This window comes from Rattus rattus, chromosome 6, assembly GCF_011064425.1.
Source record: "Rattus rattus isolate New Zealand chromosome 6, Rrattus_CSIRO_v1, whole genome shotgun sequence".
Lineage (NCBI taxonomy): Eukaryota > Metazoa > Chordata > Mammalia > Rodentia > Muridae > Rattus > Rattus rattus.
The window spans coordinates 51454463-51513634 of NC_046159.1; the positions used below are offsets into that span (position 1 = coordinate 51454463).

The 59172-nt window shown below is 42.9% G+C and overlaps 1 long non-coding RNA gene across 1 annotated transcript; it reads left to right on the forward strand.

Moving 5' to 3' along the window:
* The first annotated feature begins 1367 nt into the window (after positions 1-1367).
* On the forward strand, positions 1368-21775 carry LOC116903480. Its single transcript, XR_004388279.1, has 2 exons — positions 1368-1484; positions 20750-21775. It is a non-coding gene; the product is annotated as an uncharacterized LOC116903480 (long non-coding RNA).
* Positions 21776-59172: the final 37397 nt, after the last annotated feature.

Here is a 59172-nt window from a genome sequence, read left to right on the forward strand (position 1 = left end):
GTATCTTGTCTATTAATTTTCAGTCAAACTTCATTGGTAAATTGAGTCAAATTAGAGCCAGTGGTTCCAGAAGTGAAGTGTGAGCGCAGGAACTCACTTCTCCTCAGTGCTCTCCAGCCATACGCTGTGACATTTCAGCCTCCACTCTGTCTTCTGTCTAAAGGGCCTTTTTCTGCCTCTCCTCCAACCAGGTTTTTTAAGCAGCGCCACCACAGCATGTTGGTGATGTGACCTTCACTGCCCCATAGCTCTCTCCACTACAAATGACCAACCTCACTGTACTCATAAGCAGGTTCTGAGGGAATCAGAATGGAAAAAAAAAAAGAATTCATGTAATGACACATTCTAGTCTTAAGTGCTGTAGAAATGTAATCTATTCTTTTCTCCTTTGTTATCTACAGTTAATTCATCATATGGGACCCATAGGAGCTAAAATGGCACACAGCACATAGAGACATGCTTAGCAATTAGTGTAGTGTGCTTTAATTGCCACTGCATTGCTGGAATTTTGATGCCTCAAGCTTGATGAATAACTCTTTTCTGTGGGTGTTATCTATTAATCTAAATAATGAATTCTTTTCATTATCTCGTTCTTTGTGTTAATTATACAGCATTTTCTTATACCTATTTATCAAGTTAAGACTAGTACAATATTCTTTTTACCCCACATGCCTTTAAATGTGGAATCTGTACAAACAGGTGAACATGATGGGCTTAAATTTACATTTCTGAAAAATTCTCCTTAGTAACGTGGCTCTTCTTACAATGTTATCTCTTTATCTTTTTTTTTCATCAACACTGTTGTTGTCTAACATAGGTAAATTATGTCTGGGTTTTAAGAATGTGCCTTAAGCATATTTAAAAAGTTTTGAGAGGCATGGCAAGGTTGTAGTCTTTACCTTAAATGCAAACAGCACATGCTGAGTTCTGAGTTTTAAAACTGTTCTGTTCGGCACAAAAAGAAAATTTAAATACACATCATAAAGAAAAGAAAAATAACTGCATGAATTTTTAAAGGACACATTTCATTTGAAAAAAAAGCTTAAACCAGTTCCAAATATCAGTATTTAAAAAACCCAGAGGGCAGGATATTGTAAAGAAATGGACAGAAATTGGATTCATTTGGGGGTCTGTCTCAGTTCATGAGACTGGATGGTAATATGGGTTAATAATGATATGTTGTTATTTATTCATTACCAAAGCTTAATTTTTGTGACATTCTTATCTGCTTTTAGTATTTCTTGCTCTGTGTAAAAACTAACAGAAATCAAGAAGCCTTACTTAATGATCCCTGTTACTTAACTAACTGGTTTGAGGCTGTTGGCTGCCACACTCTGACAGCAGTTCCTGTTTGGGATTTCAGGTGGAAGCTATTCTTGTCAATATTTTTGGTGGGATCGTCAACTGTGCCATCATTGCCAATGGAATCACCAGAGCCTGCCGGGAGCTAGAGCTCAAGGTGCCACTGGTAGTCCGTCTTGAAGGTGAGTCACTGAGTTCCCCAGCACTCATTTCCCTTCCCAGCATGCTCTGGACCCACACACTTCCTAAGCTGCAGAAAACTGGGTTAAATAAAATGCAGCAGATACAGTGTTACAGGACTCCTCTGGACTTCAGCAGACAAGTGCAATTGTAATCCCTCAGACACTGTGAGCCTAGGTCCACCCAGATTTGCCATGCTGGTTCCAGGGCTATAGTCCTTATATCCTAGAGACCATTGTATACATACCCAGCATATGCGATCTATTTTCTCATACATGCAAACCTAGCGTAGGATCAGTTTATTCAATAGGCACAGTAAGAAATTAACAGTCGCTAGAAATAAGATCCAAGATTGCAGCATTATGATGAAATTAAAGTGGGTTTGGTTTCTTTCTCTCAAGAAAGTCAAGACAAATAATATTTCATGATTGGATGACTGTAAGAAATGGATACTCTGGCAAGAGAAACCACAGATTGAGGGAGACGATATGCATATGTATGTGTATAATTGTGTGTGCATAAATATATATTAATATATAATATCTTTCTAAACATAGTTTTTAAATCTTTAATAAGACTGGTAACTATTTTCAGTTTCCTTACTTACCCAGTTTAATGTGCTTCTCTATTAACTCCCATAAGACTTTGTCTCAACATATACGAAGAATGTCTAACCTCGGAAACATGGTTTTGGACGCAGGAAGGAATGCCTTTTCTGACTTTTGTTTCATTTGAAATAGGGTCTCCCTATGAGGTCCAGGCTGACCTTGAACATGCTATTGGCCCAATCTAATCTAGAATTCAAGCCCCCCAGCTTCAGCTTCCGCAGTACTAAGATGCCAGGTACAGGGCACCACGCCCAGCTGTTTTAGTCAGCTTCTCGTGGAGATAAAGCTTTCTTTCTTGGGACTATAGTACAGGTCTCAGCCAGTTTTACTGAAGGTCTCTGCTGTGAGCTAGGGACATGTCTGGGAAGTTCACACTCTGCTATTGACGCATACTCACTGTTATCATACTCAGTTCTTTGGTGTGTCTCACACTAAATTGATTTCACCCATGCACACTGCATAACCTCATGCTCTGATAACTTTTTCAGTTATGCATATATCCCAAAGACTGACACATTTCAAAACACAGTACCCCCAACTCTGTGTGTGTTACTGTCAACGCCACTCCTATCAGGACTGCTTTTAAGGTGTTGGGAAACTGAAGTTTACAAAGGCAGATGCAACTGTTCAAGAGTTTGGATTTTCAGCTTAAGATAAAATTTTAATCTTCAACGACAAAACAGTTATCCTCGAAGTGACAAGTTCACTCCACTCATATTTGAGAACGTATCACCAAATAACCAAGTCTGAATAGCCACAGTGTGTTGATTGGTCTTTGAGGTAGTTACAGTGCTCCAGTGAATGGGAATGACTCAGGCCCTTGTCGGGCGTAGAAGCACTTCTCCACAGACAGCTACCATAGTTAACTGAGTAGCTGAACCCATTGCTCAGAAGTACCTTCTGTAAATACTCTGCTTGATTGAGTCAGACATCAAAAGAGTGCTTAAGGGCTCAGGCATAATAAAATTAATATTTTCTTTTTACTCATCATTGCTTGAAACAGTTGTTATGGAGAGTGTGTGGTGGGATTTCAGTGACCACTTGTGTGGCCTTGCATTCTTTCCTCATGCATCAACAGCCTTACCCACCATCACATGACAATCATGGCAGCCTCTTCATCCATGCCAGTGCCAGCCCAGTCTTACTGTCATTCATTACCACCTGCATGTGACAGTTTAGCAGAGAGAACTTCCCCATATTTGAGAAGCATTTTAATATGAAAACTCCTGAAAGCCATCATGATGGCATTGCATTCTGACTGTAAAATCCAGCAGCCCCACCTTAGGTGCAGCCCACAGTGCCCAGGCTCCGTGCTGGTGGCACCTCCTAAAGATGAAGTCTGAGGGTAGTTTGACAGCACCATGATCCCATGCCCTGTTGGAGGGTCCAGAAGAGCTACAGCCTGGTTTTAGTCTCCTTTTTCTCTCCTCTCTCCCTTTCTGCAACACTGCCTTTTCCTTACCTGAAACTGTCTGCCTTGTGACCTAAGACCAGAGCGACCTGGACTTGATAGAAAAATTGACTCCAGAGAGGAGTAGGGTAGCTGAAGCTCCAGGCAGCAACAGTGAGTGTGGACAGCAGAACATTCCACAGAATTAACTCATTGTAGGAGTACAGAGATATAATTGATTTCTGTGGAACTAATAAAAGCCAGTGATTAGTGAGTGATACTACAGCACAGAGAGCTGGCCGAAGAGTTAATGAGGTCATCGGCATCAGTTATAATTCTGATTAAAATGTTGGTGTCAGACTGGTTTTAGATTCAAAATGACCCCTGACCCTCATGTTATAAAAGCCAACTGAGGCAGGAATAGGTCTCTCTACGCACATCACATTAGTGTCTGACACTTGGAAATAATTAAAAGTATCCTGCCATGGATCCACTTTCTTCTAGCAATCCTCACTGGACCCGTAAGTACTATTATGTGTGCAATTATTATTTGTACGTTTCTAGAAATTGCTTCCTTTTAATTTTTCTTTAACACTTGAAAATGAGCAAGGGTGATAGATAACTCAGTCAGTGTGCACACAAACCTAAGTTTGATCATCTGGACTCACATTAAACAAATAAAAAAAGCCAGGTATTGTAGTGCACGTTTATAATCCCAGCACTGAGGAGGTGAGGGCCGGAGAAGCCCTGAGCAGACAGTGCAGCCAACTTCATGAGTTCCAGGCCAAGGAGAAACCCCATCTCAAACAATAAGGCCAACAGGACCTATGGAACAACAGCCAAGGGTCCCCTCTGGCCTCCACCTGCAAGCCCACACACTTATGCATGCACATGTGCACATGTACCTACACGTACTTGCACATGCACACACGTGAGCACACATGCACATACATACACACATTGAAAATAGCCCCCGTCTTATTTTCACACTATACTTAGTATTCCAGAGTAGTTGCTGCTCCAGGATACCTGGGAGGTACATATGTAAAAATATGCAAAATAATACACCCAAGATTATCTCCCTAAACAGTCTCTGATGTTTGTGTTAGAAGTCTTTTTGAGATAAGAGAGAGAAGCTTTGAAATTTCTAAGCTTGTTAGACAAGCATATTTCTTGTAAAGTCTGTGCCTGTGGTTTTTAATTAGTAAATCAGTTATTAAGAAATACCACGCACAGGTCATAGAACTTTAAACATCAAGAGGATGAGTAGAAATGAAAACGTGAACACAAGAAATAAAGTAGAAAAATGACAGGGGAAGGCGGTACACTAAACATGAACGAGGCCTCGCCGTCCTGGGACCTTTCCCTGTCTTCCCAGCAGTGGTCTTGGGAGCCCAGGCTGCATCACTGAAAACCCAAACACTGATGGAATCACACTGTCTGTGTCCCGAAGTGCAAGTGAGGACTCAAGGCAAGCCCAAAGCCACCACTGATGGCTAACTGATGGAGGCGAGGCTGCTCCTGGTGGCCTTTGCCACTCTCCTTTCTATACTCAATGGTCTCTCTCCTGTTGCAAGAACCTTTTACCAAGAGGAAAGAAGCAGGTGAATTTGATATTTCTGGAGTTGTAACAGGTTTTCTGTACCGCAGCTATACAAATTGGCGTCTTGTGTGAACAGTGTTCTTAGATAGATGTAGGCTCTCACACCAACCCAGCAGATGTGCAACCCAGAGCACGTGCAATATCTAAGAGACAAACAGCTCAGCCAACACCAAGACGTCCCCAAACTGCATGGTTACCACACAGTAAACACAGGGAGCATAAGGAACTTTGCTCTGACTCTACTCAGCGGTCTGACCATAAATAACAAAATGCAGAACTTGAAGATGATACAAACCAGAAAGGCCTCATAACAGAACTAAGTGAGAAGCAGGCCAGCGCTCTGTCAGCTAAGGAAACACAGACTCCTGTACAGTGTGTGTCTCATAACTAGATTCCTGTAGCTCAGCTACTCTCATTATTACGTTCATTTAACTTTTAATTTTATTTAATTTTAATCTAGTTCATAAAAACACAATAGCTATACATACCATGGGATGTTTAAAGCATGTATATGTTATGTAATGTTTTAATCAAGCTATGTGTACCTCTGCTACATTGTTCTTATGGTGAAAACATCTCATTCTGGCTTTATGAAAATATAATGTTGTTCTCTATAGTTATCTTGTGCAGTTAGTATCCATTGAGTAGCCTACCTCTGTCCTTATGTACTCTCTACACTACTGGTACTCCCTGTTCTACTCTTGAATATGTATGTATGTATGTATGTATATATGTATGTATGTAATACATGTGTGGATGTGTCTATCATCCCTGTTTAGCTCATTGTTACTACCATAATTAGGAAGTTTAGACGTATGACTTTCAAAAGTAATTTTAATTGTAATTTAATCTTTAATACATACAATGATTTGTTTTGTTTTGATTTTTGAGACTGATTTTTGAGATTAGCTCTGCAGCCCAGATAACCTTAAAGGCCTGATCTTCCTGCCTTTACCTGCAGAGTGCTAGGATTATAGGCACGAAGACCAGGCCCAGCCCCAAATGACCACTATACACGGGGAGTTTCCAGGGATAAGATCTGAATGATTGACAGAGAGGAAGAAGGGATTCTTAGAAAAAAGTCAGCTTTTATCTCTGAGAGTTGGAACTGTAGGAACTGAAGCCCAGGCCGGACATAGATGAGAGGACATCGTGGAGAGCGTGAAGCTACACATAGTCTGTAAGAGCAGAGTGGAGAACGAAGCCTTCACTGCAGCACTGGCTTGAGTCGCAGACAGAGCTGCCATGTGCAGAGCAAAGTGGAAGGCAAAAGTACAGGGAGAAAAAAGCACCAGAAAACAGGAGGCCTGGAGCTTTCAGTCCAGGATTCCAGGGGGCTGTGGCCTAGAAAGCAGGGAAGAATGACACGAGGGAGTCACCCGGGACATAGGGGAATGATGTATAGTGGAGCGGTTCCTCCAGGACAGGAAACACCATGAGTCCCTGCTGGCACCAGTCCTGACCAGTGCTGTTGAAGCCTCAGACACACCCGAGCATATCTATCTAAGCTGCACAACTGTGAAGACTCCAATAATCCAGATAGCAAATGTTTGCCAAGCCGGATGGCCTGTTCGGTTAGTAGTGTCTGCTTCCTTAAGTAAAGGAAACACCCTGCTTGTTTGGTTTTTTGTCTGTGTGGAAGACCCAGCACCCTTGTCTACATTTCACCCATTCACTTCTATGGCACGACAGCCTTGGCCCACACACAATACACTCAGGCTTGCTTTGGTGGATTTTGTGGACCAAGTCCTTGTACCCTACTGTATCCTGATTGCAAGCGGTCTTTACCTGTGGCTAAGAAAGCTTTGTCTCTGCTCTTTGAAAATGCTAACATCATAACCCCAAGCATTCATTGGCCTTACTAAGCAAATGAATATGTGAAATGTTTCATTAAGCCAAGACACAGGATTTTATTTTGAAAGACTTGAGGATAATTGAGCAGCCACATAACAGGTAGAGGTCGAACCTTGGTAAACAGTTGTTTACCAACAGCTGGATAGAGCGTGGTTCCTGATGCATTCCCTGAAATGAACACAGACGCAGTCGGCATGGTCTAACGGTGCTGCTGAGAAGTACACAATAATGATTGACAGATGTGTTCCCGTAAAGCTTTAGATTCTGTGTGCATTTTCAGTTTTGTAGTGTCTGGATTCGCTAACATCTTCAGTGTCTTTTTTCTTTCTAAGACGCATTCTTCCTTGTTACTGTCCCATTTAAATCTGCAACACATTTGTACATCTGTTGGATCCTTGAGGAAGAATGTGTTCTTCTCTCAGGTGCACATTATGATTCTGAGTTGAGCTTATTAATAACAACAGCTAATAATAATGACTGTGCACCCAGAAAGTTTGTGGGTTGGACCCCATTTCTCTTTGCCAGCTCTTTCAATTCAGTTCATCCACTGAGCACCAAAAGATTTGTCTCAGCAACGCAAATATTTTTTATTTCTTTTACCAAAACTCCTCCAAAGCTAGACTATTGCCCATTTGTCAAATCCCCCACTGCTTGGAGCTAACTGGGGTAGTGTGGGAAGGAAGAAAGGGCAGGCACACATACAGAAAAGCTGGGATGGGGTGGGCAGTCTGATGGAAGGCACCTGCTATGCCCAGAAACTCAGCACAGTTACTGTGTACAGCATACGTGTACCGGCTGGCTTTGTGTCAACTTGACACAAGCTAGAGTCATCAGAGAGAAAGCCTCTCAGTTGAGGAAGTGATGATAAGAATAAGATCTAGCTGTAAGGCATTTTCTCAGTTAGTGATCAGTGGTTAAGGACCCAGCGCCACTTCTGGGCTGTGGTGTGGGGTTCTATAAGAAAGCAAATTGAGCAAGCCATGAGGATCAAGCCCGTAAGCAGCACCCTTCCATGGCCTCTGCATCAGCTTCTGCTTCTAGGTTCCTGCCCTGCTTGAGTTCCTGTTCTGACTTCCTTTAGTGATGAGCAATGTTGTAAATGGAAGCCAAATAAACCCTTTCTGCCCCAACTTGCTTTTTGGTCTTAGTGTTTTGTCTCAACAGCAGAAACTTTACCTTTTCACAACAGTGAAAAGAAGTTAGCTGATGTCTCTGTAGGGAGCAGGCAGTCTTGGGCTAGACAGATCCAAGAGGAAGCTGCGGTTGATAGTTTGTGCTCAGACCAGTCAATCTTTCTAAGCACTCATACTTGGATGAGTGGAAGGCTTTGCCATTCCTCTATGCCTCACCCTGTAAAGGCTTTGTCATTTTCATGGCTTTGAGGCATTAGGTCCTTGACATGCCAACAGTTGACTTCCACTTCAGATCTCATCCACTCCCAATACCTTACGATCTTCAGCAGTGTTTCCTAACTCTCACTAGGTATCCTGAGACCCTTGCTGAAGGCATCTTTCTCTCCCTCTCAGTGAGCACCCTGACCCTCAACCCCTAGAAAGCTCACAAAATACAGCCACCACTGCTAGAACGCAGATCAAGCACACTTATCAGTGTGGGCACAAAGAAAGCCTTAATCCGCTGATAAGGAAAGAGTTCTATGAATTTTAAAGCAGCAAGAAAGAGCCTCCAACTTTCACCTGTGTCTGTTTGCTTGGCGGCCATCTCTTCTGCAAGTGTGCTGCCATGCAGAGTATGTGCCCACAAGAAGTAACTTTGCCTTTGTCTTCTACCAAGACATGTGTGAGGGCTGTGGCTAAGAGTTTCCTACAGAGTGCTGGAGCCTGTGTTTTCTGTTCATATGAAGGTGATACGTAGCAGAGGCAGGGTCCTCCAATATGTCTGACCACATCCCTGCCTTCTGCCCTTTACTGGTGTCTCCGTGACCTCTTGACTTCTTTTTCCCACCATGTGCTTGGGACCAAGTTGCATTTTCATTTTCTCTTCCTCTTCGGCCCTGCACTCTTGTGCTGTGCCTAGCAAGTGTCATGGCCAGCCTGCCTGAGCGCATCCTCCTTTGGTTACTCAAGGCATCACTGCTCCCAGGGTTGAGTTCTCATTCTCACACCTTTCTCCAGGCTCCCATTTTCTATGCAGTCTACACCTTGCATTGCTCCCTACCTCACGGCGTCCTGGTTCTTCTTTCACCCCCTCCTCCCTCTGCATTCTTTGTGGACACGTCTTACCTGGGACCATTTTCACTGTGGTGACGCCCCCTCCCCTCCTCTGCCTTTCATCACTAGCACCCCACCTTCCTCCCCGCGTCCCCCGTGACCCTCCTCCCTTCACTTCTTCACTTCTTCAGCAGCTCACACAGCCTGTGGCATCAGAGGGACTCTGGCCTCCAGTGGCACCGGGTCTGAGTGGATAAGCGTATGGTAATGCTTAAACCACGCTACTCCTGTTCTTTAGACCAGCTTTGCAGGGGCTAGCCTTGAGCACTCCTCAGAACAGGAAAAGCTTCTGTGGATCAAAACTTTTATCTGCACTAATCTACTCTCTTAGGCAGTTCAAGTTTCCCTCCTCCCACCTCTAGAGTGATAATGTGCATAACCAGCATTTCTGCCATTTGGATATCCGTAGCCTTATCATATCTGGAAGCTAAGTCTTCTCAAAGAAGAAAACCCCAGCATTATGCAGTGTCCCCATGCTCTCGGACAATGGGGTAATGGATGGAGGTATCTGTGACAGATTAAGCCTCTCTGGCTGTTGTCATACAGAGGAGCAGTTTTAAGGAAGAGTGGTTAACACATGGTAGGTATTGGGTCCACTGTACCTATTACAGACACCCTGTCTGCTTTCTGGATGTTGTCAGTGGGACCAGTCAATTTCTGTCTTCATGCCTTAGTGTCTTCATCTAACACTGTAGTTATCCTGATTAGCACCTTGCTATTAGGGAACAGCCCTGCAGGGAGATTCAGTCCCTTGTTTTCACAGATGGTGAGTCTACTCTGCCAATAAGACTTCCAGGGACACCTCTGGAGACTATTCCAGTCTATCCAAGTAGCCTCCTTGACAGTGTTTTAGAGAGGAGAGGACAGATAGTTTTCACCCCATGCCACCATCTGCTCATTGACCATGGCTGCTGAAAGTGCTGTGCCAATAAAATCCTGAGGCCTTGTAGCTCAGAGAAAGAGGTTCTAGAATCATAATTGTATACTACAAATGTCAAAAGGAATGGCGGGTGCTTTTGAGCCAACGATTTGCCATTATAAATTTTCTCCCCTGAAGTACAGCATTCTACTGGGAACAGGAAGTAAAGTGTGGACTGCAAACTGGGAAAGAACCGAATGAGATAATTTCTTACTTGATGCAGTCCACCGGACATGAGGTCGGGCATTCTGAGTGTAAGCTTTCCTGTGAAAAGCCAGCTCTTGCCTTTGAGGCCATGAATCCCTGCTGCCATTGCTTGTGTTGAAGCAGCTCTGGACAGTGCAGGGGAGATGGCCGCCCCAGGTCATAATAAGTCTTTTGATACAAAAACAGATTTCAGAATAGGTCTGGCTTATGAGCCCTAGTTTGCAGACCCCTAAGTGGAAAAGAGCCCAGCAACAAGGCGTAACATTTTAGAAATTCCTCCTATTATCCATTTCTAATTCTAGCTCTGGGCTCAGCATGTAAATTTCTCATAAGAGTCAAGTTAGAATTTGCCAAGCAATATCAGCTCTTCAAATACAATGTTTTTCTTAAGGAAAGTCTTAGCAGTAGGGTCCAGTAGAGTCAAGCATTTCCCTTACTTACAGTCACATACCATAATGTAGTGATATGACTTCTTGGGCAATCTATCCGTGTGTTTGTGTTGCTGTGACAAAATACCTACGTCTGGATAATTTACCAAGAAAAGAGGTTTACTTAGCTCCACTTCTGTTGGCACCTGCTCATCTCTGAGAGCCTGGATACAACACGTGGCAGAGTAGCATTTGGAAGAAATCGCCTGGCAAGCCAAGGGGCAAGAGAGCAGTCATGGCTATACACAGCTGTGGTGCCAGCACATGGGAGATGAAGGCAGAATTAGGAATTTGGGGTCAACCTTGGCTACAAAGAGTTTGAAGTCAACCAAGACTACATGGAGAGAAAAAAAAAAAAGACAAGAGACTGAAGCAAGGGCAGCTTCACTATTTTTGTGACAATGCACAATAAGTCCTTTAGGTAAGTCCTCATGACATAATTACCTTCCACCAGAACTCCAAGTTTCCACCCACTCCACACCACCATGCTGTGCACACAGTACAGAGTCATTGAGGAGAGCATTGCCTTCTATAGCCAAACCATAGCAGGAGGAGTGGAGGCCCAGGTCAGCATTTTAGACTGATGGTCTGGCATGGTCACAGTTATCTTCCATTGTCTATAAGATACACAGGGATTGAAAGCCATAGGGAGACTCAAGGAAAATGCAAAGGGAAAGGCCTTGCAGATTTTAAGATCTCTTCAAAAGATCTGTCCTACAGCATGCACAAGACCTGAACAAGCTCTTGACAGACCAATCCCATCATGGAGGGGGTGGGGAAGCTTGAAGCCCACCCCTACATTGCCAAGAAGCTATTGGCAACCCCCAGCTTCTGGAAGAAGAGAACACATCCTAATGGAAGGCCACATATCTAAGCCTCTGCGGGCAGACTACCTGGACTTGGGTGATAAAAAGAAGACAAGTTGGGTGGATGGGAAGGGGTTGATGGGAGAGGGATTGGAAAGAGGAGACAGAACACACTGTATAAATCCTCAAAGGATTGAAACTTCTAAAAACAGAAGCTGTGTTCTGTGTCTGCAGACGATGGCAGGGAATAAAATAAGTACTGCCGCCTGGTTCTACTCGCCAGAGGCTCCTTTGCATTCTAGTTTAATATTACAGTTGAACATGGCTGGCATTAATATTCATGCTGCCTTTTTGGGGGGATATCATAATTGAAAGCAAAAGCATATGCACCTAGGATTAGATCTCAGTGAACACACATTAGATGTGATCCTGAACTTTGCATTTGTGGTCAGGAGATTGCCTCTTGGTCAGAGACTTCCTGCTGCTAAGGCTCACTACTCCCACAGCAGTCCTGTAAATACCCTGTCCTCACCCTGTGTGTCTTGTTACCACGGCTGTGATACAGCTCCACAGGCCACCTTATACCAGCCTTAATTTTCATAGAATGGGTAGATCAGATCCTCACCCCAGGGTGAAGAATCTCAAGTCAAATGGACAGTGACTTTCTCAAGTCATTCAGCTACTTGGGAATAAAGCCGGGTGTGAAATTTCAACTTCCTCACCTGGAGTATGGGAATAAAAAATCCAAGTTGGACCCTCAGCACCCAATCAGAAGTCCAGTGCGGCAGTGTGTGCCTGTAATCTCAGCACTACAGAAGAGACCACGCGATTCCAGTCTATGTAATTGCTAAGCTGCGGATTCTGAGAGAGCCTGTCTCAGAAAACAATACACAGAGTAATAGAGGAAGGCGCTTGGCATAGACCTCTATTTTTCAAAAGAACATTACATGCACATGCATGTGCATATGTACTTGGGGGCATATGCATGAATTGACATATATACAAGTAACAGCATCATAATACCACTCATTGTAAGGCTCAAATGAGTTTTCCAATACTCTAAATAGGTCTGATCTTAGTAAATGTTAGCTGTGTGATTTGTACTAGCCATGACATCTGAACCCTTGTTACTAACACTTCTAAGATCCTGTGTATCATGACCACTGGCTGCCAAGTGGTGTTCAACCTGAGACTTGGGTCATCTCAAAGACGGGAGAGGGATCCAGGACAGTGGGAATTTTGCCTCTGGTTCTGTTCTCAGAGAGTTCTTATGTGTTGTGGATATTAGTCTTCTGTCAAGTATGTAGCTGGTAGAGATGCTCTCCCACTCTATAGGCCCCCTCTCCACTCAGTTAATTGTTTTCTTAGCCTTGCAATCTTTGTTTTAGGAAGTCCCACTCGTCAATTGTTGGTCTTAATTCCTAGTCAAATGGAGTCTCATTCAGAAAGACCTCTCTTACACCTGCATCCTGTTAGGTGCTACCCATGTTTTCTTCCAGTGGCTTCAGTGTTTCCGCTTTCACATGACATCTTTGATGCATTTGGAGTTAATTTTCTCGCAGGCCTAATTTCATTCTTTTGCATGTGGACATTAGTTTTCCCAGCACCATTTGCTGGTGTTCCTCTCCAGTGTGTTTTTAGCATCTATGGCAAATACCAGATGATTCTAGTTGTATGTACTCATATTTGGGTCTTCTATCTCATTGGTCTACATGTCTGCTCTTGTGCCAGTACCGTATGGCTGTTTTATGACAGTAACTCCACAACACACCTTGAAATTTAGAATGGCAAATTTTGGAATGGCCTTGTTCTTCTTATTCAGGGTAGTTTTTGTGGTTCCGTGTAAAATTTTTGTGGTGATTTGAATGGGAATGGCCCCACAGGCTTCTGTCTGAATGTTTGGTTCTCAATTTGTAGAACTGTTTGGTAAGGGTTAAGAGGTGGGGTCTTGTTGGACTTGTATCACGGAGGCTAGGTTTTGAGGTTTCAAAAACCCCTGCCATTTCAATTTGCGTTCTCTCTACATCGGATCAGCCACTGCCCCAGCACCAAGGCTGCCTTTCTTCTGCTGAGCTCCTGGCATCATGGTCATGGACTCACCCTCCGAACTGTGTCCGTGATATCTTTCACAAGATGTCTGTTGAATTATCCCATTACTAAAAGAATAACAAGAGAAAAGAGATTCAAAACATCATCTAAATACTAGTCCTTCAGACCTTTGTCTAATGATGGCTTGAAAGGAGGAGCAGGACACAGGACACAGGACCCTCAGGAGCCTACTGCTTTGTAGGATGTGACCTTTCTACTCCAAGGAAAGAAAAGAAGCCTCAGAACAGACCTGAACCCTTCCAGGCCCTGGGAGCCATACTGTCTGTGTCACTGCCCTAGCTCTGCCATTGCAGAGCATAGCAATCAGCAGCCTGCAAGTGCATCAGCTTGGCCCTGCTCCATCAAAGCTCTATTTATGGGCACTGAAATTTGAATTTCATGTAATTTTCATGTATCACAAAATATTATTCTGATTTTTTGCCCAGCTATTTAAAAATATGAAAACTATTCTTAGCTTACAAGTAGCATGCAAAGAGGCTGTGGGCTGCACTTAGAAGCCATAGTGTGCCAGCCCTGATTTAGACAGGAGGCTGAAGCAAGCCCGATAGCTCACCGACTGCTTGACCAAGTAAACTCCCCGGTACCTGAGCCTCAGTTTCCCCAGTGAGATCAAATGAAGGCTGCGCCTGAAGAATTGCCAGCATTCTTTCATGTGTGGTACTCTACGGTGCATGGCCGGTGTGTGGTTTTAATTTCAGATAAATCTAAACTCTAATCTTTTTCTATCTTCCAACTTGCTGGGCGTCATTAGGTCAGCTGCTAAGTCTCCTGGTACCTTGGTTACTTTATCTGTGAAATAGGGCTAAAATGCTGCTGATTTTAGATTTGCTTTGAGAATTGAGTTTTATGATATTTAGGAACCTGTAATCACATATAGGCAGCAAGCTTGTACTCTTTTCAATATTATCTTTAGAGTCTCTTTTAGAATCTAGCAACATGTAGTTAATATATATTTAATAATGGCATTGTATTCTTCTAAAATGAGAAAAAAACTGAATGATTAGGCCAAAGAATTGGCTTAGTTATAGTAAAGTACCTGCTGCATAAACATGAGAACCTGAGTTCAGATCTTGAGAGCCCATATTAGCAGGGGTGCAGCAGCAGTGTAACCTCTGGGCTGGGCTGGGCTGGGCTGGGCTGGGCTGGGCTGGGCTGGGCTGGGCTGGGCTGGGCTGGGCTGGGCTGGGGGCTGGGATGGGCTGGGCTGGGCTGGGCTGGGCTGAGCTGGGCTGAGCTGGGCTGAGCTGGGCTGAGCTGGGCTGGGCTGTGGTGGTAAAAGTGAAGGGAGATAAACAAGTGCAAGCTTCTGGCCAGCCAGTCTGGCCAATTTGGTAAACTGAACTCTAGGTTCAGTGAGAAATCCTGTTGAAAACATAAGGCAGAGAATGATGAAGGAGTACACCCAATGCTGACCTCTGGCCTCCATGGGTACACAAGTGTACACACATGTATACAAACACACATACATGCATGCATACATACACACATCTGAATCCCTATAAAATAATAATTCAGAAGAGGCTTCTGTACATTTCTGTACTGGACAGTGTTTTACTTCCTGCTCCTGGGGTAAAGGCTGGCTTGAGTTGGGGCAGGGCAAAGGCTGCATCTCTTCACCCATTCACCCAAACCCTGTCAGCGCTGTCCAGCGGCATCTCTCCTGCATGGTGAAAACACAGGCGTGTGTTGATAAATTACCCCTGCATCTCTGTTTACAGCTCTCTTCCTCCACCCAGTGGCAGGAAGCCACTATAGAACACTTGGAAGTAGAGACATTTTTATGTGTTTACTGGGATTATTTTTCTCATGTCCCCTAGCAGCCAAGCAGGAGTCTGTGTTGAGCCAGTGCCCCCTTTGGTGCTCTACACACTGTCATTCTCAAGGCCTGTAAGTGGGTGGGTAGCCACATGGCCACATGGCTGTCAAGAAGCCAGACCTCAGAAGTGACAGCCAATGAGCTGTGCGGGTGGATCAGTTATGTGTCTGGGTGGTTATTAAGCAGGTTTTCCTGCAGCCTCACTGAAAAGCATGGCAGCATTTAATAAATATTAAAGCCTGTCACCAGCACCATCTAAGTGTGGGAAAATGATCAATTTCCGTCATAATTGTGATCAGGGGCATAAACACTCTCTTTAGAACACTTAATTCCATGTCAGAGTTTAAAGTGGCTGTGATGGTTTCCATTTAGAAATAAAGTCAGAAAGGGGGCTGAGGATAGATGTCAGCTATGGAGGTCAGAGAGCAGAAAGAAGCCTCAAACGCTTCAATAATACCATTCCACAAAAGATAGAGAAACTCACAAGCATTTGCCCAGGGTGTCCTCGCTCCCCGTGACCTGATTTTTACTGGCTCCTTTTTTCTTTGCAACCTCTCTTCTCTTTCCCCTCCAGCTGCTTTGTCAACCAGAAGGAGGAAGCAAATGGTAGCAATTGCTGGTCAGGCCAGGCTGGGGACAAAGCCCAGCCAAGCAGGGGAGAGGAAGAAAAAACAAAGGACAGGGCAGGGACACAGACCAAGGGCAAGCTCCCCGAATCTTCACCTATGGTCACCTTTTCTCCCCCTCCTTCCCGTCCTCACATGGTCATCCTTCTCCGGCTTGTTCCCCATAGTGCTCTCTTCACATGTGTAGCAAGTTGGCCTCCCCCTAACCTCCTTCTGATCTCCGTCTGCTCGCAGCAGCTCTCCTTGGATCTGCTTCTCAGCACAGTCCGGTTCATTCCTGGGCTATTTGAGTGTTACCATCCCTTCACACCCTGCTTCTTCCAAGCATGCTAGTATATGCTTAATAATTAAGACTGTAATTAAAGTATAACAGCAAGTATAATTAAAATTCACTTTAGTAGATCCTGAAATTATGAAGCAATTAGGTATTTTGGTGTGGCACTGAAGATGCTGCCAGGAGGAAGGGGGAGGGCTCCCTTCCTGCTTCTGCTTCCCCCTGACTTCACCCACTGGTGTAACGAAAGAGTAAGACCTTTCTTCACTTGGGGCACTGCACGGTAAGAGAATCGTTAGCAGCTTAGAGCCTGCCCTGGAGAGTAGCGAGGGCAATGGAGTGCCAGGACCTGGAGTCACTGTCAAAGCCTCTGGAGAACCCTCAGATTTGCGAAATGATCAGAGAGGATCTGTCCAAACCTCTCTCCTCAGGCATCGTCATTCGTGATTGTGGCTGTCCTTATGCAATCTGTCAGCTCACATGTAGCATGTGACTGATACTGCAAGACGTCCTGAGAAGCAAACCTAACACTGAAGTGGATGTGTAGCGGACTGTGGGAAATGTCATCAAGCTGCCCCACAGGGCACATCTCTGTTGCGGTGTAGAGATCACGGAGTACTCCAAAAGCACATCTGACAGGCCTGCTGTAGCTGGAACACTGAAGGTAGTGGCAAGGAAGGAGGGCCAGGAGACGAAGAGAGCTTCCAGTGAGCGGATGGACGCAGGGCAAAGGACAGTGGGGCCCTGGGTGCCTGCCGAGGCACTTGTGACTTTTAAAATCAATCCTTTTCATTCCCCTTGAGGAGCCTACTCCTAGGCCAGATGCTGCAGATGATATTAATTAAGGATTGAATTATTTATGCTGTTGGTTCCAAGGAAAAGCAGCAGCTTCAAATGTAAGTTTTTTTTAGAAATCAGCATCTATTTCGTCCTTACACATGGAGAATTCAGGTAATAGTGAATAGAGAATTCTGAGTGAGTAGTTCTCTGAATGGGTGAAGACATTCAAAAAAAAGCTAACCCCCAAAATACCAGGATAGGGGTGGGAGAGAGACCAGGAACAATTATGTTCTGCAACTGGGTAGAGGTCTGGGGAGCTGGGTGCTGAGACTGGAGAGTGCCAGAAAGGAAAAGCTCTTGTACTTCTCCTTAGGTTTTTGTCTATGGCAGACTGAAGGGCACCTAGGGAGGGTATCCCAGTCAATCGGAAGGGATGGAAATGACACATCAAACTCTGGTCCAGAGATGTACTTCTAGGTCAGGCAAGTGCTTTGCTTCACTCTGCCACTGCTCCGTGACAGCCACACCTTCAGGCTAATATGCAGATTCCTTCATCTCTGACCTAATATGCATGGTACACACCCTGTCCTGCTTCTCAGCCTCTGGAACCCAGACTCAGTCCCTACCAGGGGAATCAGAATGGACACTGGGATCCTGTAATGAAGTAGTATAGCTTTACATCTGTGTTATGTCTCTGTCTGTGCATAGCAGATGATTCCTTTGAAAGTGCAAAGGAAGGGTGTGAACATGGTACTTATCTGAAGGCAGGAATCTGGGTGTGGCTTGGCTGGGTCCTCACACCTAATCTTCATCGGGTTGTTGGAAAAGTGTGTTCGGCAGGACCACAGCTTGCTAAGTTCACTTTCAAGTTTCTAAGGCTTCTGTGGTTAGTAATAGGATGCTGTTCCCTGGCTGCCTTATTGCTCCGTAGCCATTGGCTAGAGGTTGTCCTTGGGTGCTTGACAAGTGGGCTTTGTCCATAGGGTAGCTTCAAATATTAGCAGTTTGCCAGGGAATGGTACAAGTGTTAAAGTAGACAGGACAAACAGAAAGCATGGGCTTTTATATCTCATCTCAGACGTGATATCCCATCATTCTTAGATACTTACACAGTGAAAGGAGAAAAGTTCCAGGATCATGTGGTCAGCAAGAGGCAGAGTCAGTCACTTGCACTATCCAGTGCTGTTTTAGAAGCAACCTGTGACAACACTGAAAAACAATGGGTTGGGTATAGAAATAGCTCAGTCAGCAAATACTTGCCATTCAATCTTGAGGACCTGAACTCAGTTGCAGAACCAACATAAAATAGCCATGCATTAGCGGTGTCCATTGCCGACATTGAAGAGTGAAGACATTTGGGTCCCTGGGGTTCCTGCTTTGTGACTCCAGGCCAATGAGAGCCCTTGTCTTAAAACACACACATACACACACACACAGACACACACACACACACACCACAGTGGACAGCCACTGAGGATCTACACCTGGCCATCTGTCATCGACATAACTGCATGTACACACACACACACACACATACACACACACACAGACACACACAGACACACACACATCACAGTGGACAGCCACTGAGGATCTACACCTGGCCATCTGTCATCGACATAACTGCATGTACACACACACACACACACACACACACATTCTTGATTCCAAGTAAAACCAGCCCCTGAATAACAACCATTCTGTCAAGGGCTTAGCATCATTGAAATTTTCTTCTCATTCAGATAAAGTCTGAAAAGGTGAGTGAGTCAGATGCTAGGCTCCGCCTCATAATCAAGTATCTAATTTGAAGAAGTCATTGCTATCCTTAAAAGGGTGCCTCCCAGGGTTATCCTTACTGATAGTGTAGCTGAAAGTATAACAGAGATGTAAATGTCACTTTATTTCCTCAGATGCAGTGAGGAGAGCCCCGCCCAAGCTGTGTGTTTGGGCTGTGCCTAGGGCTTTTCCTTCTCTGTTCTAACTATCCCTAACCCTAGGTCTGGAAGCTTCTAATCTAATCTTCCAGGCTGACTGATTCAATCCAGCTTCTTTCAGCTTCTGACTGAATTGCTTGGCTTGACCTCACACTAACTTTTGGCAGTCTGTTCTATCTTCTGGTTCCTTCTCATGCTCTGGCTCATTCTGTCTTCACCTGTGTCTAGCTTGCTCTCTCTCTCTCTCTCTCTCTCTCTCTCTCTCTCTCTCTCTCTCTCTCTCTCTCTCTCTCTCTCTCTCTGCAACCTGTCTCTGTCAAACTCTCGTGGTAAAATCGCCATGCACACACACTACATCCCCACACCACCCCCTTTCTCTCCCTGCACCGCTGACCGACTTCATCCGTGAGAGCAGGACGAGAGCACCTACTCGTAGCTGGTGTTGAAAATCATATGTGCATCACAGCTGCTGGGCATTACCCTGGCACGCATGCGTACACAGCGAGCTTTCGCTCCTAGGAAGATAATGATACACAGAGATAAGGAATCTAAAGCCCCACCCCTCGCAGAGAGACTGCAATGCTGTGGCTACTGACATCACACCAGGCTCATGCAGACAGCCTCATTTAAACCCAGTAGGTCACACACAAAAGCTGCGGAAGTAGGAGGGGCCTATGAGAATTGTACTGGGCAAAGGAGGGATGTGAGAGGGGTAACGGGGTGGAAGTTTATGAAGCCATCAAGGAATTAAGATATTTTAAAGAAGTCGCAGGGCTGGGGAGAAATCTCAGTGGTAAGAGCACTTGTCTCAGTTCCAGAGGACTGGGGTTTATAACCCCCAGCATTCACATGGTGGCTCAGGGCCATCTATAGCTCCAGGTACAGAGGATCTGATGTCTTCTTCTGGCCTCTGCAGTCACCAAGCATGCACATGGGGAAAGGACGTACATGCAGGCAAAGCAGTCATAATTGTTTTTTAAAGTTGAAATCCAAGGAAGCTAAGTGGTTAACTAAACCCCATACTCTAAATGCATGGCAGAGATGAGAGCCTTAGTCTCTGCACCCAGGAGAAGGGGTGACGCCCAGTGTTCCACTCCCAGTTCTGAAGCAGACTCGGTCCCAGCACTTCCTCCTCAGCACAGTCCACTCTCCTGGCCATTGCCTCTGAGTGAGACATGCGGACCAAGTGCCCGCTCTTGTTTGTGCCCACAGAGAAAGGCGTGTTCTCCATGGCCGTGCAGTTCAGAGCTTTGTTACAGATAAGTCCTCCTGGCAGCTGACTAGGAACACAGGAGCAGTTTCCTGACTTGCTTAAGTCACTTTATCTTTCAGACCTATTCTCCCAGACTCAGCAAAGGGAGGTCAAGCTCAGACTTTCTTCCTTCAGATTTACTGAGAAACTTTGTGTGCATGCATGATCTGGAAGAATGCTTATTTCTCACTTTGGAGCACCAGAGAAAATACAGGCACTGTCTTTCTAATAAGTTCATTAAAGTGAAAAAGATTGGGTGAAAGTATCAACTGGGCATATCTGAAAAGTCAGAGCTTGACAATAAAAAGCCACATGTGTCCTACATAAATTGTTGGCTTCAAGGGGGACCAGGAATCCTGGGATTCCGGTTGTCCAACATGACTGGGTATGCCACTGGCAGACTAATTTAGCAATTGCTTGTTTCCTCTTCTAGGAACTAATGTCCAGGAGGCTCAGAATATCCTCAAAAGCAGCGGACTCCCCATTACGTCAGCTGTGGACCTGGAGGATGCAGCCAAGAAAGCTGTTGCCAGTGTGGCCAAGAAGTGATGGCTCCCATGAGGAAGGGCACATCCCTCACCACTGTGAGAGCTATTGTTTCCTCACTGGGAAGAGGGCACGCACAAGGATCATCACGTGAAAAAATATGAAGTCTGAGCTTTCTCCACTATGCTGTCCAGAGTGCCTAACGCTGATTTTATACTGTAGTCATTGTTTAAAAAAAATCACTCCTGACAATTTCACACCTTCTCTTGCCCAGTCAGTAGCAGGGTCTACCAGCTCTGGCCACAGTCATTGTGGCCAAACAGTGTGCATAGGTACAGGATTTGAAGCCAGATCTAGGTTCATCCTTAAGAACTTTGGGGACATTTTTTCTACAGTAGACAATTTTATAGGACTCACAAGTTCAGACAGGATTATATTTAACATAGTAACTTCCAGAAAGTTATAGCGAAGACACCTGAGCTTCTGTGAACAGTGGTCCCCACTGTCTCCTAATCCAGTGCATTTAGAAAGCCCACGACCATTCTAAAGTGTGGCTTATATTGGGCATCCCACGTTAATACATGTACATTGCACACACTTTACCCTTTGCCTTAATGTTGAGTCTACTGTCTGCCTCACACTGAGTTACAGCCAGAAGCCTTAATCACAGGTTTGAAGTGGAAGGTTTCATTTTTTGTCAGAGTTGCTGAATGTGATTTTTATCAAACTGTGCCATTAAGCCATTTCATGAAGAGGAGGTCAAGCTGGTGGTGGTGGTCAGGATTTCCCTCTTGTCCCTTCCACCTCACATCTACCAGTTTGTCACAGAAAGATGAGATGTCATCGGAGAGAATGTGGCCTTCCTAATGATGTCCTTTTTTGTGACGGGAATTTTCTTAAACTTGATTTCTTTGTTTAATTTTAATAAATTTATAGTCATATTCATTTTAAATAAAATTGTTTTTCAGTGCTACTTAGCCGTATGGTTCTTGTTTCTGTCGTTTCGCCATCTGTTCTTCCGAAGACACTAGCCCGTGCAGGAGTCCTAGATCCAGTTAAGAAACTGCAGTTGACCCACATTTTCCACACCACTCTGCCTTGTCATGTGACCATTTCTGTGGCAGCGATTCAGAAGGACTTAAATGTACACGTTAGACATAAGCCCAGAAATATGTCTCTGACAGACAGGATGGTGTGGTACAGTCAAACCCTGCTGTGAAGCAGGGCCACCTCGGTTTGACAGTTTTCCCAACCGTGCACCAGTGTGTAGCCAGACACACTACTTTGTTCATTTCACGTCATCCTCACACATATCACAAGTGGACAATGTAAGGAGTCTTTATTTTATAAATCCTCATGTGCCGTGGAGAAATAAACCATGACTAGATCGAATCCTCTACCTTTTCTCAACCATGGCAAGGCGTGAAGACCATTAACAAGGTCTTTTTAGATCTCCTTTTTCTGAGAGCTTAATAACTAATTTGCATAGTAAAAAAGAAGTAAACGTGAATTTCGTCAGTTAGCTAACAGTGAGCAATGGCAGTTTTGCTCTTTGAAAAAGACCTGTGTCTGTCTTGTGTTTTGATGTTCCTAATCAAGCAGTTTATAGGGGAAAGAAACAAAACCATCGTACGCGTGGTTATTTTTTACAGAAGGGTTAATAATAGTTAATAATAGGCAAATAGTTTTTCTCTTCAAATAAGCTAGTAAGCCTTTTTCTTTCCCTTTTTTTTTTAAGTGCCAGTTGTGTGTTTGCATCGCTCAAACCCCTGATGCTGCACCAGTATCCATAATGCTATGCATCCGTGTTTGATGCTGTGCATGCCTGTGTCCTGACGTGTGTGTGGAACAGAACCTGCAGTATTCATGGAGATTCTGCTACAGCTGTGCTATCGGCTCCTAGGTCCCCCTCTGTGCCCCACTCCAGCACTTCATGGCAGCCTGCAGCTATATAAAAATATCAAAATAGTTACCTTTCAATCTTGTCAGTGGTGTGGGGTGTGTGTGTGTGTGTGTGTGTGTGTGTGTGTGTGTGTGTGTGTGTGTGCGTGTGTGTGTGCAGAAGCCAGATGAGACTCCCACTAAGCCTGGAGCTAGACTGAGGCCAGCAACCACCAGTGACCCTGCTGTCCTGCTGTCTCTCTCTCTCTTGCAGAGTCGAGCTTGCCAGCATATGTGCCATGCACAGCAATTTAGGTTGATGCCGGGGATTGTAACTCAGATCCTCCTGCTTGCACGACAGGCACTGTTTCCCTCTGAGCTGTCTTCCTAGCGCCCCTTGTCAGTACTTTGGCTCTGTAAAAGCACAAAATGATCGTGAAAAGAAATGACAGTCTAAACATCAAAAGATGACCGATGAACAGCTCGGTGTGGGGGTTGTGGGAGGGGCGTTAACTGGCTTGTTAGTCAACCATTTACTGCCCCAGTTCCCTAGAACAAATACTGTATTTAGAGATTTGTCTCTGACTCTCCCACTTACTAACATCCATTTCTTTGACTCGGTTTGCCTATTCCAACTGTCAGTCAGTCAGTCAGAGCTTTTCCGTTGAGGTTCTGTCTCCACTCATAAATAAGTAAAACAGCAGAGAAAGTTTCCAGATGACTAGACCTAACTAGACCTAACCTGCGCATCACTTTTAATGACTCCGTATACAGTGTGTGTCTGTGTCCTCTCTGTGCTTACTCCTCAAGGAAAAGAAAATCACTGTGAAGAACTATGTTTGTTTTTAAATTGGAAACTTGAATACAAATGGGAATAAAAATTATTTTTGACACTTCTAAGTTATACATTCATAAGTCTAATGAGATCCTTGGCAGGATCTAATATATATTCCAAACACAATGATAAAATTTATAAAAGTAGTAAAAAATAAATATTGGAGGAGTGGGGTAGGGTGTGTTATTACATAGACCTTGTGACCTGAAGGTGCCACTAAGGCCATAGGGCCTATTAGAGTAAATTAAGTTTCTGTATGTCGTGTGGCTATGTTTGTGCCACAACAGCAAGCATAGTTGTCATAGAAACCTTATGACCCTAAAATGTTAATCTCTGGACCATTACAGAGAAAGCATATTAACCTCCACTCTAGATTGCAAAACAAAACCAAGACCAGTGGCATGTTATTGTCTCTGAATGGGGAAAAGGTGTGTGTGAGCATCCAGGTGAAACCAACAAAAGTAGGGGATTATTTTCCTATTGTTGACCCTGAGAACTTACTAATCTACCAAAGGCCACACTTGCCAATTGAAACCTATCCCGTCACATCAGTTTGTCTTTTCATCAGTATTAAGCTCTGCCTTCCCATTGTGGTTCTGAGCTCATCGCTACACGGGTGTGTCACAAGAGCATCAGATCCTAGGTACCCGTACCAAATTCCCAAAGGATTGCACACATCAGGCCATCCTTCAAGTCATCCTTGTCGGTGACTGTTTGCAGGGGCTCACAGAATAATATAGCAAGGGCCAGATGACTTTCGCCTGCCTCATCATTGGTGCAAAGGGTCTGTCTCATGGGGACTGTGAGGAAGTACAGTCAGTTTCCTCTGTTAGCATCTCACTTGCGTGTGTTAGGCTGGAGTTCTGATCTGTGTGCATCTCGGTCTCACTTCTGTTGTCCAACAGGATGCTCTGTGAGGATGGCAGTGGCAAATCCTGGTACAGTCCACGAGCTAGCCATTAACCACGTGACTAAAGATGGTAAAGAACTGAACTATTACATCTGGGAAGATGTCCTCGGGGCTAAAGCCCTGGCCACCCAACCCTGATGACTGAGCCTGGATCCTGAGGACCCAGAAAAGAGCTCTAGCCTACTTGTCTGTCATCCCACAGGAAATAGGAGTAAGAGCCAAGAGCAACACAGGCTCTCAGGAGAAGACCCTGCCTCAGACAAGGTGGGAAGAGACTAGCACCTGCCTTTAGTTTCCGTCCTGCATGGGGGACGTGTGTCACACCCACGTGCAGGCGCTCTCACGCTTAGTTCACGTATACAGAGAGACTGAATCATTCAGTACAGTAATTAATAGCCACATGTGGCCGGGCGGCGTATTTTAGGTCACAGCTCATTTAAATCTCGTGGTTATTAAGATGCCTCACATTGACTTGAGGAGAGCCTGAATTGATCAAGTGCTACTTCTTGTCAGGCCCCATACTGTGGTACCTTAATTAATCCTCTCAGATACTCTGACTCTGTCACTATTACGGGTAAAAGAGATGTCCTTTTGTTTTATTTGAACAGATGTTTTGCCTCCGTGTTTGTCTGTGCACACATGTATGCCTGTTGCCTGCAGAGGCCAAAAGAAGGCATCAGATAGCCTGTAACTGGAGCTACATGTGGTTGTGAACCACCATTTGAGTGCTGGGAATCAAACCTGGGTGTACTGGCTGGTTTTGTGTGTCAACTTGACACAAGCTGGAGTTATTACAGAGAAAGGAGCCTCAGTTGAGGAAACACCGCCATGAGACCCAGCTGTAAGTCGTTTTCTCAACTAGTGATCAAGGGAAGGACCTAGCCCATTGTGGGTGGTGCCGTCCCTGGGCTGGTGGTCTAGGGTTCTATAAGAGAGCAAGCTGAGCAAGCCAGGGCAAGCAAGCCAATAAATAATATCTCTCCATGGCCTCTGCATCAGCTCCTGCTTCCTGCCCTGTGTGAGTTCCAGTCCTGACTTCCTTTGGTGATGAACAGCAATGTGAATGTGAAGCTGAATAAACCCTTTCCTCCCCAACTTGCCTCTTGGTCATGATGTTTGCGCAGGAGTAGAAACCCTGACTAAGGCACTGGGTCTTCTGGGAAAACAGACAGTGCTCTTAAGCACTGAGCTGTCTCTACTGTCCCAAAGCAAAGTGTATTTGGGGGTAAATATTGAATTTTAAGAAAAAAATGGGTATATACAAACCCATGCCACTTTGTTTATGGGCTGGACTACCCAAGAAGTGATTAAAATGCCTGTTCACTTTCATTTTGCTCTCTCAAAATGCTTGCCCATGTTAGTTTAGGTCTTTAACTGGAATAACTAATTACTGGTTCTCAGCTTGTTTACTTTATGTACTTTTAAATGGCTTCACTGTCTAGAACTTATTCCTATGCTATTACCCAGTTGATGGTGATATTTTTCAGGCTGTTTGTATCTCTGAAGCCTATGATGTGCAATCTAAAATTCTAGCTTGTAGAAGTTTCCCATGTTGTCTTTCACTTGTGGATGTCAACCATGGATGTTACCTGAAGTGTTTAGTGAGGCTAAATCCTGCTGTTTCAGATGAGGCAGGATATAAGGCTATCCAGCCCTCAGGAACTCACTGACTAGGGGCAACAGGGTGGAACTTTCTCCTCTGAGAATACAAAATGATGTGTTCTGACCAAGGAGTTGTCTTTTCTTCCAGAACTGTACCCCAGAGCTGGAGGGGGTCAAATCCTGTCCAGCATTGCCACTGTTTAAGATTGCAAATAGGACTGGTGAATTCTAGCTTTTTCTGAGCTTTTTCATCCTCTGAAACCCAACCACTCTAGGATCACTTTCCAGAATATGCCATTTAAAAATAGGGGATAGAAACATAGCTAATTAAGTTTAATTCAAACAAATGTTTGCCTAACATCTGCTCTCCCCTGGCAATATGGCAGCTGCAGGACAAAAACATTCAATAAACACCAACCTTCCACTCGTGGAGGGGAATATCCACACATGCTCAGAGCCACCCAGTGGCACTTGACAGGACTTGGAGAAGTGACAGAAATGGAATTGGGAAAAATTCTACAAGAACTTCTCTTCAGAAATGGGCATACTGTGTGATGTGTGTCAGTGTTGTTAGCGGCTTTACATCTTTGGGGTCAGATTTAGAAACTATATTTTTTCAGATACTTAAATCGGTTTAAAAGTGAATAACTGATTAAGTATTAAATCTTCCCTCGTAGGTTTATGGATCTTCTGTCTGTATTTATAAATCTATCCTATTTCTGACAAGTCACTCTGAAGCAGCCTTTGACTCAAGACTCAAACTTGCCGAATTGCCATCCCATACTCGAACGGCCTACAGAGTGAATACGTTTGCCTTCCAAGTGCTTCAGATGTGATGATCAGTCATCCCAAGTGCTACACTGTGTCTTGGTACTCCAATAAAACTAAAGTTAAAAAATCACTTTTAAATTATCTTCCTTGTCTTCCTGTTGTTTGTACACCTAGGAAGATTTCTGCTTGAAGTTCCACATTCTGGTCAACGATCCACTCTCATGTCAGTTTGGAAATGTCAAGAAGAGCTTGTTAATCTAATCATTTTTTTTCTTACACAAATACCAAGTGTACAAAACCAGTGAGCACTGGGTGTCTTCAACAAGCTTGTTCTTTATTCTGACTCATCCTGGGCTAACCGAAGTCATAATGCCTTGCCATTATGGCTCAGCACTATATTCGGTCATTAATTTTGTTGCTATTACAGTTGGAAGTCACTTGGTGACTACAGGAGAGCTAACAAGCCCTGGTGGGCTGGTGACCCTGAAACCTGGGATCTGCTCTGCTCTGTTCCCGGGAATCTTGGGTTTGATCTAGCTTCTTCATTGTTAAGGCATATGCTGTCTGGAAACGTGTTAGGTTTTCAACTGTTGTGGCTACCCACACTTTTCCCTCCCCTCATTCTATGAATCCAAACATGAGGCCTTTTGTTATGATCCTATGGCTCATTTGACAGTCTGGTCATGGTTTTCCTTTTTTGGTCATTATTACTGTTTTCAGCCCGTTTTCTGTGTTTCCTGAGACCTGGAGCGTGTTTCTCTAGATTTTCTGTGCATCATCAATCTTGTTTTTCATGTCGTCTATGTCTTTTCAGTTCTCAGATTTCCCTTTGGGAGACTGGAGAGAAATCTCAGCAGTTATGAGAATGTATTGCTCTTATAGAGGAAATCAGGTCCTGGTTCCCAACATCCTCATCCAGATGCTCACAACTACCTCTAACTCCAGCTCAGGGTTTCTGATGATCACGGCTTTCCTATGGAAGTGAGCTTTGCAACTGCAAACTCATTGTCTTGATGATAGTGCCTTAAACATCTGAAAAGATGTTGGTATATGGCCCCACTGGTAAAGTGCTTGTCCAGCCCTGGGTGTTATGTCCAGCACTGTACAAACCCAGCATGATGGTACTCACCTCTAATCCCAGCATGTGGGAGGGAAAGGAAGGAGGTCCAGAAGCTCAGGGTCATTTTCCCTATAAGTTTGAGGTCAGCCTGGGCTACATGAGACCCTATCTCTAGATAGATAATTATAATATTTCTGACATCTCAAAATGAGATGACATTGAGGTCTGTTTACTTGTTCTCTTTGGGGACTTTGTGATATTTCCTTTCTCCCTGTGAAAAGTATCTTTTCACTGAAATGTGGATGTTAGGTTTTTAGACATGGAGTCTTATTTAAGCCTCCAATTCTCTGGCTCTGTTCCAGAAGTGGGAGAAACTTAACCACCAGGACAGGTAGATGGCCATGTTCCACTACAGACCCCATTCATATCTGAGCACAGGCCAGGAAGATGGGCATCCTGACTTTCGGTTGTGTCTCTAGTCCCCGGCTTGAAGGCAAGGAACTGCCTGATCATTTAGGAGTTCCACTGCCACCCCCAACAGAGCAGGTTATATGGCCTCCTTATACTGCAAGGTGCTGGCAGAAGTCTCAATTCTTCTCGGGTTCTTCAGACATCAAGACAGAGCAATGGGAGGAGGCTTCAGTTCTGTTAGGTCTGTGTTGGAACTTAGGATGCCTGGTGTTAGTAGACAATCTCCACTAACAACAGTTTGGAGTCTTGTCTAATGCCTAACAGGCCTAAAAGTCTGGCTTCGCCACTTAACGTGCCTGGCTGGCCTCTCAGAGCTTGGTAAAGGAGAGATCTAAGCTCCCCACTCCTTGCCTGCTGACTCTTGTAGGAGTGAGGTCATCATGAGTGATTTGGGTGGGGTTTGCTGAATGAAGGCACTCATGGTGTTAATGTGTTCTGCCTTGCTGGGCTGCACCATTCCTGGTCCCTCCGTCAAGCAAAGTGGGCATGCTGGCCAGCTTTATGTCAACTTGACACAGGAAGAACCATCAGAGAGGATGGAGCTCAAATACAGAAAATGCTTCCATAAGATCCAGCTGTAGAGGAGGCTTGACGGGGGAGGGCCCAGCCAATTGTGGGTGGTACCCTCCCTCCCTCCCTCCCTGGGCTGGTGCTCCTGGGTTCTATGACAAAGCAGGCTGAGCAAGGCCATGGGGAGCAAGCCAGTAAGGAGCACCCCTCCATCACTTCTACCTCTAGGTTTCTGCCCAGCTTGAAGCTCTGCCCAACTTTCTTTGATACACTGGGCTGTGGAAGTCTAAGCTGAATAAACCCTTTCCTCCCCAAGTCCCTTTAGTCACCATGTCTCATCACAGCAATAGAAATCCTAACTAGGACAATTGGGAACTGCTGCAGAAAAGCTACCTTTGGGTAAGAGGACTCACATGGGCTTTTCTCATGATAATACTTAAACTCAAGGCCAGATGTCATGTATCAAACCATGATCAGCTTGCTCTAAAGGCTGAAGAAGACCTCCTGAGATCCCAGAAGTCAGTGCAGTGGCAAGGTCCCTTTTATGTCACATGAGCCAGGTCAGGAAGTACTGATGGACAAGGACGGAAAAACACAACAAAACTGCCTGTTATGTCTAGGCGTGCATGCGTGAGTGCATGCGTGCGTGCGTGCGTGTATGTATGTGTGTGGGTCAGAGACCAATCTCTAGTGTCATTTACCAGTTTGCTGACTTAGGTTGGCTGGCCAGGAAGCCTCAGTGACTGATTCCGGGCAGGTGCCACCACACCCAGCTTTGAAAATGAGGGCTCTGGGGATTTACTTTGTCTTCATGCAACTTTGCCATCTCTGGGCCTCCAGTTCTCTTTTAACCTCACATCACAGCATTTTCCCCGGTACTGTCATCTCACTGTTAATTATCTTCTTAATCAGCAGCTAGAGGGGGGTGATCTGACAATCTGTGGAGTCAAGCAGCAAGTGCCCTCCACCTGGAAGATTCTATTATGAAATGTCTGGTTGTACAGTGGCACGATTATGTGAACAAATATTTCCCATGAAGGAATGAATCCTTGACATATGCTTGTTCATTTTATTTACTCACTAAAAATCCTATATTGGAAAGACTTAGTATTAATAACCAGTGAGACTCTAACCAACCCCCAAATTCTTAGATGTCTGTGAGTGCATGGGCCCTTCGAGAAACCTGAGTTCTTGTTTGCCTCTATCCTAAGGTGTATCACAGTGGATATTATTCTGGGTTCTAAATTAGTTGTTTTCCTTCTTGGCTGAACAAGAAATGTTCAAATTGAATTCGTGTTCATTCTTGGCTGGGGTGGGCTGAAAGCGGAATCTGAGAGAGGAAGTCTTATGCAAATAGTTACTGAGGTCAACTTCTCAGGAGAAGCACAAAGAACGGAGGAAGGGGATTCACGCCTGAGAGAAAAAGCACAGAGGTAGCTGGCTTTCCTCTAGTCCAGGCCTTACCCCAGGGAGGACTCTAGTTAGAAATTTCACCGGGGAAATTCTGTCCCCCAGAGCCCAGGTGACTCCACATTCCATCATGGGTCTGGGTAGCCTCTGCTAAAGTGTCCTGTCAGGGCTTGTGAATGAGGCAGCTCCTGACACTCAAGCTTGCCTTTTCAGAAGGGCAGTGTCGGCTGTAGCCATCACTCACAGGAGGAAAAGGATAGATGCACCTGACACATATTATCTTTATTCAGTAAACATCAGTACTACGGTATTAAATATTGTGTATCTAGCACCCTGTGATCTCCCCATTAGGATACAGGAAACAGTTAAGTCTTCTAAATTCATGAGCCTGGAAGTCTAATGGTTGAGACAGACTTATAACATCAACAATCACAAACATGTTAAATAAAACTTTGAAAAATTGTGTGTGTGTGTGTGCATGTGTGTGCGCGTGCGTGCGTGTGCATACCACAGACCACAGCATTTGGGGGTCAGAGGTCAACATTTCAGGAGTCTGTTCTTTCTTACCACTTTGTTTTGAGGCAAAGTCTCCCTTTCGTGTTTCTGCCATTGCATTGCATAGCTATGTTTACACAATTCTGTCTCTCAGCTCCCTCTCCGCTTCTTGTATCTACAGGCAAAATAGATGCACACAGTGGATTCAGCTCGTTATGTGAGTTTCAGAGACTTGATAAGAAGCGTATCAAGTTTCTTGCCACACAACAACAACAAAGCTCTAGGGCAAGCCGCCTGAAGCTCGGGGGAATTTGCTTAGAGCATCAGCGTTTGTCTGGCTCTTGAATTCTAGTGAGTGATTCTAGTGGGCTCACCTGGGCAGCTATTCTTGCTGGTCCAGCTTAGCAATGGCCGGTGGTTGACCTAGGCTGGCTTTGGCTGGTACCCTGGATTCTTTGTCTCTGCTCGACGTTCCTCATCATTGAATAGCATGTCGTCACAAACACAGAGGAGAGAATACAAGCAGTTTTAGCCACCTGTTGGTGTCCCGAACATAAACATCCTACTGGCCAAATCAAGTCACATGACCACATGTGAGCATCAAGTTTCCATAGATACATTCTACTTCTTGATGGGAGCTGTTTCAAATCCCATGGCAAAAGGCCCGAATATTAAAAAAAAAAAAAATAAGTGGAGTTGAGCCATTAATGTCATCATGAAAAAGAGGTAAGCAGAGACCAGATGATTCAGTCTGGAGCAACTATTGTTCCATCATTGCCCCTGTCCAGTATCCCAGCTTGAACTCTGGGGCAGCAACTTGCCTCATTCATCCCCTGAGCCCTGCCCCAGAACACAGCCCAGCCCTTCAGCAACATTGTTTTCCTTCTTCGGCTGCCAGCTGCAGCCACAGTGCACATAACCTGCCTCTTAAGACACCTAAGTGCTGTGCTCGTGATTCACGGCTTCTATTTTCCTTCCCTTACCACTAGACGTGGTACTTAACGTACATCTTGCATTCCTGTGAGAAATTTGAAGTGATTTACACCGCGCACATTAACTAGGCTGTCTCGGGCTCCTCTGAGATAGCTCTGTATCACAGTCGATAGCAGAGACTCACAGGGAAAAAGTCTAATTGCCACGAGCAGGAACCACCCAGAAAGGTACTAAAAGACCCTCCAGTGAGTTCTTTCTCTTCCGAACAGGGCTGAGATGGAACAGTCAGGCCTCAGATTGTGAGGTCTCTCTTGCCATCTTGTTCTGTTTGGAAAGAACATCTTGTGCACACTTCCTATTGTCTGGGTACAAGGGATGCTTGTCTGCTTGTCACTGCCTCATTCAAAAGGTCAGCAACCTGAGGGAGCCATGAAGTTCACGTGAGATAGAGGGGAAAGGGAGGGTTGGGAGAGGGAGGACAACAGAGAGAGAGGGAGAGGGAAAGGCTTTTAAAATGTTCTCACAGCACACTCCCCTAGGGGGAGGCCCGAGAATACAGCAGATACCTTTGTAACCTCAGGAGCTCCGAAGTCTTATGTGTCCTAATATATGGAAAGAAAAAATGTATTAATGTATTATAAAAATCTGACTCTAATTCCAGTGCCCAAAGAAGTTGATCTAGCAAGAAACAGGGGAAGTTCAATAAGTCGACTAAACTTAACAGAGCACTTCCTGCTCTTACAGAGGACCCAGACTCAGTTCCCAGCAACCCTATGACATTGGCAGCTCACAAACACCTGTAACTCCAGTTCTGGGCCATCTGGTGCCTCTTCTGACTTCCGTGGGCCCCAGACACATACACGGTGCACAAACATACATGATGGCAAAGCACTCATGTCTCGGTAAATATTAAATAAGAATTTACCACCCCACATGAGTGCCGGCTCCGTTGGGCCACATGGCATCTGCGGGATATTTTCATCTTAATCAGCAAAGTGTCTCAACCCTACTCGCAAGGCCCCAATCTCCATCCCACGCTGCCTCCGGCTACTTTATGAGCCCAGCAGCGATCTCCCCATCCATCTAGTTCCCAGCTTGGATCATCACCACGCCAGTTCCATACAGAGACCGCCTACCTAGTGGCTCTCTTGCTGTGGTCTCTGCTCACAGTCCCAGCATCTGCCCCCTGTGGTTATAGTCACAACTCCCAGTAACCCCTTAAAACCAAAACTCAATAAGCTCGTATTTAACAATCAGATTTATATCAGTAAACTCAAATTCCACAAAATGTCTGCACAATAAACTCACAATCAATTGATAATGATGTAAACTGTCCACCTAGATAAGACAAATTGTCCTATAAAAATCATCCCTTATGAAGTATATATAACTACCTGTGGCCATTTAAAGCCGCACAGATCTGGGGCATCCTTCTCTGCCTCCATCTTGGCTCTTCTCCATCTTTCTCCTCTCTCTCTCTTCTCCCTTCAAAATTCTGTACCCGCCTTATTTTTCACTGCCCAATCACAAGCCTTGCCTTATGTTGTGCCTGCCTTCACCTGCATAAAAACAACAATCTACACGCTCATGCACACAAAATAAAAATAAATAAATCTCTAAAAGAAAGAGAGAGGGAGAGACTGAAACTGCTACCCAAGACCATGTGGCCCACCAAAGTGTGCCACTGACGTATTTTTGTGTGAAAACTGATTTCTATAGGATACTGGTTTTGTTGAAATTGTTCCTGAAAATTAATAAGTATTATCATAAAATTGTGTTTTAGACTTAAGCTGCCTTCGGATGTGATTGGAAAAATGGAAGAAATCATAGTTTGCTTCTAATGTCAACTTGACGAAATTTAGGTTCACTATGCAAACAGACTTAAAGAGTAAAAACTAAAAAGTGTCCTTTTGTTTTTGTTGTTGTTGTTAAATATTTTTCAGAGACTCAATTCCCAGCTGTACTCATCCTTGCTGTAGACTTGCTTCATTCTTGATGCTATTTTCTTTACTGTTTTTCATTTACTTTCTCTAAAATCTTTGTCTGAGTCTTCATTTAAATTCTTTTTAAAAATTGGATATTTTATTTATTTACACGTCAAATGTTATCTCCTTTACCAGTTTTCCCTCTACAAACTCCCTATCCCACCCCCACTTACCCTGCTTCTGTGAGGGTGCTCCCCCACACACCCACCCACTCCCACCTCAGCACACTAGCATTCCTCTACACTGGGGCATCACGCCTCCACGGGGCCAAGGGCCTCCCCTCCCATTGATGCCAGATAAGGCCCCTTCAGCTCCTTCAGTCCTTCCTCTAACTCCTTCATTGGGGTTCCCATACTCAGTCTGATGGTTAACTTCTAGCATCCTCATCTGTATCAGTCAGGATCTGGCAGAGCCTCTCAGAAGACAGCTGTATCAAGCTCTTGTCAGCAAGCACTTCTTGGCATCAGCAATGTTGTCTGGGTTTGGTGTCTGCATGTAAGATGGATCCCCAGGTGGGGCAGTCTCTTGATAGCCTTTCCTTCAGTCTTTGTTCCACTCTTTGTCCCTGTATATGCCCAGGAGAGGTATAGCTGGGTCATCAGGTACTACTGTGTCCAATTTTCTGAGGAACCACCAGACTGATTTCCAGAGTGGAATCCCACCAGCAATGGAGGAGTGTTCCTTTTTCTCCACACCCTCCCCAGTATCTGCTGTCACCTGAGTTTTAATCTTAGCCATTCTTACTGGTATGAGGTGGAATCTCAGGGTCTTTCTGGTTTTCATTTCCCTGATGACAAACAATGTTGAACATTTCTTTAGGTGCTTCTTGGGCATTCAAGTTTCCTCAGTTGAGAATTCTCTGTTTAGCTCTGTTCCCCAATTTTTAATAGGGCTATTTGGTTCTCTGGAGTTTAACTTCTTGAGTTCTTTTCTTATTGGATAGTTTATGTATTTACATTTCAACATTATCCCCTTTCCTGGTTACTCCCTGTCCCATTCCCCCTCCCCCTGCTTCTATGAGGATGCTCTCCCTCCCACCCACCCACTCCCACCTCAACACGCTGGCATTCTCCTACACTGGGGTAAAGCATTCACATGACCAAGGACTTTGCCTCCTATTGATGGCAGACAATGCCATCCTCTGCTACATATGTGGCTGGAGTCAAAGGTTCCACCCTGTGTACTCTTTGGTTGGTGGTTTAGTCCCTGGGAACTCTGTGGGGGGGTGGGCACCTGGTTGGTTGATATTGTTGTTCTTCCTATGAGGTTGCAAATCCCTTCAGCTCCTTCATTTCTTTCTCTAACTCCTCCATTGGGGACCCCACGCTCAGTATGATGGTTAGCTGGAAGCATCTTAATCTGTATCAGTAAGGTTCTGGCAGAACATCTCAGGAGACATCCATATCAGGCTCCTGTCAGCAAGCACTTATTGGCATCAGCAATAGTGACTGTGTCTTAGTTAGGGTCTTTTTGCTGTAAACAGATGCCATGAACAATGTAAGTTCTATAAAGGACATTTAATTGGGGCTGGGTTACAGGTTCAGAGGTTCAATCCATTGTCATCAAGGCAGGAGCCTGGCAGCATTGCAGCATCCAGGCAGGCATGGTGCAGGAGGAGCTGAGTTCTACATCTTCACCCAAAGGAAGCCAGGGAACAGACTGAGCATCTCCAGGGAGCTAGGAGGAGGGTCTCCAAGCCCACCCCCACAGTAACACACTTCCTCCAACAAGGCCACACCTTCTAAGTGTGCCACTCCCTCGGCCAACCATATGCAACCCATCACAGACTGGGTTTGATGGCTGCATATGGGATGGATCCAAAGGTGGGGCAGTCTCTGGATGGCCTTTCCTTCACTCTCCGCTCCACTCTTTGTCCCTGTGTTTCCTGCTGTGAGTATTTTGATCCCCTTCTAAGAAGGACTGAAGCATCCGCATTTTTGTCTTCCTTTTTCTTGAGCTTCTTATGGTCTGTGAATGGTATCTTGGATATTCCAAGTTTTTGGGCTAATATTCACTTATCAGTGAATGATACCATATGTGTTCTTTTGTGACTGGGTTACCTCACTCAGGATGATATTTTCTAGTTCCATCCATTTGCCTAAGAATTTCATGAAGTCATCGTTTTTGATAGCTGAGTAGTAAGTACGTCATTGTGTAAATGTACTACATTTTCTGTATCCATTCATCTGTTGAAGGACATCTGTGTTCTTTCCAGTTTCTGGCTATTATAAATATGACTACTACAAACATAGGGGAGCATGTGTCCTTGTTATATGTTGGAGCATCTTTTGAGTATAAGCCCAGGAGTGGTATCGCTGGGTCCTCAGGTAGCACTATGTCCAATTTTCTGGGGAACCACAAAACTGATTTCCAGAGTGGTTGTACCAGCTTGAAATCCCACCAGCAATGGAGGAGTGTTCCTCTTTCTCCACATCCTCCCTAGCATCTCCTTCACCTGAGTTTTTAATCTTAGCCATTCTTACTGGTGTCAGGTGAAATCTCAGGGACTTTTTGATTTGCATCTCCCTGATGAATAAGGATATTGAATATTTCTTTAGGTGCTTCTTGGTCATTCGAGTTTCCTCAATTGAGAATTCCCTGTTTAGCTCTGTTCCCCATTTTTAATAGGGTTATTTGGTTCTCTGGAGTCTCACTTCTTGAGTTCTTTGTATATATAGGATATTAACCTTCTATCAGATGTAAACATCTTGTCCCAATCTGTTGGTTGCCATTTTTTCCTATCGACAGTATCCTTTCCTTTACAGAAGCTTTGCAATTTTATGAGTCCTATTTGTCAATTCTTTATCTTAGAGCATAAGCCATTGGTGTTCTATTTAGGAAAATTTCCCCTGTGCCTATATATTCAAGGCTTCTCTTCAATTTCTCGTCTGTTAGATTCAGTATATCTGGTTTTATGTGGAGGTCCTTGATCACTAAGGCGATAAGAATGTGTCAATTTGCATTCTTCTACATGTTGACCACCAGTTGAACCAGTGCCATTTGTTGAAAATGCTGGAGTTTTTTTCCCCATTGGATGGTTTTAGCTCCTTTATCAAAGATCAAGTGACCAGAGGTGTGTGGATTCATTTCTGGGTCTTCAAGTCTATTCCATTGATCTGCCTGTCTATGTCTGTACCAGTATCATGCAGTTTTTATCTCTATTGCTTTATAGTACAGCTTGAGGTCAAGAATGATGATTCCCCCAGATATTCTTTTAATATAGAGAATAGTTTTGCTATCTTGAGCTTTTTGTTATTCCAAATGAATTTGAAAATTGCTCTTTCTAACTCTATGAAGAATTGAGTTGGAATATTGATGGGGATTGCATTGAATCTGTAGATTGCTTTTTCCAAGATGGTCATTTTTACTATATTAATCCTGCCAATCCATGAGCATGGGAGATCTTTCCATTTTCTGAGGTCTTCAATTTCTTTCTTCAGAGACTTGAAGTTCTACTTGTAAAGATCTTTCACTTGTTTGGTTAGAGTCACCCCAAGATATTTTATATATTTGTGACTATTGTGAAGGGTGTCCTTTCCTTAATTTAGTTCTCAGCCAGTTTAGCCTTTGAGTAGAGGAAGGCTACTGATTTCTTTGAGTAAATATATATATATATAATCAATTTAGTTCATAACTTCTGCTCGGTTCACTGTGTCTTTGTTTGCTTTCTACTTCCATGATTTGTCCATTGATGAAAGCAGGTGTTGAATAGTGGGAGATCCACTATTATTGTATGTGATCTAATGTGTGCTTTGAGCTTTAGTAAAGTTTCTTTTATGAATGTGGGTGCCCTTGCATTTGCAGTTTTGGTTGAAAGTAGAGTTTATTTGATATTAAAATGGCTACTCCAGCTTGTTCCTTGCAACCATTTGCCTGGAAGTTTATTTCAGCCTTTTACTCAGAGGTGGTGGCTGTCTTTGTCACTGAGGTGTTTTTTCTCTATGCAGCAAAAGTGCTGGGTCCTATTTACATATCCAGTCTGTTAATTTATGTCTTTTTATTGGGGAATTGAGTCCATTGATGTTAAGATATATTAAGGAAATGTTATTGTTGTTTCCTGTTACTTTTGTTGTTAGAGGTGAAATTTGCTTCTGTTGAGTATCTTCTTTTAGGTTTGTTGAAAAAAGATTACTTTCTTGCTTTTTCTAGGGTGTAGTTTCCCTCCCTCTGTTGGAGTTTCCCATCTCTTATTCTTTGTAGGGCTGTATTTGTGGAAAGATATTATGTAAATTTTGTTTTGTCATAGGATACCTTGGTCTCTTCATCTATGTTAATTGAGTTTTGCTGGATATAGTAGCCTGGCCTGGCATTTGTGCTCTCTTAGTATCTATATGACATCTGCCCAGGATTTTCTAGCCTTCATAGTTTCTGTTGAGAAATCTGGTGTAATTCTGTAGGTCTGCTTTTATATGTTACTTGACTTTGTTCCCTTACTGCTTTTAATATTCTTTCTTTGTTTTATGCATTTGGTGTTTTGACTATTATGTGATAGGAGGAATTTCTTTTCTGGTCCAATCTGGAGTTCTGTAGGCTTCTTGTATGTTTACTGGCCCTTTAATTTGGGAATCTTCAATCTCTTCTATACCTATTATTATCCTTAGGTTTGATATTCTCATTTCTGGATTTCCTGGATGTTTTTGGGCAAGGATCTTTCTGCGTTTTGCATTTTCTTTGACTGTGGGGTCAGCATTTTCTATAGTATCTTCTGTACCTGAGATCTGTCTTCAATCTCTTGTATTCTGTTGGTGATACTTGTGTCTATGACTTCTGATCTCTTTCCTAGGTTTTCTATCACCAGGGTTGCCTCCCTTTGTGATTTCTTGATTGCTTCTATTTCCATTATTAGATCCTGAATGGTTTTGTTCAATTCCTTCACCTGTTTGATTATGTTTTCCTGTAATTCTTTAAGGGATTTTTGTGTTCTCTCTTTAAGGGCTTCTACCTTTTTACCTGTTTTGTCCTGTATTTCTTTAAGAGAGTTATGTATGTCCTTCTTAAAGTCCTGTATCATGATCATGAGATGTGATTTTAGATCAGAATCTTGCTTTTCCTGTGTGTTGGGGTATCCAGGGCTTGCTCTGGTATGATAACTGGGTTCTGATGATGCCAGGTGGACTTGGTTTATATTGCTTAGGTTCTTGCACTTGCCTCTCACCTTCTGGTTGTCTCTGGCATTAGCTAGTCTTGCTATCTGTAAATGTGACGTTTCCTTCCTGTAAGCCTGTTTGTCAGCACTCCTGGGAGACCAGCTCTCTCTGGGCAGAGTTTGGGTAGAAAAGCTATGGCATTAGATCAGCTCAGGGTGCAGATGGAAAACAGAAGTATACTGACCCAGGCTGCTCCTTGAATTTTGTGTCCTGAGGGATCTGGGTAGGTCTCTCTTGGGCCAGGTATTTGAGCAGAAGTAATGTTCTTACCTGTGCTCTCAGGTGTGTCAGCACTTTTGGGAGACCAGCTCTCTCCCAGTGGGATTTGGGTATAGAGAACTGTGGCACAGCTTTGGCTCTGGGCACAGATGGAAACCAGAAGCCCTTGGTCCTAGAGAGGTTTTAGCATAGAGGATAGGTGAAGCTGTAATTGTGAAGTGTGATATCATGAGATGGGGGGGTTGGTGGAGGGGGTAACCAGGAAGCAGGGTATTATTTGAGATGTAAATAAATGAAATGATTAATAAAAAAATTCTTAACACATTTCTGTTTACTTCTAAATATTGGGAGTGCACATTCAAACATGTTTTTTGTCTACGTTTCTCCCTCCAGTTTTGTGATACCACTTTACATGTAAATATATCATAATTTTTACTCTATTGCTCCCTTGGCTTGGGCACTATTGTCACCTAGATATTTCAAAGTTCTAAAACCATTGAATTTTTAAATTCTTTTTGAATTCTTGGTTCCTTGTCTAGTTTCATCACAATCAGATAGTTGATATTGAAACTTTGAAAGTTGTTGGTAGTTTCTTGAAACTGATTAATTCCTGTAAATGACACCTTGTACTTAAAAAAAAAAGAAAAGAGTGTCTAGGTACATCTTCCAGTGTGTCAATATCTAATCAGACTTGATAATTTGGCCTTGCACAGATTCTATTAATTTATTTAATGTTTAAGGTTTTAAAATATGTGTGTGTGTGTGTGTGTGTGTGTGTGTGTGTGTGTGTGTGTGTGTACATATGGAGGTCAGAAGAGGGCATTCGATTCCCTCCAGCTGCTGGCTGTGAGCTGCCTGGGTTCTGAGGACAGAGCACCAGTCCTCTACAAGAACAGTAAACACCCTCAATGGCCAAGCCACCTCCCCAGCTTCTCATTTTAAGTTTTGCTAGCTTATCCTGTCCATTTTAATAGAGTTGTGGTAAGAGCCTAGTCTCAAGCTATCTTTGTGCATGAACATGTGAATGTACATGTCTGTGTGTTGTGTGTATGACTCAATGGCTTTGGCATCTTTTGGAGTGAATCCTTGATAGCTGTTACCCTGTAAACCAGGCAGGCTTTGCAGCGAAGTTCTGGTTTTGTCTGACATTAGATTAAAAGCTGGCTATTTGGTAGATACCAATTGACTCAGCAAACCTTTCTTTCATCTTCTCGTTTTTTATTGTTCTGCATTTGATTTTAATTTGTCCTTTTAAAGAACAAGGTGGCTGGATTTTATGTAAAATCACATTTCAAAATCTAGATCTTTTGAAAAAGAAGCATAATTTCCTTGTATTTGTGATAACTGTCTTTGTTATTTCTGAAAGCTTTTAGTTCATTTTTTCAGTATGTATGTATGTATGTATGTATGTATGTATGTATGTATGCGTGTGTATGCACCCATATGCATGCATATGTTCTAGAATTGGCATATAAGCTGACTTTATTATTGGAAAAGCTACAGGAAGGGTGAAGGAATGCTGTATTTAGGAGGAGTCAGCAGGCATACTGTGGCAGTTTCCAGGTCACCCCTAAGAGTCCAAGATAACCTATACTAACCCTGTCTCCTTCTCCCTAGAGTGTAAGCAGGACATGTGGCTGCAGCATCAAGGAACTCAATGACGTTGTGAAACAAAGGTGAAGGAATTTCACAAATCCTTCAGATTTCACAAATCAGCCTGTAACCAACTGACCTTAAGCTAATCAAGAGAGTGATCATCCTGATTGAGGATCATGTAGTCACGTGAAGCCTTCAAATGAAGATGGAGATCAGAAACCCAAGGATAGGAGCTTCTTCTCACCTGCAGTGGGCATTCATGTAGTTGAGTGTCCATGGAGGAACCATGGGAGCCATGAGCCCATGTAACCAACAACTAACAGCAATTCTGGGGCTTTGCTCACAGTCTGAAGTTCTCTACAACCAATCGCCTAGGGAAGGTTAAATGAACCCCTCTTTCTGGTCTAATATTTTAAATCATTTCTATATTCTTATTTAGTTTGGTTGACACAAGGGTCTCATGTATCCCAAGTTGGCCTTGAACTCATTATATTGTCAAAGATGGCACTGAACACCTTTTCGCCCTGCCTCTCCCTCCCAAGTGCTGGGAGGATTCCCTGGTCTAAGTGGTGTTAGGAAGCAAAGACAAGGACTCAGTCATGCTAGGCCAGCTCACTACCGACTGAGCTATATCCCGACAATCTGAGTGTTGTGAACCAAACTTCCTGCCAAACCTCCTGCTTCCCCTACCTTGCTGTTTTTGTATAAATACCCCAAACTAGTTAATACTTAATTAAGTCTGCTGACACAGTCAATTGCTTTTGTTACTCACCAGTATTTCTTCTCTCCTAAGTCTGTGTGTTTTAATCATTTATGCTAATTGATTCCATTCCATTCTGTCTTTAAATATCAAAACATTTATTTGACAGTCATTGTCATTCCTTTGTGTAAACTAAACTCCCAGGAATGAGTTTGCTGCAAAAAGTAAGTCAGTAATGCTCATGCTGGATTTTCTGGTTTCTTCCCATTTCTTTCCCTCCTTCCCCAACCCAGACCCTTCCCACTTGCCTACATTCAGCAGCTGGGCCCTGAAATGCTTATGATATCACTCTGAGGCTCTTGCTCCATGGGGATATGAGACTATAAATCACAGAGGTCTTTTTCCCCAGGATGCAAAGTACACATTCAGTACAAAGTCTAGAGAGGGAAATAAAAACAGAATCATGGGCACAGCTGTGATGTTATGATAGATGTCTTTTTATTTATTTTTTTCCCTGTTGTTTGTTTGTTTCAATCCCTGGCTTACAAGTCTGACCTATCTTTGTCGGCTAGTTGGTCATTCCAGACTTCAGATGCCCCATGCTCTGTTAAAAGGAAAGTTGCATAAAAGAGCCATGAAAATTTTGAGCACGTTAAAACATATTAAAACATAGGTTTACCCACCTACTTTATTAACAACCGTGATGTTGCAATGAAGTCACCATAAAAATAAAAGGCAGGGCTCAAAGGGTCTTGAGGGAGATAGATATATTGAGATCTTGGGGTATGATATTCCCAGACAGAGCATAGATAACTCTCATCTCTTCCCACAGCTCTCTCATATCTTTGTCTCTACCCTTTACAAAAACTAGAAGGTATGTCTCCCTGCATTCTGTGAGTCCCTCAGGGACATGCGAAACTCAGGGAAGGACTTAGAATGCCAACTTAGACTGCTTGGTCAAAAGCTCAGGTGAAACAGCCTGAGGGCCCAAGCTGTGGCATCTGACACCACGTGCAGGAACAGAGTGTCCCAACTGAGCCAGCTTGGAAGACACCTAGCCAATGTCCAATGCAAAACTGCTTGTTTGGTGATGGGGAAAGTCCTTACCCTTTTGGGTGTCATAGAAGTAACTGGTAATTGTAGCAGATCTTGGGGAATGTGAGCTTGAGTTTTCTTTATCCATGGAACAGCACTGCAGATGCAAGATGGGGTCAAGTGGAATAGTCTGGACCTTGTAGCTGAAAAAAGGACAGTGGTGGATGGATACTGTCCCCTAGCCACTTTGTCCCTTCCTAGGAGCTGTGAGCTGCCTCCTGCCACCTCTCTTCTAAGCATCTCTCGTGACCCTTATTAATGCCTGCAGCTTGTTCTTGGTGCCCACTGTTTATTTCAGACACAGAATCCAGCAGACCCAGAGTTGCAACTGCTTTTATTACTTTCTATTTCTGTTCCATTTTTGGTTCATAATACATTTATCTTATTTGAGAGCTTCACTGTATCTCGCTGCCTTTCTCCTTTCATCACGTTTATTCTTTGTGTAAATCAGAAACCACTAATGCTTAAATCCAAGAGTCTAACAAGTTCCCTCCGAACTCTGTGGATGGTGCGTGTGCATTATTGTACTTAATCCTCTCCATAGGACTCCTCAGTTAGGTATCACTGACAACATTTTTGCCAGCTGGAAGTCTGTGGTAGAATATGGTAGACTTTGTGAGATGCTGGTTCAATTCCCAACACTGAAAAAAAAATTAGCATTTTGCCCAAGGAGAATCTGGTGCTCAGTGACGTTTGCAGTAGCTTTTCCAAGGTCGTAAAAGGCACAATTAGTCCCTAAACTTTTGTGACTTCATCCACAGTATATCATTTGAGTCTTCATAGGAGATCTTGAATTCTTAAAATGTGAAGAGAAGAAACAACTGACAATGGCGTGCCCAAGAGGCGCTGAGACAAAACGCCCATTGAGGCCAAGGGATTCAGGCTCTTTGTACAAGATTTTGTCAAACCCAGTTTATTTTCTTCCCTAAAAACAGTGAGTTTGGTCTTCTACAGCACTGAGTGTGCAATGTTCATCCTTTATGACTCTTTAACGGAATTGCCACTATACAGATGACGTAAGGGATGGCCTGGAGAACATATATTAAACACTCAAAGGCACTGATTAAGAGGCCCTGTCTCAAAATAATAATGATGATTACAGCCATATTAGTGTGAAGTTGTACAAGTGTCCCACAGATGACTTTCTAAAGGATGTCTGAGAAGGTAAATAAGAATATTAAACAATGACTCCACTACAGGGGCCACACCATGTTTTCGCTCTACTTAATAATCTCAGAGGCAGGTTTTTCCCCCCAGTAGATATCTGCCTGCAGTTAAATCTCAGCTAAAGTAATTTGATAACATTTGTTTATGTTTATTGAATTTACACGTTGAGGTCACTCTGCTGTATTACATTGCCAATTCACTAAAATGAACAAGTAACTTGGAATTGTTCAAGTTGAAAATGGTGGTAGAAAAAGTTACTTACTTTTTACTAGTTACTGCAGGGAAAGTGAACACAGAAGCTGAATCTGCTTTTGCACGAACAAAGTGCTTCACCGGCATCAATTACATCCAGGCAGTACAACAGTGAACATAGACAGCAGACTGTCCAATGCCCAGTGTTTTCATGACTTCTATGTACAGTAGTATGATAAAGTACTTTCTTTTTTGTAAATCCTAACTGGGACTATTGCCAGTATTCTTGGTTACCCATCACAATGAGAACAAGAAACCCTATTGCTGCACACAATATACATTTAATTTGCAAGCATTGGGAATTAAAAGGGCGCTAAGCTAAAAGTTTCTTCTTACTGGAAAGCTTTCATAGTGTTTGAAGGTGCAAGCCAAGCTGCCAGAGGAAAAAAGAAATCTTGCCCTACTGTACAGCCCAAGAGCTGGCCTGACAAAAACATGCCTACCAATGTGGTAGTGGCACAACTGTTACAGGGGCAACCAAATCCCTTCTCTGATTCAACTTGAGGCCCACTCCGAAGAAAGAAACTTATCCCTGGTTATGTTACCCTAGTTAAGAAGCAAGGAAGGTATTAGGTCCTAGAGAAGAGTCTACTACTGTTGTTCTACTGACTTGACACAGTGTGAAACTGCCTTTTAAATACTTTATACCCATGGATTAGTACAACATGCAGCCTCTGTCAGAAAGAAACTTCTTTTTTATAGCAGGCAGTGGTTAATACAGTTCCAGTTGATCAAACTGTAGAGAATAAGTGTTTTTAGGAGCACTCAGGTCTAAATAGAGCATCTATACCACACCTCTCCAACCCCCAAAGCCAGGGAACATCACTGAAGAGGGAATAGACCATTGCTCTCAGGATCTCACTGCAGCCATGGTTACCTGCACAATGCTTGCCCAAGACTGCACTCATTGCCATTTTATCATACATAGGGGAGGGACATGTGAGACTGCAACCCTCATGGGTATCTATGAGGTCTCTAAAATAAGAGGGTGATTTCAGAGATAAGTGTTAGAGGAAGAGGGAGAGACAAGGGAGGGAAATGGGTGTGTGTGAAAAATATCCTAACTCAGTATATGCATGTCTGAATTTGTCAAGGAATAAAAATTTTTAAAAACTTGTGACTGTCAACCTGATCGGATTTTCTCAGGATGGGAAATCGAAAATTAGTTTTCTACAATACTGATGACTTTGTGGATGAGGGCAGAAAACTCCAGAAGCCTACTGAGTTGCATTTTCATGGCAAAGCAAGCAGAGGTGGTGACATACTTGAAGAGAAATCTGTGTAACTTCTAGATGATTTTCTTCATCATAGTGACACTGGCAGCCATCACGCAAGCAGGTAACATGCACTGGGGAGTAGGAAGCACCATGAATGAGTTGGCAGGGACTCTGCCTCACAGTGGGTAGCACAATACCGTTTCTCAGCATGTGCTCCCAAGAGGCAGGAGAGAAGATGACTTATTTTTTGTCATTGAGTAACATAAAACAGCTTATGTGTTGGTTATTGGAAACTCGCAAAGTAGGGTGGAAAATATGTTATAAGGGATAGGGGAGGAGCACCAGCAGTATAGGAAGTGATGAAGGCTTTTTAAATTAAAGAGACCATGGTGATTTATCAATTCACTATTTATGGCGTATAAAGTAGCCTACGCGCCTCTGGATCTTGATTTAGTTTTAAAGAAACGGTGAGACGTATGCGTATTATTAAATCATGGCGATTGATTTTAATTCCTTACAGGCTGCTGTTCAAAGGAATGTGGAGTGGTTTTGAATTTGTACTTTTCCACAGTGCTGTTAGGAAAAGGATGCCTAAATGAACTTTAAAGATGAGCGGTGGGATTTAACGATCACATTTCTTCATTACCCTCATGACTCCACTCGTTTCCCACCGTTTACTCAAGCAGAAGATTCTAGTGATTTGTTCGGAGCCTTGAACACTGCACTCATCACTTCAGGGAAATATTGCTATTCCAATTTTATTGTTGGTGAAAGATGCCAGGATCTTGTTAGCACGAATTGTGGTGTCTTTACAAGTCGAATTAATTCCAAATGCCGGTTGCCTGCCCTGTAACTCAGAATGAAATCACTGGGATGTGGTTGAGCACGATTGAACATCTATCCCAAACTTACAACACTGAAAGCAGAAGTACTTTCTAGAGTAAACGGCAGCTGACTAGGATTCTAGTCATTGTGATCATTCACATTCCAATGTCTGAATGTGAAATATGGCCTAGTTATTACCTTTCATGTCAGATAACAAGAGAGCATGCTTTTCAATGAATTTTTCAGGATGATAGTCTATTCTTGATTCTGATATTGCTTTACAAAAATAAAAGCCACAGAAATAAGTCATGGGGAAGGTGAACCTGCCCTATTGCTAATGTTTCTTCTACAAGTGGCTATGATACCTTGGCTTAGGACACAGGCTACTATCATTAGAATATTACAAAATTATCTCTACCACTGACCTGTCATTTTATTATTGAGTAGCAAATGCTGACATTCTTACTGTGTTCTATTTTACTATATATACCAATGTATGTGAATGGAGAACCTCATAAACTGGTCTTCACATAGCTTCATTTAGGGAACACTCATCTAAGCCTCAAGGGGTAGCATGACTCTGAATCTGTCCAACAAAAACCATCAAAAGTAAAAGTGAAGTGTTTCAACTTACCATGAATCAGTAGGAAATCCAGAGAACCACTGCTGCATTGTGCAACCTAAAGCAATACTTTAAGGAACCAAGTTCCCAAGTGCTCATTACTAATGACTAAATGTTTGTATTCCTCAAATCCACATGTGGAAGCCTAATCTCTAAAATGGTCATATCATGGGGCTGGGAGGACACCAGAGACCTGAAGAAAACTGATGCTGGAGCCTGTAGTGATAGTATTAGTGCCCTTTAGAAAGAAACGTATAGGGACTAGCACTATCTTTCTCTCTACTCTGAGGCTACAACAAGAAGCTGACCATTTACCAACCCAGAAGAGACTCCCATAAAGAACACAATCATGCCATCATTCATGGTCTTAGATTTTCAGCCTCCAGACCTGTAGGCATAATGTTTTTGTACACTGTGTAAAGTTTACCCATGGCTTATTCAATGCTGATTTCTCTGTCCTCATATCTTGTTTCAATCTGGACATGGCATAGCAATGCTTCTACCAAGAATCTCCTGTCTCAAGGTTGTGTGAACAGGTATTATTGTTTATTCTCTGCCTTATCAATAAATGATGATCACCAAATGGCTGGACAGAATAAAGAATATGGAAGGATATCTGCCAGTCAAGGGAAGGAAAGGGGGAAAGGGGAGATTCAGATCAGCAAGGAGGATAGAGGATTTGAAGCCATGAGGAGGAATTCAGAGAGAGTGAATGGAAACATACCTGAACCCAAACTGACAATGACAACTATTACAAATAATTTTCTATTTTTTTTTTTCTTTTTTGGAAGCAAGGTCTTATGTATCCCAAACTGGCCTCAAATGTTCTGTGTATCCAAAGATCAACTTGAACTCCTAATCCGCATGCCTCTATATCCCTCATGCTCAGCTTATAGGCATGTACCACCATGAACATTTTATACAGTTCTAGGGGTCAAAGTCAGGGCTTTGGCCATGCTAGGCAAGCAGTTTATCAGATAAATTACATACCCAATTGGATCTTCAAAATTTCTGGCCACCATCCTCAAGGAGAAGTATACCTTGTCTCAACCCGATGCACATACATGCATCAGTCATTGTTGAGCAGGTTGTATAAGGATAAAAAGCAAAATCTCTGGGGTTTTACTGAAGGCCTCCTCTCTATAGGCTGCAATAAGGCTGTGATTCTGGAGGGTTTTTGTAGTGTGGGCTGTCACCCTTCCTCTCTGTAGGGTGGCCATGACTATTGCTGCCATTCCAGGACTTGAAATAAAGCAGCAGTTCATCCCGAGGAGAGCTCATGGCAAAAAGGACCAGCAAAACACTGAGCCAGCCTAAACACTTGCTCTGAAAATGGCTGCCTTTCTTGTATAAATCATAAGCTTATATTCCAGTGTCTCCCATATGCTTATATTCCAGTGACTCCCAATGTCAAACCTTAGTACAATGGAAAAGTGCATAGCAGTCACAATATAGGCCAGTACAGGCTGTGTAGCAATGGAAAAAAATGAGTAGTCTTCTAACAAGGTAGATACGGGTTGGTGAAGGGGAAATAACTGGAAAATAACACTATTGATTGCACACACACACACACACACACATGCACACACACACACACATAAGTAAATGAACTATAGTTTCACAAAATAGTGATTATTCTTATGATATTTGGTGCATTCTGATAGTTTTTGTTGTGTGTTAGGTTTTTTAAGGCTGGTTGTAACACTAAACTGAATAAACGACCAGCTGTAGGTGACCACCAGCATTTGCAAAAACACCATCCTAATGATCCAGATGTGTTCTTATGGTTTCTATAGCTCATAGTGAAAAACTTTTGTTGTTTTGTTTTGCTTTTTGACAATCTTTTTAGAGTAGAAGATACCATAGAAAACATCAACACAACTGTTAAAGATAATGTAAAACACAAAAATTTCCTAGCACAAAACATTGAGGAAATCCAGGACACAATGAGAAGATCAAACCTAAGGATTATAGGGATAGAAGAAAGTGAATACTCCCAAATTAAAGGGCCAGTAAATATATTCAACAAAATTATAAAAGAAAACCTCCCTAACCTAAAGAAAGAGATGCCTATAAACATACAAGAAGCCTACAGAACTTGAAATAGATTGGACCAGAAGAGAAATTCCTCCCGTCATATATTAGTAAAAACACCAAATGCACAAAACAAAGAAACAATATTAAAAGCAGTAAGGGAAAAAAGGTCAAGTGACATATAAAGGCAGACCTATAAGAATTACACCAGAGACTATGAAAACCAGAAGATGCTGGACAGATGTCATACAGACCCTAAGAGAACACAAATGCCAGCCCAAGCTATTTCCTATCCAGCAAAACTTTCGATTAGCATAGATGGAGAAAAAAGATATTCCATGACAAAACCAAATATACACAACATCTTTCTACAAATCCAGCCCTGCAAAGGATAATAGATGGAAAACTCCAACACAAGGAGAAACTACACCATACAGAAAGCAAGAATATAATTTCCTTGCAATGAAACACAAACACAATTCCACCTTTAACAACAAAAATAACAGGAAGCGACAATCACTATTTCTTAATATCTCTCAACATCAATTCAATCAATTCCCCAATAAAAAGACATAGACTAACAGACTGGATACATAAGAGGATCCAGCATTTTGCTGCATGCAGGAAACACACCTCAGAGACAAAGACAGACAGACACTACCTTAGAGCAAATGTCCCTGAGATTCTCTCTTCCATCTCTTTTATTCTGTTGATGATGCTTATATCTATGATGCCTTGTCTCTTCCTCAGGTTTTCTATGTCCAGGGTTGTCTCCCTTTGTGCTTTCTTTATTGTTTCTATTTCCATTTTCAATTCCTTCACCTGTTTGGTTTTGTTTTCCTGTAATTCTTTCAGGGATTTTTGTGTTTCCTCTTTAAGGACTTCTACTTGTTTACTTGTGTTTTCCTGCATTTCTTTAAGGGAGTTCTTTATGTCCTTCTTAAAGTCCCCCATCATTATCATAAAATGTGATTTAAAATCTAAATCTTGCTTTTCCGGTGTGTTTGGATGTCTAGTATTTTCTTTGGTGGGAGAACTGGGCTCTAACGATCCCAAGTAGTCTTGGTTTCCGTTGCTTAGGTTCCTGTGCTTTCCTCTCGCCATTGGGTTGTCTCTGGTGTTTGCTTGTCTTGCTGTTTCTGAGAGTGACTTGACCCTGCTGTAGGCCTTTGTGTCAGCACTGCTGTAGAACTGTCTTCCTGTTTTCTTTCAGCCTTTCCTGAGAACAGGTGCTCTGATTTCAGGTGTGTAGGCACACCTGGAGACTGTCTTCCAGCTCTAGGCCTGGGCAGGAATCAGAAAGTTCCTGCCCCTGGTTGCTCCGAGGTCCTTGCACCCAGGGGTCACAGTTGGCACTAGGCAATTCCCTCTTGGGTCTGGACTGTGGGCAGAGGGTGTTCTCCTCTGACTTCTCAGGAGTGTCCCCACTTCTGTAGGTCCAGGTCTCTCCCCTATGGGATTTGGTGCAGGGAGCTGTTTGGCTGGTTCAGTTCAGTCCTGGGCATAGACCAGGTTCCTATATTCCTGTGTCCAGAGGCACTGTTCAGTTTCCCCTTGGACCAGGGATGTGCAGAAGTGGCAGTCTGTCCTGTGGTTTCAGGATGTCTGTACTTCTGGGTGTTCGGCTCTCTTCCCCATGAGACTTAGGTGCAGGGAACTTATCGAACAGTTTTTGTTTAACTGTTCTCTTCTTTAAACCATTTTAAAATATATTTTTTGTTCCCCTTATTTTTCTTCTTCTTCTTTCTTTTTTCTTTTTATTGATTCTTAGTGAATTTCACATCATGCACCCCAATCTTTTCATATCTGCCCTCAGCCCTTAGAACCCCCCCCCAAAAGAAAAAAATAAGTAAAACAAAAAACATCTCACCATGGAAGCTGTAGTGTTTCCTGGTGTGTCACACAGAATATCCTTTGTTCAAACATCTTTTCTTGCAAATGGTCATTGCTGTGAGTCAGTCTGGTTCTAGGTCTCTGGCTTCTGCTACACTGTCAATACTAGATCCTCACTGGGACTCCTCTCAGATATCCTATTGTTACTCTGTGTCGTGGAGATCCTGAAGTTTTGCATATGCAGGACATACCCTTTCATGAACTCCAGTGTTCATAGATGGGGTAGATGTTAGGATGAGCCATCTCAAAGCCCTGGATCTCAGCCTGAATGGACAAGATCATTCACCTGCCAGCTCTCTGGAACCCACACCACTAGGGCCAGCTCTTTATCACTGCCCAACCAAGTGTTCACCCAAGGGCAAGTGGTAAGGCCTATTCTCCCACTGTCTTGCCCTTGGGTCCAGCTCTCTTCCCTGCTTCAGGGGAGGTGGGATGAAAGGCGTAGTATCTTTCACTTACCTATGCCACATCACAACAGATAACAGTTGGGGCTAGGTCTCCCTCAAACTCTTAGGGCCAACTCTACTGTGCTGCCCAGGTGAGGTGTAGAGCTGCTCTTCAGCAGCTGGCAAGGGGTAGGGCCAGCTTTGGGCAACTTTTGAACAACAACATGGTTTTCTTATCTTTATTAAGACATTATACATATTTGGCAAATTCTTGCTAGGAATACTTTTATCAGATTTTTTCTTTTAAATATTTCCCTCATACTTTAGCTTTCCTTTTATTTCAATGATGTTCCTTAGTACTTTAATCTTGACTGTGTTTAATTTATCAAAACTTTTGTGGACTGTGCTTTTGTACTATAGGGAATCCTTAAATAACCCAAACCACAAAGGTTTTTCTCTTGTGTTTTTCTCTAGTTTTTTTCTTTTTTTTCACTTACTTGTACTTATGGTATGTATGTAGGTTACTTAGGAGTTTCTTCTAAAATAATCCATAAGTAAAGAGTTTGCTTTTTCCTTTCAGTTTGTATACTTTTCCCTTTTGGGACTTATTGTGTTAGTTGCAGTGAAATAGAATATCAAGTTAGGCATGTACAGTGTACAGTGCTTTGCTCTGGCGTCTTTAACAGAAGACCTTAAGTTAAGGAAGCTTTCATTTTGGATGTCTAGTTTATTAAATGTTTATCCATGACTAGATATACAAATTTATCAAGTTTCCTGCATGTTGAAATGGTCACATGACTTTACTCTTTTAGCTACTCATATGATTTTGGATGGTTACACCATCCTTTGTATACTGAATTCTATTGGTTCATGATACATTATCCATTATATATTTCTAGATTACATTTTACTTTGTTGTTGTTATTACTATTATTATTATTATTATTATTGATTGAGTGCATGCTATGCTCATGTTCTTCATTTGTGCATCCAAAGGTCAGCAATGCATCTGGTACAGGATTAATATCCAGAATATACAAAGAACTCAAAAAACAACTGAATCAAGAAAACAAATGACCCAATTTAAAAACTGGGCTACGGATGTTAATGGAGTATTTTCAAAAGAAGAAACAAAAAATGGCTTAGAAATATTTTAAGCATGGCTCAACATCTGTAGCAACCAGGGAAATGTAATTAAAGCAAAACTAAGATTTAATCTCACTCCAGTCAGTATGGCTAAGCTAAAAAGAAGCAAAACAAACAAGCAAACAAACGAAAACAACTAGCAAGCAGAGCTTGAGAGGATGTGAGGACAGGGAACCCATTCTTTATCTAGTATTGGTAGGAATGCAAACTGGCACAGCCACTCTGGAAATCGGTAAAGATTATCTGAAAAATCTAAAGAACAGATCTACCGGATGATGCAGCTTTACTACTCCCTGACATATGCCCCAAAGGACTCAATGTCCTACTTCACAGGAACTCGCTCAGCCATGTTTGTTGAAACTAAATTCACGATGGGAAGTGAATAGAAACAATCTAAATGTCCTCTAACTGATAAATGGATAAGAAAATGCCACACATATACACAATGGGGGAAAATGAAATAGGAAATGCAGGTTAATGGATAGAACTAGAAAATTCTATACTGAATGAGTTAACCCAGACCCAGAAACACAAATATTAATATACATCTCCTCTGTTTCCTCTCTTCCCCTGCCTCTCTCTCTGTCCCCCTATATAGCCTCTATAGCCCCTAGCTAGCCTATAACTCACTATGTAGATGTGCCTCAAACTCAAAGAGATCCTCCTGCCTCTACCAAGTGCCAGAATTAAGGGCATGTGCCACCAGTCTGCCATGCTACCATGTCCAGCTGCATGTTTTCTCTTACTCGTGGATCCTAGCTCTGAATCTTTAGATGTAAGGAACCCATAGTAATCCAGAGACCAGGGAAGTAAAGGGGGAGGGGGAGAAGGAGCCATAGCTATAGAGGGGGGCATAGTAGGACAGAGGTGCTATGAAGGGGGAATTGGTGGGGTAGAATTTAACTGGGAAGAGAAAAGGAAGACAATACAGGGGGACCAGGAGGAGGAATAAATAACACCAAGGAGGAAGCCATGGGGAAATATAACACTTGATATATGCTTAAAATCACTATTTTAAAAAGAGAATTTCTGTATGTATGCTCAAGAGGAATGTTGGTTTGGGTTTACCCGTTAGTGCACTCTCTGCTTTGTAACCAGTGGCTAAATCTCCTTGTTCTCCTCAGGTAAAAGCATGAGCAGGCGAAGGGCAGCCCTTCTTGTACTGGTCATCCCACGTTCTTGAGTGTTGAAGGCCTACGGGCTGGGCTGACACGCTCAGAGGCTCCAGTAGCTCCAAACGTTACTGAGCCTGAGGGTCACAACCTGTGCCCCAGAACAGGTCTGGCCATTTGTTCTCAATAAACCAATAAAGAGAGTCAAATTAATAGTGGGAAGATGGTGTTTATTCAATATGACCACAAGGGAATAGAGATCTAACCAACCCTGCAAGTCCCGTTGTAGGGATTCTGAAATGAGATCAAAGTTTAAACCAAGTTTAGCTTTGTTCATTTAAGCAGCAGAGTCAAGGTGTGGCCCCGCCCACCATTTACCCATTGCTGTCTGGATTGCAGTCCCAGCCTGTAGAACTGAGTGAGATCTCTTTCTGGGAAGCATTCCCCCTCTGGCTGGGTTCTTTTCCTTCTCCCAGCATAAGATCCCCAGGAAAAAAATCCTCATTTCTTTTAAAAGGGTCCATTGTCTCAGCAGTTTGGCAGACAGATTCAGAGATGGTCTCTTTAGAATATCCTCATTTTTTCCGAGGTCGGTTATGTAAGTACTAGCGATTTGTATGGAGCTTAGAAACCAGAGATTTATGCTCTGAACCCTTGAACTAGAGGCAGGCCGCTTGGCTTTCATGCAGCTAACGAAGTCCTTGGCAGCAGCAGACAGCCATAGCAGAAGTTGGCTCCAGCTATTGTTAGGGATCCTAGCCTTGGCTATCAGGATCACGCAGCTCCTGAATCTCCGCCAGTGAAAAGGTCCTGTAATCTTCCGTGTGGCTGACCGGCTGCATCCCTCAGCTCTTCTCTAGCCTTCTCTGCACTGTTTTCTGTAGACGCTTCCACCTCTGCTCTGAGTCGCTGCTCTTTGGAGCTCTTCAGTTTCCCTCTCACTGTCCCTTGCTACCATGACTACCAGTGCCTCTGTTGCCCACTGCAGCAAAGGCGTGTTTCCTGCTACCTCTGACAGTGGTTCCTCTTCATGTTACTGACTCAGCCCATTCCACTTACAAGAAACATCACAGAAAAGAAAAAGGAAGCCCACCATGCTGATTCCTCTTAATAAGGCCTAATGTTGCAACGCCACAGGGTGACATAGGAGAATACCTTCAGATTGGCTTCCAAAGATCTAGACAGCCACAAAGAGGTCTGGCAAGGCACACAAATGTGGTGATTGTAACTTCCATCAATCACAGACAACTTTCAGTTTTATAATAACCAATCCTCGCCAAGTCGAAGGAGGGAACCCTCCCACCTGTTCATCAAAAGCTTTACCAGGGGAGTGCTTTTCTTTGGACCTGATTAAAGATAGGCTCTCACAGGGGCCACTTTAGGAAGAGTCATATAATGTTCACAGGGGTTTGTCAGACCCTGACTGAATGTTTCAGCACAGGAGAAAGGTCCCCTAAAAATCTGACAATCCTGGTTGTAGCATCTGTTGCATCTGCAGGGCAAGTGTTCCTAAACAGTCCCCAGTCAGGGCTGAGGGGTGTAAGGGAAGGGTCTGTTGAATGGACTTGATCAGTTCCATCGTGTCTTCACAGAAAAACACCACATGTGCTTACATACAAAGACTTAACCCTGACACAGAATCACCATCTACAGCAGCATGTGAGTGTTTCACAGTACTTAATTCCTACCCATGACCGGGACAGCAGGGTACCCCTATGGGGCTTGGTTTGGGAATCAAGACAAGAGCTTCCCTATAAAACGAATTCAAACATGGCTCCTCCTCTTCCTCTGCCCAGGAAAGAGTGCTTTTACAGAGCACACAATAACAGAAAATCCTACAAATTAAGTCTGAGGTTCCTAATTATAAATATAATGAAGTTTGATTTTTTAAAATTTGGTATTGAAAGTACAGTTGTGACTTTTAAAATACAGAAAGGAAAAAAAAACTACAATCTAAAAAGAAAAGAGTAGCATTTCCGTTGTTTTTTTTTTCATTTTTAATTAAATTTTAAAGTTTGTGAATAAAGTGATGGGTCTCACTGGGCTATGTTCATATTTATGAGTTACTGTACTTTTCTGTGGTGATTCATCTTCCTCAATGACTCTCTGTAACATGCCAGTCCCCATACTTAAAAGCAGTCCAGTTTTTTGCGTTCCTGTCACATGTATTTGATTCCCTCTCCCCCACCCCCACCCCTTTTTTGCATCCCCTCTGAATTACCTACTTGTCTTGTGGCTGAGAAAATAACCAACAAGATATACACGCATGCGCACACGCACACACACAGCCTATTTAAATTTAAGTATACGTCTATTTCTGAGTCTACCGCCATTCACTTAGAATAATGATCTCCGCTTTCATGCTGACATCTGCTCATTTTTCTTCATAGCCAAGTAAAACTCCACAGTATATCATGTACCACTATTGCTTGTATCCAGTCCCTCGTTGATAGACCTAGGTTGGTTCTTCTCCCTACCTACTGGGAGTAGCCCACACACAAACATGCCGCGGGCAAGTGTCTTTGTCTTATAGGGACTTAGAGACATCTGCGCATATACTCAGGAGCGCTACAACTGAGTCATGGTTTTAGTGATTTCTGAAGTTTCCATGCCGATTTGCACCGTGGCTGCTCCAGTACACGTTCTTACCAGCAGTGACCAAGGTCCCTCTCTCCCTACACCCTCACCAGCACTGGCTGTTTTCTTAATGATAGTCATTCTGACTGGAGTGAGATGGAACCTTAATTTGTATTTTCAAAATGACAAAGTATTTTTAACACGTTTTTCAAATAATTAATTGTTGGTCATTTTTTTTTTTTTTTTTTTTTTTTTTTTCGAGCTGGGGACCGAACCCAGGGCCTTATCCTAGGCAAGCGCTCTACCACTGAGCTAAATCCCCAACCCCATTATTTTTATTTCTTAAGAACTGACTATACAGTTAATTAGCCCAGTTAATTCATTAGCTGATATTTTTTAGGATTTAACTTTTTGCAGTTCTGTGTGTGTGTGTGTGTGTGTGTGTGGTGTGTGTGTGTGTGTGTGTGTGTGTGTGTATGGTTTAAACCCACATCAAATGCTTAGGACAAAACTCTTCTCCCTTTCAGAAGTCTGTTCTTTGTTCTGTTTCCTGTACTGTGTAGAGGCATAATTACATGTAACCCCACTTATCAATTCTTGGAATTGTTTCCTGTGTTCCTGGGCCTTTAAAAGAACTTTCTTGCCTTTTCCTATATATTAAATTTTACCATTGTTTTCTCTAGGAATTTCAAAGTTTCCTGCCTTATGTTATGATCATTGACCCGTTTTGAATTGATTTTTGTGCACAATGAGAGAGAGACAGTTTTAGCTTCATCCAAACAGCAACCCAGGCTTCTCGGCATCCTCTTTCTAAACAGCTTGTTGCTAATGTATTTACTTTTATAATTTTATCAAAAATCAGGTGGCTATAGTTGTGTGAGTTTATTTGTGGGGCCTCTCTTTTATTCTGTTGGCTTACATGCAATCTTTGTCACCACGGCTTGGTAGTAACATTTGAGAACTAGTTTTACTATTTCTGCTTAAGATGACTCTGGCCATTAACGGTCTTTTTTTTTTTTCCCCCTGGAGCTGGGGACCGAACCCAGGGCCTTGTGTTTGCTAGGCAAGCGCTCTACCACTGAGCTAAATCCCCAACCCCATTAACGGTCTTTTATGCTTACATGTGAATATTAGAATTCTCTTCCCTATTTCTGATCATCATGGCTTGGGGCCTTTGATGGATATTTCACTGAATTCATAGAATGGTTTTGGTAAAATATCCATTTTCTCAATATTAATACTACTAAGTCATGAGTTCTTCCTTTTCTTCATGTATTGTAGAGGGTTGGTTTTTTTTTTTTTTTTTTTTTTTTTGCCTCTGTAGTTGGATTACCCCTATCCATTTTAAATGAAATTATTTTTAATAAAATATAGTCTTGATTTATCAGTAAGCTACTGATATGTAAAAAGATGTTAATTTTATGCTGTTTTTTTTTTGTATTGTGTTAATAGTATTTGTCCAAACTAAAAAATTTCTGGTGGAATCTTTAGGGTCATGCCATCTTCAAATAACAATACTTTGACTTTTTCTTTTCCTGATTTTTAATTTATCTTTTTTAAAAAATCCTAGCTCATTTCTACAGCTAAGATGTCAAACAATATAAAGTAAGAAAAAAAAGAATGGGACCCTGTAGCTTCAGTTTTGCTCACCCTACTTTTAATGATGGTTCTTAAATGCTTTGACCTCCCTTCTAGCCCACCACCCACCAGAGGGAGTGGAAAAGAAAGGATACACGGGGAGTGGACCTGTTTAAAGATTGTTCTTTGGAGCAAATCCCATCTGTGTGGTCAGGAAATCAGCTGTTCAGTTCGCAGGTCAGCAGCAAGAGCATCTCAACCCACTTCCCTCACACTGCACGGATACACCAGCAGTCCAGATCAGTAGTTTCATGATGGCAGCAGTGGTGGCATCACCTAGCAGGAACAGCCAGGCCATAGCCACATCGGCAGAGTCAGTAGGAGGCATCAGGACTACCAGGGATGCAGAGAATTTCTCAGCTGATGTCTCTCTCAAGGAAGCAAAGATCAGTGAAGACATGAGACCAAAAGTGTTGCAAAGCTAACTCTTCAAGCAAGCTCCCTCACAGTTGAGTCCTACTTACAGTCCCTCCAAGCATCATGTGTGCTCTACGGGGCTTGCCTCACCATGTGTGCATCAGCACATGAAGCTGTCTTAGCGAAACTCCATGTGAGTCTGTCTCGGCCAACATCATTGACCTGAGTCTATGGAAGCACCATTAGGGAAATTGATTTATAATTTTCTTTATTTGTTGTGTCCTTACTCAATTTTGGTAAAGTTGTTTCTTAATGTGACTCTGGTAGTGTTCCTTCCGTTTGAGTTTTATGGGAATATTTTAGAAATATTGGTATTATTTCTTTCATAAAAAGTGTGGTAGAAGGCAGTAGTGAATCAGTCCAGCCCGGGGTTGTATTTGTCAAGAGACTTTTTATTCTGTTTTCATTTCTTCCTATGAATATGTTTTTGTTTATATCCTCTTGATTTAGTGTTCGTAAGTCATATATGTCTAGGAACTTACCCATGTCTTCTACATTTTCCTGTCTTTTGGAATATAAATAGTCAAAGTATTATCCAATGTCCTTCTGGAATCTATTGTAACATTTTCTTCATATCTAACTTTACTAATTTGTTTCTTTTCTTCACATTAATTTGAGTAGAGTTTTTAAAATCACGTTTATATTTTCAAAGAAACAAATCTTTGTTTGATTAATTTTATGTGTTTGTTTTCTTTAGCCTACACTTCATTAATTTATGTCCAGATATTCATTATTTCATTTTGACTAATGTTCTGGGAGTTTAGATTGTTCTTGTTTTATATTATTGATTTTATATTATTAGGTCATTTATTTGAGATCTCGCTGGTTCTTTAATAAATGCACTCATACCTGGTAAATTCTAATTTCGTTGTAGTTAATTTTAAAGGAGCTTTTGGTTTCTCCTTTAATTTCCTTGGTGACCAGAGTATATTGCTCAGTGTTCATGTGCTTACATAGTTTCTATACTTTCTCGTGCTGTTGATCTCCAGTTTATTCCACTGTGACATGATGACATGTATGAATTTATGATTGCTTTGTTTTTAATACTTTGTTTTGTGGCCTAGAATACAGTTCATTAGATAGACAGATCCATGGGTTAGTGAGAGTAATCTGTACTGTGCTTCCATTGGGTGGACTATTCTGGAGCTACCTGTCAGGTCCAATTGGTTTATGATTGCTTTATCTCTGAAGCTCTGTTGCTTTCAGCTTGAATGGCCCATCTAAAGTTGACAGTGACATGTTGAAGTCACTCTCTGTTATGGTGTCAAGGTCTACCTGACTCTTTTTGCCCATTAGTGTTTGCTAAATAAGATTAGAGTCTCCAACATTTGTTGCATACATATTTACAATTATTGTATATTCTTTATTAATTGATACCTTTCTTAGTGTGTAGTGGCCTCCTTTATCTCTTTTGATTAATTTTGGCTTGGTATCTACTTTAGTAGCTATGCCAGCTCTGTTTTG